This window comes from Nyctereutes procyonoides, unplaced genomic scaffold (genome assembly GCF_905146905.1).
Source record: "Nyctereutes procyonoides isolate TBG_1078 unplaced genomic scaffold, NYPRO_anot_genome, whole genome shotgun sequence".
Classification (NCBI taxonomy): domain Eukaryota; kingdom Metazoa; phylum Chordata; class Mammalia; order Carnivora; family Canidae; genus Nyctereutes; species Nyctereutes procyonoides.
The window spans coordinates 35,728,153-35,792,861 of NW_026575020.1; the positions used below are offsets into that span (position 1 = coordinate 35,728,153).

The window sequence follows — 64,709 nt, forward strand, 5'->3', positions numbered from 1 at the left end:
TTGACTGGAGGGAGGAGGAGCCCCCCCCCCCCCAAAGCCCAGGCTCCAGGCTGAAGGCACCACGGCAGAGGACAGCCCCAACACCTGCCACATCTTGGGGTGCCTTTCTGAGAGCTCCCACAGGTGAATGATTAGCCTGAACCCCAGGCAAGTGGAGACAGGACTCCTCTTTAGGACCCAACTTGACAGCCTGCGGTAGAAACAGCTCACCGGGGCTTCTCAAAATGCAGTCCCCAGACCAGCAGCCTCAGCCTGGCCTGTGAACTTGTGAGGAAAGCCAATCCGTAGGTTCAGCCCAGAGCTAGCTCAACAGCAGCCTGGAAGCGAGGCGGGCACCCCGGGCCAAACTGACATACACTCGCTTTTGAGAAGAACTAGCCGAGGCCCCAGTCTTATGTTTGTACCCTTTAAAGTCTCCCAAGAAACCCTTTAGAGACCCCCCAGGAGACGACACAGGCAGGAATGGACATGTTGGCTGGGAGTGAGATGTGGGGTGCCCCCCCCCATTGAACTCTCCACTTCCCACAACACTGCTTGATATGTTCTGGTTTAATCTTTATGCCCCAGGGTTTGCACAGTCTTTGTCTTGGGGAAACTGGGCAGACAACACCCAAAGCAAGAGAAAGGGTGTCACAGGAGGAGGAAGAAACCTAAAGATGAAATGAAAAAGAACAGAAACAGACAAAGCAACAGGTCCACACAAGGGAGCCAAGGACAAGTCAGGAAGCGTGTTTAATTGGCATGACATGGCAGACATACATCAGGAGCACGAGAGGAGGCCTGGGCACGCTAAGTGGCCCTTGACCACCCTGGGGCCTCACCCTGCCCCCACCTGCACCACCAGGGCAGGGGCCTGCTTCTTCCCCAGAGACACATACCAGCGCATTCAGACAGGACAGCACCCCAAAAAGAGGCTCAGAGGGAGTTGGAAAGGCAAACAGAAAGAAAACAACCATAGCCAGGAGACATTGTTTTTTTTTTTTTGGTTAAGAGTTGCCCTAATTCCTGTATGAAGTTGCAGGCACCAGGTGGGGGGTACAGGACAACTTAGACTGCCCCACTGGCCTACCACGTCTGCAAGGTGCTCTGACCCCTATGCACACGCTGGGTCTCCACTCCTCATTTTACCCTGTGAGGGGGGCTGAGCAGACACCTGCTCCCCATCCCAGGGTCAGAGGAACTGAGCAGGGCTGACGGGCCCGGAGTCTCAGAGAGCCGGTCACTGAGTCAGACTGGGAGCCCCAGGTCCCTGCAAGGACGTAGGGAAAACAAGTATAGAGGCTGCGGAGCGGTGGGGCAGGCGGGGGTGGGGGTATGAATTCTGCGTGTGTCCCGGTTCTGGGCGGTAGAGAGAGCCTGAGCCTAGATGCCAAGACAGAAGATGGGACCAACTGTTTATTCAACAAAAGCCTTTTATTCATTCAAAAATCAACCATTGGGTTTATTCCGCAGATATTAAAAAAATGGGTAGAGGGCAAGGCTTCCCATCATGGTGCCCTTAAGCTAATTAACTTGCTATCCCGGGGGGGGGGGGGGGGGGCGGAGAGACCTAGAAGAGGGGCATCTGGGAGACACGCTGCCAAGAAGGCGGGCTGGAGCCCAGGCCCGGGCGAGGGCGAGATCCGAGCCCCCTCCTAGCACCCCACCTCCCGCTGCCCCCCTCCAAGCGCCTGTTTGGCCTGTGGGGACCCCCACGTGCCTTTGCGGCTCCCCGCCACGAGGGGGCGCGCCCGCGTCCCCCAGGCTCCCCGGACGGAGGCGAGGCTGCACCGGGAACGGATTCTGGGTGCGGGGTGCGCAGAGGGGCTTTCTCCAGGGAGAGGCGGCCTCTCCCCGGGGTGGGGGGCTGCCCCCCTTCCTCCCCTCGGAGAAAAGGCAGGTTCCCGAAAGCCCCGTGGGCCTGCCGTCTAGGAAGTTGGCTGCCAAACAGAAAAGCGTTTCGGGGGAAAGGAGGACACACACGTTTGCCTTGACGTTACTGGAAACGTTGCCCGGTTCAGTATCGGGAACTCTGGCATCGTCCTCAGTGCCACCAACACAGAGTGGGGAGCGACGCCCTGAGCAGGAGGCAGGGGCCGCTGCTCCGGGGCCAGGGAACGAGGAGCGAAGGTCAGGAGAGGGACGGAGAGCCTGGCCTCCGGTGGGTCTGGAATCCCCAGGGAGCAGCCTGGACGGCCTGGGGAGGGGAGCAGGGACCCACAGCTGCTCAAGATTCCAGATCTAGAGGCCTGGTGAGAGGAGGGGACAGACTGTCCCTGCCCGGGAACCTCGGGCACAAATGGCCAGTGTCCAGCACCCTGCCGGCAGCTCTGGGCCGCCCCGGGGCATGGACCCAAGGTGCGCTGGAGCCATGCGTCCACAGAAGGCCTGCTGAGGCCAAAAGCCACAGCCGTGGCTCCAAACCAAAAGGTCAAAGGGCAAGAAGGTAGGAGGAAGGCCTCACAGGCAGATGCTCCATTGATGCCTGGGAATCGATGCCTGAGCTAGGGGGATCCACAGGCTTAACCCCAGTGATTCTGAGCTACAGGTCCCTTATGGAGACGATGCCTCTAGCATGGGCTGCAGGACAGCATCTCCCCACTGGGCCAGAGGCTGAGGCAGAAGCCAGAGAAGTCATGTGACATGGGGAAGGACCCCCCCCCAACCCCAAACCACCAACATGACCTCCCACACTAAGGTCCTAGGCCAGAGCCAGGATTGGGTGGGGAGTCTGAGGCTCCCGAGCCAGTGGCCTGAGCAGAAAGTTGACCCCAGCAACCTTGAGGGGCCCACCCTGCAAGGTCACCTGTGAAAATGGAAGTGCTCCCTGTAACACGGAATCTGGGGGCTTACAGTGAAGGTGGGGTGCAGCCACAGGCTCTGCTGAGCAACAAGGGAGTCTGGGACTGCTGAGTGCACCAGCCAGCGGGAATGGACATGCAAGCCCCGTCTGGCACAGCCAGGCTCTGGTGGAGGGTCTGTTAGCTGATGGTTAATTAGCATACGCTCTGGCCTCCTGGCAAAGTGCAAAGTGAAGACCAAGGACAATTCAAAGTGAGGACCAAGGGCCAGCTTCTCCTCTCCTGGGGCTGGGGCAAGCAGGGAGATGGCAGCCTGCTGACCTTGCAAAGAAGTGGGAATTCTAGACTCAGGCCTGCCCTACAGACTCTAGGGGGTTGCTTCCCACCTCAGAAGGCTTCCTTCCAATGAGGACTTGTCTGGGGCCAGAAACACAGCTCAAGAGTCCAGGGGAGACCAGGAAGGATTGCAGAGAGAACCAGGTAGGTCATCTGACCCCACACATCACACCCAGCGGCTGCCATGTCCCCATAGACTCGTGCCAAGAGACCAAATAGTGACTCAGACCCTTCCCGTGTCTTTTGGGGTCTGGCAAACTTAGGCATGGACCATAGAATCATAAACTGCAAGAAACCCAGGCTTACAACCATACAGTGTCAGCACGGAAAAGGATCTTCCAGATCAATCAGCCCAAGCCTCTGGCCCAAGGTCATCTGACTTTCCTGGTGGCAGTTCTGGGGCCATCCTGTCTGGGTGGCAGGCAGAGTTAGACACATCCTAGAAGCACATGTGGGCCACAGCCCTGAGGGGCCACTACTGGGTGGAACTGCCTGCAGCCCTTCTCTCCTACCCTCCCTTCCAGCACCTGAGCTGAGAGGGAAGAGGAGGAGGAGGATGCTCTGTGGGTCAAGAGCAGACAGGCAGACAGAAGAGCAAGTGGGAGAGAACTGAGCGACTATCTTTAAAACCCACCAAGGAGGGAGAAGGAGCCCTTCCTTCTGCTCACTTGTTTGCAAAGAGTGCCCTGCTTCCCTTTCTCTAGGTAGCCCGTCCCCCACTCTTGCTGGCTCCCTCCCAGTCTCCATGCTGCTGCAGACACCAAAGCAAGAGTTGAGAAACCCAAAGATGTCCCCTGTTTGTCCTCAGAAAAAATGCTGTGGAGCCAGAGAAGGACCCAGGATGGGGAGTGTGGATAGGAAGCAGAGAAAAGGAGTTCAAGAGGAGGCATTCAGGCTGGAGGGAACAGTGCATTAGCCATTTAAGAAACCCACCCTTCCCCTCTCCAAACATCGAGCACGGTATCTGGAAAAAAAAAAAAAAAGAAAGGAGAAGAAGAAGAATTAGAAGAAGGAGAAGGAGAAGAAGAGGGAAAAGGAGGAGAAGAAGGAGGAAAGTTTTTTGGCTTCTTGGCCGCTGCAGGCCACCATCCCCCCAAGCGCAGGTGGGCGAGGGCGTGCACATGTAAACGGGAGGCCCCACATCCCTGGGAGCTCTGGACACACGGGGCAGCAGCAACAGTTAACAACCAATAAATAAAAGATATCAATTATATATGTATAAAAAAAATTCACTTTCCCCACAAAAAGCACAATACTGTTATCACAAAAAAAAATCATCATCATCATCATTAATCATCCTAGTCACGCAGGTGGTTTCGCCGCTCGAGGATGGGACGTGGAATAACGTTACTCGGGCCCCCGCCACGCCCCGAGCGCACCGTGGCCGTGGCCGAGGCCGCGACTCCCGTGGCCTCTCCGGCTGCCGAAGGACGCCGAGGCGGGAGGCAGTGTTCTCTGAGGTCTACGCTGGCCTTCTCCCCATCTGTCAGTCTGTACCTCCTAGGACAGAAGGTAGCTGTTGGGTTTCTGTTTTTGTTTTTTTCTTTTTTCAATGTCTGTTTGAAATAAAAAAACAAAAGCACACGCGCAGGAGAGCGGGAGGGACCCAGAGGCTGCCTGCGAAGCAGCCGAGTCCTTGGTTTTGCAGAGGGCTATAGCCTTTTCCGTTTCATGTCGGTTTCTGGACAAGCAGAGGTTGTTGGCGATCGGAGCCGGTGGCTTCAGGCGGCGGTGGGTGCAGGGCAGGGGTGAGGAGAGCCGGGCCTCACGGTTCCAGGGCGGCCCAGCTGGCCATGGATGCGGACAGGCTGGGTGGACACAGAGGGTGGTGTTGGGGCGGCGGTGGCCTCATGGCACGGGAGGAGGTGAGTGGTTCCCAGGCATCTGGAAGACACAAGGAGGTGAGATAGGCATGGAGCTGGCTGCCGGGGACAGACGCCCCTGGGGCTAGAGGGAGATTCGGCTAAAGGGCAAGTGGCACACTGTCAGAAGCCCTCAAATGTCCCGAGCACACCCTCTGATCCAGCCATTTGGTGTTTAGTGTTCATCCTTTCTTTTAAGAAAAACATTTTATTTACTTATTCATGAGAGACACAGAGAGAGGCAGAGACACAGGCAGAGGGAGAAGCAGGCTCCATGCAGGAGCCCAATGCGGGATTTGATCCTAGGACCCCAGGATCACACCCTGAGCTGAAAGCTGATGCTCAACCAGTGAGCCACTCTGGCGTCCCGGTATTTATCCTTAAGAAATAAATATGGTGTTTCCTGCAGTAACATCCATAATAGCAAAATAAAAAGGGAGGGAGCGAACTCAGTGCCCATTAATAGGGAGCTGGTTGGATACACAGGACACAGCCATAGGGTCAAATGACTTGCAACCATTAAAAACAAACGCATGGCATGGCCAATAAGCTCAACACAATTAGCCATCAGGGAAGCACAAATAAAAACCACAATAAGGCACCACTTCACACCCACTAGGATGGCTATCATCAAAATACAGGGAAATAACAAGTGTTAGTGAGGGTGTGGAGACACCGGGCCCCTCACCCTTGCTGGTGGGGAGGTAAGATGGTGCAGCCGCTGTGGAAAACCGGCTGCTGGTTCCTCAAAAAGCTAAACGTAGAGTTGCCATAGGACCCAGCAATTCCACTTCTAGGTATATACCCCAAAGAACTGAAAATCAGGACTCAAATCCATGTACACCAACATTCACAGCAACGCTATTCACGGCTGTCAAAAGTGGAAACCAGGGCACCTGGGTGGCTCAGTCATCGAGCGGTTGCCTTCAGCTCAGGTCATGATCCCGGGGTCCTGGGATTGAGTTCCGCATGGGGCTCCCTGCATGGAGCCTGCTTCTCCCTCTGCCTGTGTCTCTGCCTCTCTCTCTGTGTCTCTCATAAATAAATAAATAAAGTCTTAAAAAAAAAAAGGTGGAAATCCAGATGTCCATCAGTGGATGAGCAGATGAACAAGACGTAGTCTGTTCACAGAGTGGAGCACGACTCAGCCATAAGAAGGAATGAAGTCCCGACACACACTACAACATAGATAATCCCTGAAAATAATATGCTAAATGAAAGGAGCCAGACACTAAGGGCCACATATTTCATTTATATGCAAAATTTCATTTATATGAAATGTCCCAAATACGCAAATCCATAGAGACAGAAGGGAGGCTGTGGTTTCCAGGAGCTTGGTTGGAGGTGGGATGGGGAGAGATGGCTTAGTGGATACAGAGTTTGATTTTGGGGGGATGAAAAGGTTTTGGAACTAGACAGAGGTGATGGTTGCACATCATTGTGAATATACGAAATGCCACTGAATTGTTCACTTGAAAATGGTTCAACCTAACCTACTCTTCCCCTCTGCGAAGGGATACCCTGCTGGCTCCGTCACTAGAGCATGCAACTCTTGATCTCGGGGTTGTGAGTTCAAGCCCCAGGTTGGGCATGGAGCCTCCTTAAAATAAATAAATATCTTTTAGAACAACAAAATGGTTAATTTTGTTAGGTGAATTTTGCCTTGATATGTTTTCAAACGTTTACAAAAAAAAAAAGGCATGGAGGACAGTCCTGTCTTTAGCATCTGCACCATCCACAGATCCTTCCCGTAACCTGCTCCACTTAAATACCACATCCTGCTCCCCTGACTATGCGCATGTAGGTGTCTGATCCCAAAGGGGCCACTTCCCATATCTGTGTGAGATGACCTGAAAGCATAATCTGGGTCAGTCAGAAGCTACGTGGCAGTGGCCCTGGAGGAACAGTAAGGGCCCACAAGACCGGAGTTAGGGTGGCCGCCACAGTGCAAGTGGGGGGAAGAGTTACCCAGGGAGAGACCTGTGTCCTCTCAGCCTTCCATCCTTGTGTCAACCCTGGGGCGCTTGGCTGGGTTTCTAATCACATGCTCTGCCTTCTGTGGCAATCTGTGAACCCTGGTGATCCACAGCATTACCTTCTGGTTAAACCCGCAAACATGATGAAATTCATCAAATGCATTTAGATCCACAAATTCATGATTACATATTTTTTTAAAAAAGTCATTGGTCATCTCAAAAGGATGTTAGAAATCCAACTCATGGGCGCCTGGGTGGCTCAGTGGTTGAGAGTCTGCCTTTGGCTCAGGTCATGGTCCTGGGATCAAGTCTCTCATCAGGCTCCCCACAGGGAACCTGCTTCTCCCTCTGCCTGTCTCTGCCTCTGTGTGTGTGTGTCTCTCATGAATAAATTAATAAAATCTTAAAAAATCCAACTCATTTTGAAAACTGAAAAGGAGGAAGAATCAAGTATTTCTTATGAAAACTAGGCTTGAAAAAAAAAAAAACCAACCTAGGCTTTAGAGTAACCAAATAGTTGATGAGGGGAAGCTTCCCTATATAGAAGCAACTGAGCTACCAACAAAGGACAGACATCTTTAGAACATCACCTACAGAATGAAAGAATGAAGTGGTCATCACCAATGGCTGCTGATGTCACCGGACCTCACATGCTACCTGGTGGACACCCACAGCCCCAATGGGAGGTGTTCTCAACAAAGGAAACCAATCTGAGCGGAGCACCGGGCAAGCCTGCAGATCTAACTGCCCCTTTCCAGGAAGAACAGGGAGCTGAAGAACATGTTAAAACCACCATGGGGCACATTCAGCAAACTCTAGATGTAGGAGACTCTACAGAATGTGTTTTTCAACAAATAGCCAGCCAAAAAGGGAAGGAGAAACACAGATTAAAATAAACTTAAAAAAATAAAATAAAATAAACTTGAGAGACCTATCAACCAACTGTAATAGGTGGAATTTATTCAGATTCTGATTCCAATAAACAAAAACCTGTGAGGTAAGAGGAAGTGGGAATATCAGCTGCTGGATTGGGGGAAGGGGGGGGGTATTAAGGCATTAGTATTGACGTTTTTACTATTGTGGATTTTGTAAAGAATCGTTATCTTTTAGGAATACACTTTGAAATATGTATGTATGAAATGACAAAATGTCTTGAATTTGCTTCAAAATAACCACTGTGAAAGTGCATGTAGAAGGTATAGATGATACAAGACTGGTGGCAAACTGGTGATTCTGAAGGTTGGTGATCAGTAATGGGATTATACCATTCCCTGCACCACTGCTTGTGACTACTAAGGTTTTTCTTAAAAATCCACATCAAGATTTCCAACAACCTAAGTGTCCCACAGCACGGGACTGGCCAACTACACAATAGAATACTATGCAGCTATAAAAAATGATGGTCTCAGACAATATTTTTACTGATACAGAAAATATGCAGGATCTCAGTTCTTGAAGGACTGTTAATTATGTAACAGTAATTTATATAACAATTATGATACATCAGAAATCTGAGAAGGCAAATCCATGAAAAAAATGATGGAACATAATATAAGTTGGACATGATTAATATCTAGCAAGTTCTAGGATAAGCCTGAGAAAAGGAAGAGGGCAATTTTGGGGATGAGCTAAAGGTTGTCTGAAAAGCCTGTCATGGATATAAAGTAACATCTTCTTGGCCACCATGTTGCTGGTGAGAGTCACATGGACATCTCCATAAATGGTGTTAAGGAAAGCCCATGCAGAGATACAGCAAAATGTGAACTTTTTGCCAAATTGGATAAAACATGCTAAAAATCTCTTTTCTTGGGGTGCCTGAATGGTTCCATTGGTTCAGTGTCTGACTCTTGATTTTGGCTCAGGTCATGATCATGGGGTCATGAGATCGAGCCCTGTGTCTGGCTCCACACCCAGTGGAGATTCTCTCTCTCCCTCTCCCTCTCCCTGCCCACCAGCTCCAGCTCATGCACATATGCTCTTTGCCTCTCTCTCAAAAAAAAAAAAAAAATTCCCTTTTCTTAGTGTTGCGTCTCCAAAAGTAAACATAAACATTTCCTATAAGTTGTTCATTAAAAAAAAAAAATTAAAAAAAAAACAGCCAACAACATATGGTTATGAACTCATTGTTGCTGAGGAACTACAAATACATATGTGCTCACAGAAAACCGTAAGGCAGAAACAATTAGGGTGACTGAAAAATAATCGCACACCGTAAAGAAATTAGTGACACTGCATGAGTTCTTCTCGGGGGTGGATATATCAAGAACCTATGTTTGTACCACTTTTTCCACAGCCTGCGGGAGACAAAGCAGCACGTCACAGGACAGCTGCCATGGAGGCCACTGGTGGTAATACACAAAAGGAGCCTCTGGGAAATGAGACAATGGATCATACACACCATGGGACCCAGAGCCATATACGGAGAGCTTCTCAGATCAGAGAAATAACTATGATGGTTCCTTTAGAAATTGGTTTGATTATATATCCTCATGTGACCCAGTTACTGAGTATTAAGTTTTTGTGAGTGTTCGATTCCTTTTAAATCACTCTGGACCCAAAATGCTCACAGTGGTTATATCTGGGTTATACATGAAGGTTTTTAAAAATAAACTTTTTTATGGAGGTGTTCTGTTTTAACATATTGTCTAATGTCTCTTCAATGTAAAGGGATTTCTTGTGTAAAATCATTAGCAGCAGCAGCCTCATAGAAACATCAGAACAGCATAAGTCCCCGAAATAAAGCATCAGCAAATCAAATCTGATGATACATAAAAAGGCTAACACACCAGGGTGAAGTGGAGTTTATTCCAAGAATGCAAGGGTGGCTTAGCATTCAAAACCCAATCAGTGTCATTCATCGGGTTAAAATCCAAAAAGGGAGAAAAGTCATATGAGCATCTTGATAGATGCAGAAATTTTTTTTTTATGAAATTCAACATTATTCATGATTTTTTTAAAAAACAACTCATAAGAGAGCCACCTGGCTGGCTCAGTCAGAAAAGCATGGGGTTCTTGATCTCCAGGTGGTGAGTTTGAACCCTGCATTGGGTGCAGAGATTACTTAAAAATAAATGAATATAAATAAAAAATGATTCCTGGTGAACGAAACTTTTTAAATCTGACAAAATCTATCCACAGAAGACCTATGCCAGATATCCTAATAATTCCCATTGAATTAATTATAAATAACTAATCTAATTGTGAATTATGAAAGCAGTTTCCCAAGACCAAGAGGGAGACAAGAACACTCACCTTCACTACTCTTAAGTGACACTGCACTGGAGGGCCCAGCCAGTGCAAGGGAGCAGGATGAAGAAATAGATGACAGAAGGATAGGAGAGGAAGAAATAAAACATAGATAGTCCCAAAGAATCAAAGGCAGACCCTTAGATTTGATAAATGACGTTAGCAGCTTACATAAATCGCCAATAAACAAAAACCAACTGAATTTCTAGAAACCAGAAATAAACAGGAAATACAATTTTAGGATTACTATTTATCATACCACCAAAAACAGTGAACATCTAGGAATAAATCTATCACGAGATGTGAAAGATCTTTTAGCTGAAATCAATTAAAATGTCATAGAGGAAACATTTAAAAGGCCTAAATGAATGGATATACCATTTTCAAGGATTGGAACACTCCATAAGAAGACACAGATGCCAATTCTCCCCCAAACTGAACTGTAGAGTCAACTCAATCTCAGTCAAAACCCCCAGTGTGTGTGCTTGTAGAAATGGATACATTGATTCTAGAATTGATGTAGAAATGCACATAGCCTAACATAGTCAAGGCACTCCTGAAAAAGAAGTGATGAGGGGTCACTTCCAAGGTTAGGTTATGAAAAGATGGATGGCTGCATCTCGGGTCCTCACTCTTCCTCCTTCCTGGGAAGCTCACCCCCACGGAAACCAGCAGAAGTCCCCACAGTGAGGATCAAGGCTGACAAACCAAATGAATGGGCTTGGAAGTGGGTATCCCACCACCAACACCAAGCCTTCAGATGACATCATGGCCCCTGGCCAGCAGCGGAGGGTTATCCAGGTTACCTGAGACTGAGGTATTTCCCAGGACTTGGGACTTTCGGCACTAACTCTGGAACAGTCCCGGGCAAACAAGGATGGCTGGTCACCTTGCTGACAGCTTAACTATATCCTCATGAGAAACCTCAAGCCAAAGGCCTCCAGCTAAGCTGGGCCCAAATTCCTGATGCCAGTCCTCTTCAGCAGCTGTTTTGAGGTAACGTAGTATTCAGTAACAGATATCTGAGACAGCACTTCACAAAAGGATGGTGTACATATAACCAGGCACCCAATGTCTGTGCTCACCGGAGAAAGGCAAACTAAAATAACAAGCCATCGCAATGCACATGAGGGCCCAGTCAGTGCACGTTTTACTGTATAAAATGTAAAAGACAGGGAATATCCAGTGTTGGCAAAGTTGGGCAGCTAGAACTCTGGGGGACCACTGGTGAGGTATCAAATGTGGTGGCCACACGGGAAAACTCAAATGGCATCTAGTGAAGTGGAACACACACATTATCCTGTGTCCCACAGTGATCCTCAGATACACACCGAGAGAATGCATCATCTGTCCACCAGAAGGCACGTTCAAGAATGACCTTGGGGGGTCACCACCCCCATTCCTCCCATGCAACATGGAGGACCGAACAGAGAAGAGGCAGAAAAAAAGAGGTTGTGGAGAATCAGGAAGAATAAAGGAGACAGTCCTCCTCTGGCCACAGAGGCCTCTCTGGGCACTATAGTTCAGCACTTCCAGAAATTCAACTGGATGAAACAACAAATGGTATCTGAGCTACTGAACAAGAGCCAGGGGCTTGGGTCTCCCACGGTCCACACACGGAGGGCATGGGCAGCCTTGCTCTCTCCATCCCCTGACAACTGTGTTTTTCAAAGTGTTTTCAATCCAAGGAAATTTCTATTTATGCAAACTCTCAAGCTGAATCTGGGCATGTAAAAATGTCAAAGATAGAGGAGCTCTAGCTGATACGAACCCCACCTCCAGGCCACCTCCTACTAGCTCAGTTTCAGCTCGGCAGACCCCAGGCATTGCCAGGAGACCCAGCTAATCCTAGGTATCCTGTGACTGGCTTTCCGCCCACCCCCAAGCCCAACTCCCAGGTCCCCCTTCACTCACCCCAGCTCTGGGTCCTGGACTATACCAGCCCATCATAGAGGGACAGCGCCTGCACAATGGAGGGGTCAGCCTTTGATCCTTCCTGAAACTCCTGCAGGGTCAGCTTCCCATCGGCGTTCTGCAAGCAGAGAGAAGTGGCTGAACGTGGAGGGACACCCAGCCTCCTGGGACCCTTGACACCCACTCCCCAGGCCCATCCCAGGACTGGCCCAGAGAGAGCTTCCCCAGTTAGGTCAGGAAGGAGGCAGTGCAACTCCCATATAAGAGGAGTTGGGCAACAGACAGACCCAGCCCTTGAGGCAGGGTGACCCCAGGGACATAACCCACCTCCCCAGGCTCACGTTGATTCCTCGGGGCACTGGGGTGAGTGTTTTGTGAGCCCAAGATGTGCAAAGTGCTCACAGCCTGGAAGCGCCCCTAACTCCATACTTCTCATTATCACAGCAATTAATTCCATAAACAGCAGTTAATCCCAAAGGGCTGAGAGCCTCATGCATTTCTCTGGGGTCACTCTTGCAAGGGCATTTAAACCACTCCTAGAGCAGCCTACACCGGATGCCAGGAGACCCAGCAGAGCTCACATAAAAGGACCTGAGTGGGTCTCTCAGGGTAGGGGTGATTTGGGCCAGAATCCCTGCCTCTGCAGCATCTTTCAAGGAAAACCATGAGAAGGAAAAAAAAAAAAGGGCCTGGAGACCACCCACCCTAGATCCCGTCCCCAGAGAACACGGGCAGTAACAGGAGTTCCAAAAAGCACAGTGAGGCCTGTGGGTCCCTCTGAGGATGGCTCACCGTGGGCCTTGTGCATACTTCGTGTCTCATGCTTGGTCTCACGGGCTCCTCAGGGCTGCCCTAAGAAGAGGTGATCTTATCCCCATTTGGCTGGTAAGGAAACCAAGGCTTGATCACCTCCCAGGGCCCCATGGCTAGTCACTGGGGAAGGCAGAATTTACACCAGTCTGGGGGATGGTGGGCTCTGTTTCCTTAAATAAAGGAGGTATGAGTCAGGGAGATTTAAGGAGTGTGTGGCCTTGGCCCTTAAATAGCATCGAACCACCCATGATGATGGTAGTTGACAATACCCAAGAGAACCAGCAGTACTTGTGACCTATGTCAACCGTGGGGGTCATGGGCAATTTCACAGCACATCACCGCTACTGCAGGCATCACATACACCTGTCACTGCTTTGAAACTGGAAAGTGGTGACACCCACAGCTACACCTTCTCATCTAATGTGTTCATAAAGAAGTTCATAGAACGCTATATCACAAATTCTTTTTAAAAAATATTTTGATGGCTCTATTCCAAAATCATTAGCTGCCTTTTTGATCCTATGGATTTGATCTGATGCGCCGAACACCATTATTCACAGACACCCAGAGACTTCTCTAATATGTCAAAGGGGTCCATGTCAAGAAGGAAAAACGGTCAAGAATCTTAGCTGAGGAAAGAAGTGTTGGGTAAACTTACCTAAAACTCTGGACGTTTGATGGGGGTGGCTGTTGACAGGTGGACACTGCAGCAGGCCAGGCCCTGAGCTGAACATCTATGCATCTCTGAGGGTCTGCCTGGCCCACCCACTGCGGTCCAGGGCCTGGTCCCCCCACCTTACTTCCCCAGTCAAGGACCAGCCTCACCCGGGGCTCACCTTGTCCATCATGGCAAAGATCCGGTCCACCCTCTTCTCGGGGGTGTTCTCTTCCTCAGGGAGCTCCACGGTGTTCCCCTGCCAGGGAGAGACAAGGTGGCCAGTGGGCTCCTGGAACTCAGGGCTTTGGGGTCCTAGCCCAAAATCTGCCCTCCAGATCTGGGTGGTTCCAGATGCAGACACTCCCCACCCCACCCCTGTCCTCTCTGCCTCCTGCTCTGGAACACTCTGTCCCCCCAGCCCCTGCCCACCTTGCAGATGCACATGGTGACCCCTCCCCTGGCCAATTCTCACCCTGGTGGGGTGGGGTGGCGGGGAGCAGCCAGCTAGGCAAGCAGGCACCCTCGGGGATGATCAGATCCTGTCCCTAAATGTGTCACCCCTTCTGCCCCTCCTGCCCCTCCTACCCCATAAGGCCCAGGCCTCACCACCATCTGGTAAATGGCATCCACAATGTCCAGCATCTCGTTCCTGGTGATGTAGCCGTCGTTATCCAGATCATAGAGCTTGAAGGCCCCTGCAATCAAGCAGTGGGGATGGAGTCAGCAGGCTCGGTCATGCCCCTTCCCCCCTCCAGCCCCGCAACAGGCTGGGGAGCCACATTACTCATCAGCAACAAGGATTCACATCAGGACAAACAGGGATGGACAGACAGGCACATGCACATACACACATTTCAACTAGGGTTAAAAGAAAAAAAAAGAAAAAAAGAAACTAAAAATAAGGAGAGGGTTCTGGGTCTGTGGGAGCGGGAGCTGAGGCTGGGTTGTTGAGTGAGGGGGACCCCCAAGGGCACCCCCTTTCTCCCCCCACCACTCTCTGCCTCCTCTTCACCCACTCCGCTCCCATAATCACACAGCTTCCTGCTCTGGTCAACTTAGAAAGTAAGATAATACACCCAGGATAGGGGTGGGAGTGTAGCTTTTACAAGAATAAAATCCTCCTTTATTCCTTAAAAAAAGAAAGAAAGAAAGAGAAACTGCAGGGTTTTCTTGTTGCCAACGCAATGCAGCATAAAGGTCCAGGAGAATGGTGAATTCTGGCTTGACTGTTTCCCCCTCTCTTCAGACTCCCTTTTGTACCCCATGTTCTAGCCTGGGCCTGGACCTCGGCCCCAGGGCCTTGCACATGCTATTCCCCTGCTCTGCACACCCTCCTCCCTCCTCCTGGTCAGGCCAGCTCTCCCCCTGCCTGGCACAGCTCCTGACACCTCAGAGGGTCAGTTCCTCTCCTGTCCGCCCACTCACCCACCCCTTCTTGCCTCGGCTGCAGTTTTATGGGATTTTTCAAAATCATATTCCCAGGCTAGACAGCCAGCTGTGAGTGGGTGCCTGCCCCTCTGGCTCTCCACGGCTTCCCGGCCTCCTGGCCAGCACGGACTGTGGCCGTGGACTGTGGATTATCTGCTGTGTGAATGAGTGAGGAAGTGGCTGAATGACACCAGTCATTAAAGCAGTGGCGTCCTAAGAGGTGCAGCCAGCACTGGAACCAGGTCTCTTAATGCAACACCACACTACCCGCGGCCTCCGTCTGCACCTGTTGACCTGCCCCATCTGTCTACCCTGCCTCTCAGTAAGCTGTGTTCCTTCTCCATGGCCACCCCCAGGGAAGCTCCTCTGACCTGGAAAGGCAGGACATCTGGCCTGGCCCGGTGATCTGGGCTCCCTCCAAGCCTGGGCCCAGGCAGTGGCTGCCTGACAGAACCAGGGACGGGACTTACACCGAAGCTTCTCGTCCAGTGTTCCCCTCGAGGTCACCGACAGCGCCTGGATGAACTCGGAGAACTCAATCCGGCCGTCCTGACAGGAGAAAGGGGCGGGGTGGCCTCGGTCAGTACTGGGTCTCTGGTCAGGCTGGACCGTGGGTGTGTGATGGGCGGCGGCAGGCACCAGATACCCACGGCCAATGGACGGATGCCCAAGTGGAGAGGGTGCGAGTCAGGTGACAAGAGATGGGGTAGGGGGCAGGATTAGAGATGGGTCAGGTCAGGCCAAGGGGACAGAGGAAGGAGTGAAGCTAAAGGCAGAGCCCAACTCCATGTCTGATGGGACAAAGAGCCAGAAGGCACCACCAACACACACCCCCTCTCTGGGCCGGAGCTGCCTGGAAATCTCCTTTCCCCTTGGCCTAGAACTACAGGCTCACACACTTTTGAGGAGTCAGGGCTCTAGACTTTACTCTGCAAATCTGTTTTGCAAGTAGGAGAAACTGAAACCTGGGGAGGGCAGAACTCTTCCCAGGGCCAGGCAGTGTGACTGTCAGCCTGACAGCACCTGAGGAGAAAGCCAGGGCATGACACGACAGAAACAATTGAGTGTCCTGCAGCACAGAGCGTGCAAACTCGTCACAGTGAATCCACCATGAACATGAGGGAGACTGAAAAAATGCAGGCGTGGGACAGGGTGCTAAGAACAGTGGGCGCCCTGACAGCGGATACGCCAACTGTCAGCACGGCCATCGCCAGGAGGGGACGTGTGCTACAACACAGATGAGCCTTGAAAACATAATGCTCGGTGAAAGGAGGCAGGCACAAAAAAAAAAGAGCTCAGAGACTCAGTTTCCCCAGCTGCAAAATGGAGTTATTAAAAGGACCTACCCCACAGGTAGCTGACTGCAAAGCCTCAGTCAAAATAATCCATGTAAAAAGCTTAGCACGTAGTAAATGTTCAGTAAATGTCAGTCATGATTCTAAATCCTGTGATTATCCCTGCAAGCATTTGCATTTTGTGCTTGTAAGAGAAAGGTCAAGTATACATATGAGTGCATATGTGTATGTGTGCACACATCTCCATGTGGCGTGGTGCGTGCATTGTGTACGTGTGTGCACGTGTGTGCAGACGTAGTCATGTATTTGCATGCATCAGCGTCTGTGCGTGTGTGTGCATGTGCACACGGGTGCATGTTCCTTCTCCAGAAGGGAACATCGGCAGGAGAGCGTGGGTGTGGAGACGCTGCGGGCGCCTGCAGGAGGGAGGGGACCTGGGCTGGGCGCCGGCCTGTCGATCCCCAGCTCACCTTGTTTTCATCAAAGACGTTGAAAACAAACGTGGCAAACTTGGTAGGATCTCCAAATGGGAAGAACTGCTTATAGATTTTCTGGAAGCCTGCAGCATCCAGCTGCCCGCTGGGGCAATCCTTGATGAAGCCCTTGTACCTGGAGGTAGCAGACCAGGTGAGAGAGGGTAAAGGAGGCGCCAACACCACCCACCTACCAGCAGCTCCTTCCCAGCACCCCAGAAGGCTGTGAATCTCCATCTGGCGGGTGGTGGGCCCAGGCCTGGCCGTCCAGCAGGGGCTCATCTCACCTCTGCCTCTGGCTAGCTGTGTGACCTGGGACAGGTGACTGCATCTCTCTGAGCCTCATCCATACAAGGGGTGTAAGAGTTGCCGTGAGAATTAACACTGTGCACAGAGCACTCAGCCCCCCAGGCCTGCACTCCACACGGCGGAGCTGAAACAACTAATACAAACCAGCCCCCCCAAAGTGGCGCTTACATCAGGCATTCCGCCTCCCCCACCTTCTCCACTGAGCCCCTCCTGGCACCACAGAGGGGGGCAGGCTGGCGGTGCTGGCGGTGCTGCTGGTGGGCAGAGCCACCATATGGGGCTGGCAGCTGGCTCCTCCCACACGCCTGCACCCCCAGTATGCACCCCCCACCTCTGTTCCCAGGGATCTGTGCTAACGGACGCAGCCAGCTCAGAGGGCATCCTGGTTGGTCCACCCTGTATTTCCAGTGCCCAGCACAGGATCCTGCAGATACGCAGCTCGCTGACGGCAGCATGGCTCTGTAGTCCAAACTCCAGCTTTGCCATCTGCAGACTGTGCAACCTCGGGCAAGTGCCTTCACCTCTCTGAGCCTCAATGCCCGCATCCATAAAAGGGGACAGCTATCACACCTGTCGGGGTCAGGATCACATGAGATGAAATAGAGTACTTAACACGGGGCTGAGCATAAAAAAATCATCAATAGCATGGTCTTTCGTATTAGGGACTCGGAGGAGTTGTTGTAAACCAATTCATGAGTTGGCTCCTGTGGGTAGCTTAGCAACCCAGCTGGAGGAGGATTCCTTGGAGGAGGAGGATTCCCAGCATAAAGGGAAGCTAGTGAGGGATCAGCCATTACCTGCTCCCAGCCCTTAGCTCTCGGGGCCCCTGGGTGCAGGCCCATGCTCCCTGATGGCCCAAGGCGGCCGGGCTGCAAGCTCGCAGGAAAGCCCATCTGAAGAGTGAGGAGGCTGGGGCTCCGGAGGGGGACTGGCTCGTCCTCACGACCCTGGACTGGAGCTGAGGCGGGGGTCAAAGGCGACACTGAAGAGGCCAGATGCTCAGAGCCACGGCGTCACTGAGACTTTCACCTGCCCCATTGCTCTGCTCTAACGGAGACCTTCTGGTGAAGGTGTCATTGACCCTCGTGTCCCAGGAGGTTGACTCCGAGAGTCCCGTGCTTGGACCCTCGGAGGTGGCACGGTGGGGGGGGGCCCCTCCAGAGAGGGAGCATGTGGAGAAGCCTCCGTCTTCCACCCACAGGGGGTGGCCTAAGGGGCCTGGGTGGTCTCTGCACACACAGGGACCTAAAGGAACATGCAGGACACTCAGGGATCTCTAGCCTCACAACTGAGGTCAGAGGTTAATGAGAAAACAAGCCTCTTGTTAACACACCAGCTGCTCCCCAGGGATGAGCATTGCTGGGGGGAGGGGGAGGCAGGAAGATGGAATGGGGTGGCTGGGGGCTTCCCTCCTGGGGCTGGGCTGGAGGTCAGGAAGGAGGCCAGGTCTCTGTGCACTGCCACCCCGGGCCTCCCCCTGGGCCCTTGGGGGAGCAGAGGCCCAGGGAGGCCAGGTCCCTGCTCAGGAACAGGATCGCTGCCCCATCTCACCCTCCATCTGGACCTCTGGTGACAGCCCCGGGTCCCGGGCTCTGAGCTCAGCCTTCCTGGCTGCTCCCCACTGCAGTCGCCACCTTAGCCCTGCCAGGTGGGTTCAGTGATGCGGGGTTCACAGATGAGGTAAGAGGTCGGGTGCCCTCCCACCGCAGGTACCAGGAAGGGACTCCACTCCACCCCTTGCAGGTCCCTCCCCTAAATTCTTCTTCCCAGCCGGGTGCTCTGGACTCCGAACTTCAGACCTGAGCAGAACACACAGCTGGGGAGAAGGCGCGTTTCAGGGACAAGACTTGGTCCAAGACCCGGGGGCCCCCCTGGCCAAGACAGGTCCCTGGGCAGGAGGAAGGGACGTGCCTGGCCCCCTGCACCCCCCCCCACAGGCTCCTGTGTCACCAGATCACTCCCAGAGCCCCTCATTTCCCCACAGTGGATATATGTACTTAAGTGATCTGAAAAGACTGTTACAATAATAAATAATAAAGAGAAGACAAAAGTCTCTCCCAGAGGGTCCCTGCGGGTGGCTCCCGGTTTGGGGGGGGGTGCTCTGGGAGGGGAAGGCGGTTTGCTCAGCATGGCAGGAGCCAAGAGCAGCTGCGTGAGCCCGTGGTGGGGGCCCTATAGCCTTTATTGGAGGCTGACAGAGTGGGGAGCCTTTGGGGGGGGCCTGTCCAATTACCCCTGCAAAGGCTGTCACCGTCACAGGGCCCCAGGAAGCCCACCCCTGGGGGGGGGCATGTCCCAGCCTGATGCCCCAGGCTCTTCTTGCCAGGCACCTCCATAATTCCACACCCAACCACACTTTCTAGAACTTGCCATACGATCTCCAGCCTCCAGGCCTCCTTGCCTACAGGTTCTCTCTGCCTGCAAAACACACATCTTCCTTCTCTTCAAGGTTGGGCTGATCCACTCACCTACCACTACCAAGTCCCAGCTTAGATGTCACTCGTTCCGCGAATGCAGGCCAGGTCCCCCAGAGCCTGACAGGCTCCTCTGCTCCCTCACTCTTTGGAAGACCCCAGCGCACTGTATCATGTATGCCCCAGGCTGTGTCCCCATCCAACTGTAACCGCTCTGACACTGCAGAGCCCCCTGCCTGGCACAGGCCCTGGTGTACCATGTGGGCTCAGTAAGTGTTTGCCCAGGGAGATGGATGAATGGATGGATGGATAGATGGACGGACGGACAGACAGGCATACAAACTGCCAGACAGGGGCAAGGGGAGTGAGAGCCCAGGTATCCAGTGTCTTCTTCCTGAGCCCCTGGAACCATGGCCAGAACCTGAGAGCATCCTTCAGATGGCCAGAGAACCATGGATGTCTCCCCACCTTTCTGTGGATTGACAGGGAACTGGGGGCCCAGAGAGGGAGAGAGACTGGCTCGAGGTCACACAGCAAGTTAGCAGCAAGATCAGGGCTCAGACCCAGCTCTCCTGCCTCCCAGGATCACCTGCCCCTCCTCCAGCCAGGCGGGAACACCGCTGCATTAACACCTGGTGAAGCCTTGCTACCCACACACCGTGCAACCCCCTTGTTCATCCTGAGAAGGTGGGGGCACTCTGCCTAGCCACAGCAGGGATGGGGGGTCACCCCAGACCTACTGAGAGCCAGGGAAATGGCTGTGTACTTTCCAGGCACGATGTCACCCAGTGGTCCCACTGAGCCCAGGAGGCAAGAACTAGTATGCCCATTTTACCGATGGGGAAACTGAGGCTGGGGAAGATCAAGTCTTGCCCTGGCTCAGGGCCTTCACTCAGCATGCCTTCTGCTTAGCCAGTTCTTCCCCTCCCTACCCTGCTGATTCCCACTCACCCTTTCATTCTTGGCTTTGGTGTCTCCCCTACAGAAGCTCCCTCTGGCCACTGCAGACCAAGTCACACTCTGGTCCCAGCACTCCCAGCACCCTCTCCCTGGCCGGGGCCTCGGTGGCACCTTGTATGGCTGTGCCTGGTGACTGACTTGCATAACCTATGTGATGCTGGACCAGTGGGTGCAGCACCCAGGCCACTGGTGGCCCATGTCTCCTAGACCAGCCCTACGTCTGTGGGGCCCAACACTGTGCCTGGCATACAGTAGGTGCTCAGTAAATGCTGAAAGGAGTCACACAGCTGGCAAATGAGGCAGCCAGAACTAGAACCCTCTGCCACACCTCTGTGTTTGTGCTGGATAGGGAGGGAGGGCTGTATCAGACATCCTGCCCTTTGAGGCCCAAAGTGCTCAGTGGACCCACTTCCTCAGCCCCTTCTGCTTGTTTCTGGACTCAGGGGGCCGGGGGGAGGCCACAGAGGTCCCAGCATTGCCACTGGGGCAGAACAGGCCAGGCGGGGGGCGAGGGGAGGAAGACACAAAAATCGTGCTGTGGTTACCACCACAAACTGATAACCTGGGGTGACCAGAACAGTCAGGATTTGGGGCAGGATCTTGGGGCCCAGCCCCACAATCTCCAGGCACCATCAATGACTGACAGCCCTGGAGATCCACCACAGACCTCACGGAGCCATGCCACCCACTTCAGACAAATGCCCCAAGTGTGTGGTGGAAAGGAGGTGGGAAAAGATCCTTTTATTTATTATTATTAGCTCTGTGCTGATGGTTTCATCGGCTGCACTGAGCATGTATGAATTCCGTCAAATAAACAAGTTAATTTTTTTTTATAATTTAAAGAACTGAAAAGGAAGGGCTCAAGCTTCCTCAGCAGACCGGGCTCGATCCCAGCACCCATCTTTGACCCGTGTGTGACCCTCAGCAGGTGACTTCCCCATTCTGAGCCTCAGTTTCCTGATTGGTGAGGTGGGAACCAACACAGTACCTGCCTCCCAGGCCCTGGGTGAGCTTCCACAAATGGCAGCAGTGTCGTAGACAGTGAAGGATGCCCTGAACATCTGCTGGATGCCGAGCTCCTACTCCCAACCTCTCCCACACAGCAGAGCCCGAGATGCCATGGACTCCCCCCGCCCCAGCCACCCTGTCCTGCCAGCTGCCCCAAGGAGGAGGTTCTAGAACACCGACACCCCCAATGCCCCCACCCATTCCAGTCACTCAGCCCCGAGACACTTACTCGGAGGCCACTCCCCTACACAACCTTAATGGTCAGGATAGTGAATTTTACATTATGAGTATTTCACCACATTAAAGAAAAAATGTGGGGCACCTGGGTGGCTCAGTCAGTTAAGCATCTGCCTTTGGCTCAGGTCCTGATCTTGGGGTCCTCGGATCAAGCCCTGCATGGGGCTCCCTGCTCAGTGGGGAGTCTGCTTCTCCCTCTGCCCCTCTTCCTGCTCATGTTTTCTCTCTCTCTCTCACTCAAATAAGTAGGATCTTATAAAAAAAAAAAAAGTAATGAAAAGTATTACAGAATGTTCCAGAGAAGGTATAAAAATATCAAATACAGATAAAGTTTGGTGTAATACAGTATGTGATTAGAGAAAATGAATCCTAGAGAGTAAGAGTTGTTTACATCCACATGGATCAATGAACCATGAAAACAATCAACCATTCGCCACTAAAAAAAAAATGAGCAACTTTAAAAAAATTATTGCAGCAAACAAAAGCTTTGAAAAACCAAACCAAACGACAATCACAAGTCTACCTAGATTTGCTTTCTCTTTTATAAACCTTCCTTAGTTACGAGGACTTGTGGAAGCTATTTTTTGATTTTTAAGTCTTTTTTTTATTGAAGTAAGAAGACATTTTATTAAATCAATGATCTCTGTACCTGTCACTAGTCCTGAAGTCTTGTTCGAGAACAGGGGTTCTTAGTTCCCCAGGAGCAGAGACAGCTCTGGGAATCAGAAAGAAAGCTACAGAACCCCACCTGGGAAACGGGCACGGCTCCTGAGCACCTTGCATAGTTCCCAGCCTCATGAGCAGGGGTGTGTGACAGGGTTGGCTGTGTTTGGGAGCCAGCTCTCCGAGACAGGGTGGGGATGAGAAGACAAAGTCGGAGCTCTGACAAGTGCATTCTTACACTTCTTTGAAAGGGAAAGGAAAAAAGAAATCTGTCATTTCATAAAGCACCAAAGGCTGAACGCCACTACCACTAACAGAAGCACTTCCCCACCGCACCAGCTTGGGTCATGCCTGTGTCCCCCAGGGGGCTCCAGCCACCAGGTCTCCCTGGGTGCTGGCTGGCCCCCAGCCCTGGCCTGGCACACAGTAGGTGCTCAGTAAAGGCTTCCCAGGCAAACAAGTGAATGAGTGGGTGAATGAATGAACAAATCCTTGCCATGACGCAGGGGTCCAATTCCAGTTTGGCTTCTTGTCCTCTGAGGGCCCCTGAGCAAGGCCCAAAGGCCTCAGCCTGCTAGGACTTCCCAAGATTCACTCCACCCGGGGAGCCAGCTTGAGACCAGGCTGTAGCTTCCTGCCGGCCTCCTCCCTCCATGCCCAGGGTAAAGCGTGGCAACATTGCCTTCTGCAGCAGGAAGGGTGGGGAAGACACAGATGCACCACAGAGCATCACCCGCCCCCCCCCAGCTGCAATCAGCCCCAGCGCGACCCCAGTGGTGCACCATTACCTTTACAAACACCCCCCTCCCGTGGTGCTCCTCTCCCAGCGCAGATCCTGGAGGAGGATCCCAAACACACCCATGAGGAGGATGCCCCTTCCTTTCTGTCCTTCCCCTCAGCCCCTGTGGTCTTCAGCTTTGGGGGCCTGCCCAGGCAAGAGCCAGCAGAATGGAGCTCCCACAGGCTGGGCCATGGAGGTGGAGTGAGCTGGGCCCTGACTACACACACACACACACACACACACACACACACACACACACACACACAGCACTGGGCCACCTGGGCAAGTGTCTCCGCCCCTCTGAGCTTCAATTTCTTCAGAAAATTTGGAAAATAGAAAATATAAAAGAGAAAGGTAACCTTAACACATGGTGCTGCCACCCCACACACTCTTACTTCCCAGCTTCCTGGCCCTCTGCCTGTGTTCATGGGGATCGGGGCTGGGGAAGGGGGGGCAGGTTATCTGTGCCCTGCTGTCTCTCTCCTCTCTGAGTGACAGCAACTTCACAATCATCATAAGGGCCTGGGACCTGCTGCAGCTTCTCAATCCCCACTGAGGTTCCAGATCTGCCGTGGTGACAAATCAGGCTCAGCACAGGAATGGAGATGGTCAGGAGCAAGGGGCAGGGGCCCAAACTGGCTGTGGACCCCGACCCTGACCTCACCCCTCAGCCTCCAGCCTCCTCCCCACAAATACAGAGAAGCACACAGCAGTGCAGGGCTGCAAGACCCTGAGATGACCCCGGAGAGCACTCAATGGGAGCCCGGTGCAGAATGCAAGCCCTGGGGCTGCTGGCCTGAGCACCCCAATGCTGCAGTCTGGCCTTGCACTCCTGACAACCTAGGCCTTGGTTACCCGGCTGCACAGAAAGTCAGCATGAAACAAGGTGATCCTACAGCACACTGGAGAAATAAGGACTGGGCGGTCAGGCAGGCCTCTCCGAAGAGATGACACTGGGGTGGAGATGCCAAGATGGGGGCACAGAGGGCACAGCAAGGACGGGGGTTCTAGGAGGCAGGAGTGAGCCTGGTGTGGGTGAGGGACAGCAAGTGGGGGTCCCCAGTGGGTCCCACAAGGCCAAGGGAGAAGGTGAAGTGACAGATCCCGGTAAGGGAGGGCGAGGTAAGGGATTAGGGCTTTATTCCACGTGCACTGAGAGAGGGTGGAGTAGAGACAGAGAGACAGACAGACGGACAGGAGGAAGCCAAAGCCACTGTTCGGGCTGGATCCATGCAGGCACTTCGCAGGTAGGAGAGAAAACTCTACGTGGCTGGGTGGGTCTCTGCATATGCCTCCCTCCTGGCTCCCCACTCCCACCCAGATGGTCTGCTCCCTGGCAGGTGAGGCTCAGGAGCCCTGAGTTTTCCCAGGGAGGGCAGGCATCGGCACGGTCCCCAGCTCTTGAGTGCCCTGAGAGCTGTTTAGGACATGAAAGGACTAGCTGGGGGCTGAGTGGAAAGAGGATCCCATGAGAAGGGGCCAGGGCGCTTGGGATGCAGGTGCTCATCCTACCTGTTTCCTTGCAAAACATAGAGGGGATGGTGGGCCACCTATAGCCCCAGTGAGCCAGTGAGGTTCGGGGCGATCGAGGGGTAACAAGTGGTCTCATTTTGTGTGCCTGTGACAATGGCAGTGTCCTCCCAGTGCCACTGGATCAGCACTGGAGGAGGCTGATCCAGAGTGCCATAATCTGTGATCCATTACTAATGTCTGCTATGGGCACTGGGCAGGGAGAGTGGTGGCATGTGTATCCTGTTTAATCATCTCCAGTCTAGCTTCACCCTATGGGATGTAGCCATTCTAGAATACCACAGTGAGCTGGGCCGTGGGCTGACCCAGGAGGGCCGGAGGAAGGCACTGAGTCTGCTGTCTCCTCACCTTGAAGGCGTCTCCAAAATGAACCAAAGGACATGTACTTGAGGCCCATAGAACTTTCTGGCAGAGAAAGATAAGCTCTTGTCTTTATAACTCTTCAGAGAGAGTCACCCCACCCCAAGGACTGGGTGTCACAAGGCCTGGGGCCCCAGCTCTGTTATGGGAGCCTCAGCCACGGCTCTTCACGGGCGGGCCTCAAACATGCTGAGCCTGTTCCCACCGCATCTCCAAGCTTGCTCTTTCCTGAGCCCTCCCATGGCTGAGTCCTTGTCCAGCTCGAAGCTGAAATACCAGCTTGGCAAATGATCCAAAGTCATGCCACTGTTCTGGGCCTCAGTTTTCCCATAGTCATAATGAGGAGGGGACCCTGAATCTCCAGACCACTCCATGGGTTGTACTGATGATGGATGATATCAGGATCATTATCAATACCACCAACAGGGACACGCTCACTAGGCTCTGCTCCAGATATTTTATGCGGATTAGATAATTTGTTCTTTACAATATTCCTATAAAGTTTGACTATCATTACCCTCGTTTTCCAGATGGGGAAACCAAGGCCCTGACAAGTCAAGTAACTTATCCAAGGTTGCTCAACGTGAGGCATGGGTACTCAAGCCCAGCGCCCTGGTTCTGAAGCCCACCTGGCTGCTCTGCCCTGCCTTCCCCAGGGAAAACACAGATGTGAGCAAGGCAGGGCCCCAAGGTTCAGGGGCCCCATCTAGGAAATGCTATGAAGGGATCCACCTCTGTCCTCCGGGTGCCGGTGAGGAGGAACGGAATGAGGCCACGTGTGAGAGCTTGCAGGACACAATTCCGGCCCCCAGGGCAGCTCTCAGGAGTCAATGAGGCAACGGATGTGAGGCCCTTGGGATGTGCCTCCTGGAGGCTGAGCACCTGCTGCAGCCAGGCCCTGGGGATGCAGGGGTGAACCAAGCAAGGCCAGCCCCCAGGGCCAGGAAAGGAAGCAGGGAGGCTGACAGATGAGTAACCACTGCCTGCTGTGTCCCCGGCTGTAGGGGGGCGGGGGCGCCTTCACTCACCTGGGAGTCCTGGGGTTTCAGGGGAGAAGCCCTAAGGGTGGGAGTCGGTAGCCAAGCAAAGAAGTGGAGCGGTGTCCCAGGAGAGCAGGGGGGCATGGTGACAGACCAGGCAAAAGTCAGGAAGGCCCAGAGGGCAAGGTGGTCAGGCAGGCCAGGCGGCAGAAGGAGACAGCGGTGAGACTGGAGAGGCCCACAGGGTCAGACCACACAGGTCCTCACGCTCACATTACCTTACCGAAGGCATGGCCTTCCCCTGAGCTCCAGGCAGGGTTTAGGCAGAAGCCGGACATTGTCAGGTTTTCATTCAACAATGTCCCCTCTGGCTGCCATGTGGGAGGGAGGGAGAAAATGCACAGATGGGGAATCCCAGAAGGCTTCCTGGAGGGGGAGACTCAGGTGAGCCTTGGGAGCGGAAAGCTCAGCTGGCTTTCAGGAAGGTAGGAAAGAAGGGGAGGGAGTTCCAGAAGGTAGATATGAGTAGACAAGGGCCCAGGAAGGAAGGGTGGGGAGTTCTAGAAGGCAGAGCCGCCGGGATAAAGACCTAGAAGTAGGAACATTTCTGGAACGCTCACCTGGGGAAGTGGAGGAATGAAAATGAGGTCAGAGGCAGATCAGACCCACATGTTGGTCCTCGGATGTGGGGGAGGAGGAAGGTGGTGGTGGCTGCTCCCTCCATGCGCCCCCCCCCACCCTACCCCCAAGAACCATCCACGTTCTGGGCACCTGGCTCCGTATCCAGCACAGGATGAGCAGAGTCACCCAGCTAGCTGCCCCCCTCTGTGGCCTGGACTCAGGGACGGGGAGTTGTGCTGAGTGGCCCCTAGGGGAGCCCAGCCCTGCCCCCTGCAGAGCTGCCCAGGAGTCTCCTGGCTGGGTGGGGGGGGGGTACGACATCTCTAGGCCCAGTCCCCATTGGAACAGTGCACAGAAGACCACTGGCCATGGCTTTCATCCTTTGGTCACTATGCTATGACTTTCCCAGGGAATGTCTTTCCAGGGTATCATCATTCCTGCCATACACACAGGGAAACTGAGGCTCAGGGAATCACCTGAGTCCTACTCAGCATTCTAGAGCCCATTTCTACAAACATTTCTTTTCTTTTTTTTTTTTTTAATTTTATTTATTTATTTGACAGAGATTGAGCACAAGCAGGGGGAGCTGCCGGCAGAAGGAGAGGGAGAAGCAGGCTCTCCACAGAGCAGAGAACCAGATTCGGGGCTCGATCCCAGGACCCTGGGATCAGGACCTGAGCCAAAGGCAGATGCTTCACTGACTGAGCCACCCAGGTGCCCTAGAGTCCATTTCTAAACCACCAAACTTTCCTGGAAGTCATTCGGGCTTGCCTCCTCCCCTCCTGGACCACCTAACCTCAGGTGAACCTTAGTGTGAGCCTCCCTGTCAGCACCACGAACATCCCACAGGTGACCTAGAGACAACAATATGCCCCTCCCCTCTCCCCCAGCCCAGGCAGGCATCACTAACCCATTACAGCCCTCACTGTAATGGAGCCCTCACTGCTCCACTTTCCCTTTGCTCCAGGACATAGAGCCTCAGAATCCTTCTTAACATAGCCCACTACGGATTGATCAGGGCTGGCATCCAAGAAGAAACCTCTCGGTCATCCTTGGTCCAGCCTAACTGATCACTTTATAGAAGAGGTAGCTCAACCCCAGAAAAGGGAAGAGACTTCTCAAGGCCATCAGCGGTTTAGGGAAAGAGCCAGGCCTGGGACCCAGTCTCCTGGCTCATCTCTGGTCCAAACCCCTCTCTTTGGTGAGCAGGGCAGGAGGCCTTAGAGATGACACACAAGGCAAGGAGTTCCCAACACTCCCTCCCCATTCCCAGTTCACCTGGCTCTGCCTCAGTCCCTTGTGACCAAAAGAATCTAAACGAAGGCCGCCTGGACCAGCTGGTGGCTGAGCCCCACTCAGAAGCCTGTCTGCGTGCCCCTGTCCTGGGCAGCTGGATGGATGTCCCATCAGCCCAAAGCCAACACCCCCAGGCCCTGCCCCCCCCCCCCCCCCCCCCCCGCGCCAACAGTTTGAGAAAAAACAGCTACTCACCACTGCTGGACTTCCTTCTCGGTAACTGCAAGAGAAAACAGAAGCAGCCCTTTAGCTCTAGGAGGTGCCAGGGGCTGTGCAGACCCCAGGGAGCCCCCTTCCTGCCCTCTCCAACCCCATGGCCCCACAGCCGCCCATGCTGGCTGGCTCCGAACAAGAACGTGCGCTCCCAGGTGAACAGTCGAGTCAGCAGCTCTGTGTCCAGCGGGGACAGCACTGGCCTACCCCCCTGATCCCACGAGGACAGGACAGGCAAAGGCAGCCCCTTACACGCAGGGGTTGGCTCTCCGTGCTGTCTGGGTGGGGGGCAGGAAGGAGCGTCACCCCCACAGGCCAGTGTTTCAGATCCGTCGTGCCCCACCCTCATCCCCAGGATAGCACAGTCAGAGAAGGTGCTCAGCTGCCTGGCCTGCATGTGGTGGGCCGGGGCAGAGAGGCTGAGCACCCCAGGGCCCTGGCAGCACCGGGCACCCTCCCCTCTTCGGCCTGCTCCCCAACCCCCCACAGCACTTAGCTGCAGGTTCTTTTCCAGGCAAGACAAGAACAGAGCCATGACCAACACCCAGGACAAGCCACATAGTGCGGTCGAACATCCAGCTGAGCCCAAAGAGTCATTCTTTATTGAACCACGAAACAAACAAAAAACAATTTTTTTCCTGAAGAATATGAAACTGGCTCAGCTTGGAAACAAACCAGGGTTCTCTCTCTAATTACTGAATGAGAACATGTAATGACCCCCTGCCAGGCCACACTCACTCTCTGCGAGGCTGACTCCGGGAGGGTGCCTCCAGCAACCCATGCCTCAGTTTCTCCTTGTTTGTAAAGAGGGCATAATAGTAATGTCCCAGCCTCATGAGCTGTCCTGGGAATTCGATCAAAACAGGTGTGAAAGCTCGTGCATCCTTGGCACGGGCCCTGGCATGCCAGTGCACTCAGTGCAGGCTTGTGGAAGGAAGGGACGCACGTACAAGTGAACGAAGGGACAGGAATGTGGGTGCAAGGTGGGGTCAGCTGAGAAAAGGAACTGCAACCTCTTCCCAGGGAAGCGGGAGGGGAGGCCCGAGGGGGTGTCCCTGAACTGCCGTGCCTGCCTGGACTTGAGGAGGCCACTTGTTAAAAACCCAGTTCAAGAGAAGCTTGTAACAACTGCCAAATACCAAGTGGCCACCGGCTCCATGCCAGGCGGGCCTCTGTGCTTTGGCTCAGCTGCCCTGACTACAACTCAGAGGGAAGACAGCGTTACTCTGCCCTGCCTCCAAATGGGGAAACTGAGGCACGAAGGGGCCAGGACATGAAGTGATGGGGTGAGGGTCTGAACTCTGCAGCCTAGAAGCTGGTGGTCAGCCTCCCGGGGAAGGTTGGAGGCCGCCCCCAGGCCCCTCTTCCCACAAGCCCAGATCCCAGGCAGAGGGAAGAGACCAGCCCCTGAATAGGCAGCTGATAAACAGAAGGTACAGCGATAGCGGGCGGCGCGGGTTACCTGGATCGGCCAGACCTGGTGGAAAAAATGCCATTTTCCAAGGGAGTTTTGGCGGAGGGTAGAAGGTGGGAAGGAGTCAGGTGTGCGGGTGGAGAAGGAAGGAGACCTTGGTCTAACCCGGGCTCAGCTGCCCTGGACTCACCACCCATACCCGGCAGTGAAGGGCAGCAGGGGCGAGGGGATGATGCTCAAAGCCCAAACCTGGAGAGACCCAGGAGACCCAGCACAGCACAGGCGGGAGCTTCCAGGCACATACTCTGGAGCAAGACTAGGCCTCCTGGGTTCATACCAGCTGTGGGTCCTTGCACAAAGCACCTCCTCTCCCCGAGCCTCAGTTGCCTCATCTGTAACACAGGCCATCGTGTAGACTAAAACGACTTGATGCCCTTCTCGGGCACAGGAATCCCACAGGCAGGTGGTGGGCCCGTTTCCCCGACGACATCGCAGTGCAGCTGAGTCCACTGGCCTGAAGTAACCCAAGGTCACCTTGCCAGGAAACGGCAGGGCCAGGACTGCCTTCAGAGCCTGGGATGAAGGCCGCTGGGCGCCTCCTCCACCCAGAGCATCAGATGAAGAGCTGCATGACTTTGTGTGACCTTGGCATCACGTGACAGAAACACTAGGAGCTAAGTGGTAAGAGCTTGGGTGGCAGATCCACTACTGACCTCTGGGCTCCCAGGGCCAGAGAAGGCTCCCCTGGAGTCCCCTAGCTCAGAAGCTCCCCCCAAGTCCCCAGGATGTAGAAGCCATTGGGGGGGGGGGAGACACAGTTGGCTGCCCCTCCCCCATCAGAATGGTCCCCAACACAGAACACTGGGTGATCAGCAGGCAGTCAAGCCCCGGGGGACGTGAGCTGGGGTGGGGGAGACAGGCCCTACTGATGCTTTAAGGAGCTAATTAACCTTTAGGAAACAGAAGAAGCCATCAGGTGTCCCCTGGCACCATGCCGGGGCCAGCAAGCCATCACTGCTTCCCTACCTGGAGCCATGCAGGGTCTTGAGTGGGGCGGACAGCAGGCAGCCCCCTGGGGGCCCAGCCTTCTACCTGAAGCCCCTCTAAGGGCTCAGGTACCTGGAGGTGACCAGTGTGAACCTGACTGTCCAGGTGAGACAGCAGAGCCAGGGACCTGAGGAAGGGACCCATGGCCACTGTCACCACCCGGATCTGCCCAATGCCGAGACCTGCGTTCTTATCATTCTGTCTGGGTTTCCAGGAGCCCAGCCATTCCCATACTACCTTCTCGATTCTTCCCTAACCACCAGTCCGATGATTCACTCAAGATGTTTCTTTAAATCAGCTCATTTACTTCGTTTACTTGCCTGATCCAGATTCAGTCTAAGCTTCAATATCCACAAAATTACCAATGACTTGTGCTGCTCATATCTTAGCTAACACACAACAAAAATATGACCATGAAGATGACTGTCCTTGATCAAACCTGGCCTCTCCGATAGTGAAACGCCCCGACACCAGGTGCCTCCCTGACCTGATGCCGTAGGAGGACGTGGTATCCACGGAGTTCTCCTGCCAGAAACAGTCAACCTGGATCTGATCATGAGGATGTAACCAGACAAATCCAGAAGGCGGGACATCTTACAAGACAATTGGCCAGGACACTTGAGTATGTCGGGGCCATAAAAGGTAAAACAAGGCAGGGGATTGTTCCAGAAAAGGAGCCAAGGCCATCAAATGCAACCCACAGAGCCTGGATTGGGTCCCGGATCTGGTGTTAAAGACGAGCCACAGCAAACATTATTCGGATCGCTGGGGAAGATGCACCATAGGGAGTGATTAGATGCCCTGATGGGCTCACTGCTGATTTTCTTAGCGGTGGGAACAGCATGGGCATGATATGTGGGGGAATATCCCTTTTCACTTGAGATGTGCCCTGAAGTATTTGGGGGTGAGGTCAGGATGCCAGCAGCTTCGTCAGAAATGTACACACATATATTTAGAAAGAGAAGCAACAAAGCCCGGCAAAATGTTGGCTGCTGGCAAATCTAGATGAAGGACACAGGTGCTCACTGAGCTGTTATTTTAATGTTTCTCTCGCTTTCAAAATAAAAGTTTTTTTGGGGGGGGAATATTTGTCCCCATCAGCCCACAAGCTGTGTGTGCCCCACCCACAGCCAGATGGGCTGGGGGTCCTGCAGCTCTGACCCCACAGACCCTCGGGGGGAGAAGGGGTTGGGATCACGGGGTCCCTCTGCTCCACACTCTGCCCTGACACCAGAGTGACATTCCTAGGCTCAGGCATCCCAGTTTTGCCCCGGGCCCTCATCCAGGTGTGAAGTGAAACAGGCGTCCATGCACACGCACATGGTGCTTACACTGGGTGGGTCCATGCTCAGGGCTCAAGGCCCAGCAGGTAGGAAGGCAGGCTGTCCTCAGCCCAGGACTCCCCAGTCCTCCAAGCCCCTCTCTAACCACCCCCGCCTCCACCCTGCCTCCTGGCTCTTGCACCTGCTGCTCCTCTGCCCAGGACACCTGTCCTCACCTCCTTCACCTAGGTGACCGCATCTACCTTTCCAATCCCCACCAGGATGTCCCTTCTCACAGAGCCCTCCTGCCCTGCCACAGCCCTTCTGAAAACCCCCGACGTGCGGGAATCACCACTCCCCACAGAGTCTCTCTTCCCATGAGCTGCACACAGAGGTCAGACTGGGCACTGCCCACTGGCACCAGGCCAGGGAGGGGGACAGTGGGCACAGGGAGTGGCCCACAGAAGGGGCTCTGGGGTCAGCCCGGCCAGCACTCCAGGCAAGGGGTCTGAAGGCTGTGTGGCCTTGAGCAATGACTCCCGGCCTCCGAGCCTTGGTTTGCTCATCTGAAAATGGGACAAGTAACAGCCTCTGTCTTACGGGAGGAGGGTGTACTTAAAGCATGTCTGGCATCCAGCAGGTGCTCAACAGAAGCACATTTTCTCCTCTTTCCAGTTGGACGCTAAGGCATCCTGGCATCCCTGGCATCGCCCCAGCACCCGGCCCAATGTCCTGTATGCAGGAGGCAGACAGTAAACCCTCGTGGATTCCCTATCATCACCAAGCCACTTGGCTGCATGTGAGACACACCCCACAACATGTTTCTCACCACTTGTTTACTTCTACAGCTGCCACTGGCTTTGGCCAACTTTAAAAATGGGCTACCTTTCTCTGGCCCACTCCTGCCTACAGGCCAGGGGGCGGCTCAGGCTCATTAGGAAACCAATATCTAAAACCACCTGGCCAAGGCAGCGGGAGGCTCTGGGTCAGCGTCCCATCTTGGCCATTTGTAGGCTGTGTTACTCTGAACAAGTTACTTAACCTCTCTGAGCCTGATTCCTCATTGAACGATGGGGTTATAAACGCCTACCAGATGGAGCCATTGGTAGGGCTTCTTAAGAGGCAGAAGGAACACTCCAGGCCCAGAGTGGGCCCAGAGCCAGGAAGAGAGGAGCTGGGCATCCCCAGCGCTCCCCTCCCTGAGAAGCTGGGGCAGCTGGGGGATGGGGGGCTGGAGCCTGCGGGTGGCCGGGAGTGGGGAGGGGCCCAGCTGTGGCCTGCTGCCCTGCTGTCCCCAGCTGGCTCAGGGCAACCAGGCATTCGCCCTCTGGTGGGGGGTGGGGGAGGGGGGCGGGGCATGGGGGGAGGGCGCCAACAGTACCCCCACCCCCGCCACCCCCACCAGGATGGCAGGAACAGAGCGCCTGCTCCCCAGGCTGCTCCCTGCGCCTCCTCCCTCGCGCAGCTCTCATCTGCCAGGAATGAACGCGAGAGCCAGTGCCTGGAGCGCAGGATAAATGTTGAGTCTCGTTGTGATTTCCCTAAAGCAAAATACCTCTCCTGATTGAAGCTCAGCTCCAACAGGGTGGGAACGGAACACAGGGGCTGGCGGGCTGGCGGCGGCGGGAGGGCAGGTGGCCCGCTCCTTCCAGCCTCTCGAGCCACCATCCTGTGGCCAATCCAGGCCGTTTCCATCTCCAGGGACCCAGGCTGGGTTGACCGCCGGGGTCACCGAGGCCTCCTGCCTCCACTGCAGCAAGAAGGCGCCTGTTTGATTAACACCAAAAGAGAAAGTGGGGCCATTTGGGCCTGGCCGCCAGCAGGCCCCAGTCATTTAGTCTGACGACCTGTTAGTCCTGACGCCTTTGACCACTCGGACAAAGATGTGCTCGGAAATGCAGAAAGAAGCTTCCAGAAGTGTAGCACCCTCCTTAGGCCCCAGGCCTCTCCTTTGCTCAACCTCCCAATACTAAGGTCTTCTGAGCCCCTTCCTCACATGGCTGTCTGGGGGCAGCATATGCATCTACATGCCTCATGGTCAAGGTCCTCCCCAACCGGCTGCCTCTAGCTCAGCCCCTGTCCACTCTCCTCACAGTCGTCCAGGGGCCCCGTCACGCTCCACGGGGCTCAAAGGGATTCTCACCTCAGACTGACCTCCCCTTCCTGGGGACGCCCCTCTTCCTGCTCTCCTAGGCAGAAAACACAGGAACACCCCCACATTCCAGGCCAGCTGGGTGTCCCCCACAGGACCCCTTCTCCCGGGCACCTGTCACCCTCCCATGCCCCTCCCCCAATCTAGTCCCCAATCTAGTTGGCAGTCTAGCAGCTGCCAACGTCCCTAATCTGGTGCAAAGCTCAGAGAAGGCAGCAGGGCAGCTGCTACAGATGCTCCCCCATCCTCGCAGGCACCCCCACCTCCAGGAGCCGCAGTTCCCTAGAGGGAAGGCAGTGTAGCATGGTAGGCTCTTGGACCTGGATTCCAGGGGCCTGCTACTCCCCTGCGGCCAACCGGTCACCTTCCCTGTCTCTGAAAGGGGTCGTGACTCCTCCCGCAGACGTTACCAGCAGCATTGACTGTGAAGTGCCACACACCCAGAGGTGGGGAGACAAGGGATTCAAATGCTTGGGAGCTTGCCTCCCAGGGGGCTGGGAGCAGACACCCGCACTTCCCTGGCCTCCACGTGGCACAGGTGCCCCGAGCCCCAAATCCCTTCCCAGCAGAGCCAGGGAGGCTGCAGTCAGATGACACGAGCTGGGTGATGCACGGACGTCCCCGTGGGGGCCAGGGACTGGGCTGTCCACCCTGGCTGTGCAGCTTCCTCCCTCCAGAGGGTGCAGAGAGCTCCAGTCCCCAGCTCCCGCACCCCTCAAAGTGACCTGCAGGCAGCTAGCCAATGGCCAGGGACCCCAGGGGTGGTGTGGAAACAGGAGGGTAGGCCAGACAACCTGGGCCAGGTGCTGCACTAGGGTGTTAGGTGCCCTTGGCTGGGGGGGGGTGGGCAGCAGGCTCATCTGCAAGAAGGAGCCCTCGGGGTCAGACAGAAGCCCATGCCATGCACCGGGGCGCCATGTGCCCAGCGCTGCTAACTGGCTCCGGGCCTCCTCCTGGGCAGGGAGGGAGCCAGCCGGGCCTCCGCATGCCCCATGCCTGTCTTCCATAAATGCCCAGCCTCAGGGAGCTGGCCTGAGCTCATCAGAAAGGCACCTGGCTTCCTGCCCAGAGTTCCCAGGCCCTCTGTGCCGAGCGGGGTGCTGCAGACTCCCCTCGAGCTGAGCCAGAAGGCGCGAGTTCCCCAGAGCCTGGCCCTGACACCTGCCCCCACCCTGGGCCCCCTCTTCTGCACGATCTCCACCCACCACCCACACTGGCCAGGGCCCCCACAGTCTGCAGGAACTTTCCTGCTGCACTCACACGGACCTGAAGACCTGACCCCCTGCAGGGCCTCGCAGGCCTCAGACTGCCATCTGCGCACCCACCTCCAGCACACCCACCTCCACCAGACCTGCGAGCCGCTACCAGGCCAGCCCTGCACCCCGCCCTTTGCGCACAGGATTTGTAAAGCCTCACAAAGCTCCAGGGGTCACAGCTCCGGCCAGAACTCGGCCACCTGCCCACCCCACCCCTGCCAGTGCTCCCACTCTGGCTGACCTGCCTGTAGCCCTAGAAGCTGGGCTCTCTCCCACCACAGGCCTTTGTAGGGACAGGTCACCCACTACCTAGCTGCTGTGTGACCCCAGCCAATGTACTCCCCTCTCTGAGCCATGGTCTCCCCTCCCTCTCACAGAGCGGCCATGGGAGCCAACAAGAGGATCCAGGCCAACAGCACTGAGCCCAGCGTGTGACAAGTGACACAGAGACTCAGGCTATCCCGATGACAGCCAGGATATTAGAGTAAGACGTCAGGAGTCTCACTGCCACCAGGGCAGTAGCAGGAGATGCAGCTGGCAGGGCCAGGCAGAGAGGCTGATGGGAAATGTCCTAGGACGCAGAGAGGAACCAAGCCCTCAAGGGGCTCGAGGTGAGGTTGCTGCTCAGGGCTGCTCAGATCCCGAGTCAAATGCCCCTGCTCCCTCCTGACCCTCAGGATCCCTGAGCCCTACACGCTGTGCTGACAGGTGGAGGTCTCCACCAGCCCATCTCATTGGTGAAACAACTGAGGCTTCACAGAGGTAAAGGCACTCGTCTGGGGTGACAGTCAGTGGTGAGGAGTGGAGGGGGCACCCAGGTCCCTCCAACTCCGAAGCCTGTGCTCAAGCAGGCTCTGGCCTGCGGAGGCAGGGAGGGGGCCACCCACAGAGCCCCATGGGCCGCGGCAAGCACTCACTGAGCACCTGCAGTGGGCCAGGCTCTGGGTGCACAGGGTGTGAGTGCACCGTCCAGCAGGGAGCAGCAGTCCTCAGGTGACCCTTGTCTTTCTCCCGGACCTCAAGATCCTCCCACCTCTGAATTTACCGGATAAAGCGTGACTGGCGTCTTGTCTCAGTTTTCTCATCTGACAGATGGGCTTAGGGTGTTCACTGCCACTGGCTCACAGGGAGGTGAACGTGCTTGGTCCCTGGAGCAGGGCCACGTGCTGGAGGAGTCCAGGGGCTCCCCAAAGGTGCCCTCCCCAGAGCCTCTGAGGGCAGAGGACTGTCACCCCAGGGAGTGGGGGCAGAGTCCCAGGAAGCCATGGCAAACAAGGTGTCGTTCAAATCTTGGGTTCCAGCTCAAATATTTCCACAAGTTCTGCATTCTGCTCCATTGTTTATAAATATTTAATTTACCTTAATAATAAAGTTATCCATTGATTTTAATCTCTATGTAAGGTAAATGACTCTCTCCCCTCCCTCAAAAAAATTCTCAAAACTGCAGAAAGATGTACTTTGTCTCACAGCTTCCAGGTGCAAAAAGTCTCCATTTACGTAGCATTTCTCGCATTTTAATCTCCTTCAGTGTCCGAACGATGCTGTGAGACAGGGATTCAGTATCCCCCTTCTACAGATCACGGGACTGTGGACTGAGAGGTGGAGCCACCTGCCCAAGGACCACCGTCGGTCTGCAGTGAGGCTGGGACCAGGACCAGGGCCCGTGGACTCCAGGACTTGCGGGAGAGGTACAGCATTTCAAGCATCACGCAAATGCATTCTGGGAGTCACTTTCCTGCCTGACTCCCGAACTGTATCATCTGGGGCCCTCAAAGAGGCACCGAATCTTTGGCTTCTCTGACTCCCCCAGCTAAGGGCCACTGGGGCTGGGAAGCAAAAGTTCTCAATATCTGCTCATCTATTAACCTGCTCTGGCCAAGCGACCCACATCCACAGTCCAACAGGTTCCAATCCCAGCTCTCCCACGTTCCAGCTGTGTGACACTGGCCACATCAGTTAATCTGAGACTTGGTTTCCTCATCAGGAGATTGAGGATAAAGCCTACCATGGCTACAGATAGAGGTAGAGCCTGGACAGCAGGAGGAGTGGCTCTGTCCTCATCCTTCTGCCTGCCTGGATTCTCTGATTTTGTCTTTTCTCAGTGGTGGGGGGCCCTGTGGGGCAGGCTCTGTGTCTGCCTAAGCCTTGGCCATAAAAGAGCATCCGGTGCGTAGTAGATGCTCAATGCATATCTGTTCTTGGAGAATGTGTGTGTGTCATGCTTGTTGTAGGCGAGGAAGTAGATGCACCTGTTTTTACTTCCTAGAACTCAAGGTTATTCCTCCTGGCTAATCAATGGGTTTACCATGATGGCACTCCTTCTCTCTCTCTCTCTCTCTCTCTCTCTCTCTTTTCCCCTTCCCTGTTTCCCTCTCTCCCTCTCTTGAAAGAAAGGAAAAAAGTAAAGAGAAAAGAAAAGAAAGAAGGATGGGCAAACAGGATAGTTTTTACCCCTTCATTCCCCCAATAAGTAATTTCTGAGCATATGGGCCAGGCCTCAAGCTGGGCTCTGGGAACACAGCACTGGCCCAGACACAGGTCCTTGTCCTCCAAGTGTCTGCTGTAACAGGACAGACGGACATAAGCACACAGCAGCACAGCTGTCTAACAATCTGCGTCAAGTGGGAACCTGACCCAGCTGGGGGGTGGGGGCTGTTCCCCGGGGAAAGGGCACGTAGGCTGACATAAAAAGGACAGGCAGGCCTCTGCAGACAAAGAGGAAGGGAGATGCCACAGAGTGTGGTGAGCTCAGGGGACCACAGGAAGCCACATCTCGCTGGAACAGAGAACAGGCCAGAAGAAGGATGATGTGGTCCAGGCAGTTGGAGCACAGCGAGGGCCTCAAAATGTTAACCATCACTACGATAATGAATAAAGGTGTCAAAGCACTCACAGACACGGCCAGATGACCAGGGCCAGTCACCTGGGCACCTGAGGTGGGAGGGGGCACAAGAAGCCCTGTCCTGGGGCATGTGGCATCTGCCTACCCCAAAAGGCCCCACTCCCCGGCCTCATCCCCAGACCTGGGAGAGGTGAGGCACTGAGACCCGGGGAAGGTGCAAGCCCCCCATACTGGGTGACAGAGACAACACTGGCAGGGAGACAGAGACAGGGGTAGTGGGACATACCAGGAATGGAAACCAGGCAGTGACAGGGTCAGCAGGACCCAGCCCCACCTCTGCCACCGCCAGCACACCGTCCTCCCCTTCCCACCCCAGATGTGAGCAGCCAGCAGCAGGCGGTGATGTCTGCATCAGAGCCCCACTAGGGTGGCCCAGCTGTCCCCGGGACAGGCAGTGGGGACAAGGTGCTGAGGCACTGACCCCAGGGCTTCTGGTAGAGTGGGGGCCTGAGCCCCAAGCATCTGGGTCCCAGCCACACTGTGGGCCCCGGCTGTGGCCCTTTAAGAACTAAGAACAGAGGATGGCCCTGACCTGCCTTCTGCACACAAGTAACTCACCCCAGTCCTTCCTGGACCTGGCAGCAGGATGACCCCAGCACTGGGACTCCCAGCAGTAATGGGGCACAGAGAGGCACCTGTCAGCCTGGCCAGAACCCTCTGGAGGCCAGAAGGAGGCCTCCTTCGGGCAGGGGGAGCACCCACCTCCCCCCACACGAGCCCTGGGGCCTCACCTGGCTCACCAGGTTCCCGAGACTGGCCCCCAGCAGTGCCTCCTCCAGGTAAGCCCTGCCCTGCTGGTCGGCGGCCCCTCCAAGGGCTAATTTACCAGACCTCTGCCTTACCACGCACCTCCTCTCTACTCTGGCCACTGCACCTTCTCTAGCTCCTCCGAGTTGCCACATCTAGATGCCTCCAGACATGGGACATGCTGCTCCTTCTGTCTGAAACACTCTCAACATTGATTTCAGATCAATAATGAATAACTGTTTATTATGGCTGGCAACTCCTACCCTCAGGTTTCAACTGAAACATCACCTCTTCCAGGAAGCCCTCCCGGATGCACCCCAGACCCAGTAGCCATCCAAGCATTGTGGAATGCCCTGTCTTGATGCTTCCCCTAGCCTCCTGTTACCCCCACCTCAGTGTGAATTCCAGAAAGGCCAGAAACCCATCCGTCCATCTGCCCTGCATCCTGGCACCCACAGAACTGTCGGGAAGCAACTGTTCCACAAGGGCTTTCTGCATCTGGAAGTAAAGAGTGGCAAGGTGGCCTGGAGACACCCTTGGCCAAAGTGACCCCACGCAGGCACCCAGGGTCTCCAGCCACTCGCCCCTAGCTGGTGGGGGCCCCCTTCCCACAAGCACCCCCAGCAACACAGAGCCTGAGCCAAGGACACACTTATCGAGGTAAGAGTGGCCAGCAGGCTCCTCTCCTTTATTGTGAGGGCTGCTGTTAGTTTTAATTAAGATCATGTTCTGCTCAGGCCCAGCAAGGGCCTCATCACGGGTAGTCGGGAAATAATCACCATCACTCAACAGGCTGCAGGCTGCTGAGCCTCAGACGGGGTACGGGGACCCTGCGGGCCGGGGGTGGGGGTGCAGGGGGCAGAGGCCCAGGCAGCTCAGGCTTTGAGCCCTGTCGAGGGCCTCGTCTGCCCAGCACACATGCCAGAGACTTCTGAACAGAAGGGAAGCATTCGCTTTTCCCCCCACGATGCCAAAAATAGCCCCATCTCCTGCCTTTGAACAGGAATGTCTCGGTTCCTACAAAGAGACAGGAGCACAGGGCGGGATGGGGGGCTGCTGGAGGGAGAGGCCGTGCTGGCTAGCTGGACCCCTCCTCATGTCCCCAGCCCCCAAAGGTGAGAGGGACCCAGGTCCTTGCCAGGCCTGGCTTGCTGGGGCCTGGCCTCCCAGAGCCTGACTTCTCAGGATGCAGTCACCCCCCAGATGGGCAGGCCCCCCAGCCCCAGTCCCAGCCCCAACTCCAGTCTGGGAGGTAGGACGGGGCAGGACAGGAGCAGAGAGCACAGACCCGAGATGGGTGACAGCTCTGCTTGCTTGCCAGCTTGTTCCTTTTCGTATTTGCTCATTGGTTAGTTCCAGGCCCTGTTCTAGGAGCTGGGGGGACAGAGTGACCCACGCAGCCAGACAAGTCTGTCTTCACGGTGCTCACAGCCCAGTGATCTTCGAACATGTCCTTGCTACCCGGTCTGGGGAGGGACGCTGGCTGGTCCCTGGGTACCTCCTACAGGAAGGCCTCCGGGGTGTTGGCGCGGGCTGAGCACACACCCAGCAGAGAGGACCAAGGGTCAGGCCAAAGCGCTTCCGAGCTGCCCTCACCCAGGACCCAGACCCTCGTTCAACCTGCCAGCAAGCCTGCTAGAGGCATGTGCCCATTTTATGTACAAGGCCACCGGGGTGCAGACGAGGGATACAGGAGCTTGGGCCTTCCAGGCCCTTCAGGCAATATTTTCACACTAATTGCAGCCACCGTCCTGGGAGCCGGGATTGCTGTCATGTGCCCATTTTACAGGTGAAGTGAGGAGGCTCAAGGGAAAGAGCTGGGCCAGGGTCCTAGAGCTCAGGAGAGGAGCCGGGGTTCACACCCAGGCCTGGCGGCTCCCTGAGCAGGAGCGCTTGACATGGCGATAAGCCCTCTCTGCTTGTGTCACCCAGCAACCCTGGTTCCACAGACAACAAAGCAGAGGCTCAGGGTAAGAAGTGGCCACAGGACCGGGACGGGGAGAATGAGGGATCAGAACTCAGCTCCATCTGCCACCACATCCAGGGCCCTTCCTGGTTCTCACAGCAGCTTCTTGGTTTAAAAAAAAAAAAAAAAAAAAAAAAGAGGCCACCTTCTGTCCCCAAAAGGCCAGAGCAGTGGGGGAGCTGGGGGAGGCTGGAGACGGATAGAGGGAGGAGGGAGAGAGAGAGGATGGCACTCTGAGCCCACTTCCTAGCTGAAAACCCAAGCCTAAAATAAAAAAAAGCAGAGTGCTATTTCTGCTTTGGGTTAAACATTCCTCAAAGCCACATTCCTCCCACCCTCCTCCCGCTCCCCTGCCAGGGAATCCGAGCGCAGTGGCCTGGACGCCCCAGCAGCTTCCTGCCGCCGCCGGAGGAGACCAGGATGCCAGAGCCAGTGGCTGCCCTGCTCTGCTTCCTGGGTGCCCCCCGCATGGGCTCGCTAGGTGGGGCGCAGTGCCCCCCAGGTGGGCCCCTCAGGACACTCTCAGGCTAAGCCAAGGTGATACCCCATCACAGAGACAGCAGGACATCAGAGACACTGAGATCCTAAGGGGGGGCAGCTAGAAGCCACAGCAGGTCAGACTGGAACCAGGACCCCAGACTCCAACTCCCATCTGGAGATCCACCACACCCTGTACCCCCACCCCATCCGATTGCTGGTCAGGAGCACAAGCAGGGCCCACCCAGGTCAAAGGAAGATCAAAACAAAACATGTGGACAAACACTTTGGAAAACGTGAAGCCTTATACATAGGTGTTCACAGGTGTGCGCTGTGTGGGGTTCCAGGCTAGGCACTGCACAGAAATCAAATTCACCAGGCGTGTCCCAATCCTCAAGGAGATTACAGTCACCCAGGGCACTACTGCTACCAGGCCTCAGGCCCCTGAGGTCCCTGTGTTGCTGTGTCCGAGCCTCACACTGCCCCTGTGGTTTCCCACTGTTTCTACCAGACATTCCTCAGGGCACCGGCAGGCTCCAGGGGGCATTGCTGGTCTCCATGGCCTCATTCTCTGGTGGCCTGCTGCTTTCCAGCCCCAGCATGCAGACTCCGCAGGAGCAGGGATGGTGCTCCTGAGCTCACGGGCTGGGAGGATCCCACAAGGAGGGCACAGCACTGGGCACCAGGTGAGCACTGCAGCCTCTGCTGGGACGAGCGGAGGCTGGGAGGGCCTCAGAGGCTGGGCCGAGGCAGCCCCTGATGTCCACTCCCACTGATGCCCCCTGGACTCTCACAACCGTCCTCCAGCTGCCTTCCTACAGGCCCAGGGCCATCTACTCCTGGAGGAAGCCAAGGCCAGGGCTGTCCCAAATCCCTCGTAGGAGCCAAAATATCTGGAACCAGTAGGGCCCTGTGTGAAGCTAGGAAACTGGAAGGTTCCTACCCAGTGTCCAACCTCACATCCAGCCCAGCCCAGGAATCTGGGCTACCTGGCCAGAATCTGATGTCCAACAGCTGCTTGAATGCCTCCAGGGATGGGGTGCTCACTACCCTCCTCAGCAGCTCTAAGGTTATAAGAGACCGGGAGGCAGGCAGGCACAGCGAGGGGCATTGCTCTGGCAGACAAGGGTTTGAGCCTGAGCCCTGACCTGGCCTCTGATGGGCTGGGCAGTCTCTGAATCTGCCTGGGCCTAGTTTTCTTCACCTGTAAAATGGGCACAACAGTCCCCAGTCCCAGGGTTATGGTGCAACCCCACGGCGGCAAATCTGTACTCAGGATTCTTGGCACTGCACACTCGCTCAGTAAACGGGGCTTGTCACTTTTGTTATTCCCCCTGAATAACAGGATAGATGGGCTCCCAGGGACCACCGTGGCGGGGGCAGGAGGCTGAGAAGTGGCAGCAGGGTCGCCTGGTCCCAGGGCAGCAACTGCGCAGTCGGCTTCTGACCCACATTCCTGGCCTGTCTGTGCCCTTCCACCCGCCCGCCTTGCACATCTGCATTTACAACCTGCGCAGAGCTGCCCTCACGCACGCCAGCATGCGCATGCGCCTGCACAGACATGCCGGCTCATCCACCCCCGACACACACCACGACCCCGTCACTCACACCCGGAGCCCGCCCCCGTGAACCACGGCTCCCACATGCGATCCACAGCCCCTGCCCCACCACACACCCACACCAGGCACCCACGCTTGCTCACAATCACCCCCACGCCTCCAAGGCGGCTCTCTGGCACCCCCACCTGCAAGGGCCCGCGCTTGGCCCGGGATCGAATGGCAGCTGCATCAGTCACCACATGGGTGGCCTGGGGCCGACCCTGATCCCCCGTGAGCCTCAGTTTCTCATCTGTAAGCAAGGACCACCCAGGATTCCTGGGGGGAGGAGTTGGTGACAGGCACGTGCACACCTGGGCTGGGCTGGGCTCACGGGAACATGCAGCAGACACAGCTTCTGACTACAGATTCACCCTCATCACTCAGGAGCCATCAAATTCATGTCTCCACGCTCCCTAACCTCGCCCCCCAACAGCCCCAATTCGCAGACGAGAACACCGAGGCCCGTGAAACTAAGAGCTGTGCCCAGGGCCGAGACAGCCCATGATCCCAGGTCAGCAGACACCAGAAGTCCCCAGGGTAGCTGCCCCAGAGAAGTCCCACCAGCTGGCAATCTGAACATCATACAGAGAGGGAAACTGAGTCCCAAGGGGCACTGGTGACCCCATGGTCACTGTCCAGGCTGTGATGGTTCTGGGACTGAAGCCCAGGCAGGCATCTCTCTGGCCCTCCAAGGCCATGTCCATGCAGGGACCTGAAGTCCAGCACTCCACAGCACATCCTCCCTCCCTGACCCAGTGAGCCAAGAGCCCAATGCAGAATGATGCTGCCACCATCCAGCTGGGCCAGACACAGAGGCCGTCATCTTTGGCACTGACTTATAATGTAGCAGAGGGCTTGTACAGGTCACCCTGTGACCCCCAGGGGAGCAGCCAAGGGCCGCTGTCCCCTGACACCAACAGCTAAGCAGCCTTTCCTATGAGAGTATCTACTGAGCACTCACTACATGCCGATCCCTATGTCCACACCGTTGTCCATCCCCACGTCACACATAAGACACCCAGAACTCAGAGGGGTGAGGAGGTGGACAGAGCCACAGCCAGAAGACAGCAAGCTGTCCCACAAGCCCTCAACACTCTGCTGCCCTGCTCTCAGCTGGGAATCTGACCCCAATTTCAAGTTACCTGGAAACCTGGCACATTAATTTATGACGTTCTCTGCCCTGGTAAATAGACCACACCCAGGACGTGCAAAGTGTTTCATCTCAAAAAGCCAGTAAGAAGGATGGTCTTTTTAATTGATACTGGTTTTTTCCTTACCTGAGAGCAAGAGATATTTAGGACAGCACGAACCAAATCAGAAAAAAGCAAGACAGCCCTACGTCAACCCCAACAGCCAACCCGTCATGCATAGCACAGTGGGAAGCGCCCCAACAGGAGCCAGCAGCCCTGGGTTTCTGCCTGGTATTTGCCACGTAACCTTGGGAGAGATACTTTGCCTCTCCAGTACTCGATTTTTCCATTTGTAAAATAAAGGCACTGGACCAAATGACCTACCCACTCCACCCCCTGCAAAGTCTCCTCTAGCTCAAAGATTCTAGGATTCTGTTTAAAAAAAATCAAAGGAACGAACACTCAAAGAGTGAGCACCTCTTTTCTTTCCCCACAAAATCAGCAATAATCCAGAAAAGCAGTAAGACTCAGTGCTGGCAAGGATGCAGGGAAATAGGCACTCTCTCATCCACTTTTGCTGAAGATGGAAATTGGAATATACTTTCTGGAGAGTGATTTAACAATTTTTCTATCAAAAGCCTTTTTAAAACGTCTCCGGGCTTTAACTCCGCAGCTTCATTTTGAGGAATTTATCTTCAAGAAAAGCTATGTGCAAAAATTTATCACAAAGATGTTCATACAAAGATTGAGTAGAGAAACATTCATCACAGCACTCTTGATATTGGAAAAAGAAGAGGGAGAGAGGCAAGAGAAAGGAAGGAAGGAAAAAATTAAGAAAGCAACCTAACTGTCCAATGGCAGGGGATCAAATAAAATGTTGCATTCATACAATATACCATTTTTTAAAAGTCATGCTTTTTATTTTTTTTAAATCATGTTTTAAACTTTTTTTTTTTTCTAAGTAGACCCCATGCCCAGCATGGAGCCCAACATAGGGCTCCAACCCATGACCCTGAGATCAAGACCTGAGCCTGAGAACAAGAGTAGGACGCTTAACCAACTGAGCCAACCAGGTGCCTCTTAAAAATCATGTTTTAAAAGAATACTTAATGATGTGAGCAAACATTCACAATTGTTAGGTTTTAAAAAGTTAGAAAATAAAAAGTATGTAATCTCAAATGTATAAGGGAATGAAACCTACGCACCAAGTCCAACTGAATGCTCCTCCTAAATATCCCCAGAATCTGCCCTCCATATCATCCCCACCGACACCCAGTTCATCGCCATGACACCCCCCTGCCCTGAGGACCACCCCTCCTCCAATCCATTCTCGGACCATAGATAAGAACACTCTCTAACAATAGCCAAACTGTGGAAGGAGCCTCGGTGTCCATCAAAAGATGAATGGATAAAGAAGATGTGGTTTATGTATACAATGGAATATTCCTCAGCCATTAGAAACGACAAATACCCACCATTTGCTTCGATGTGGATGGACCTGGAGGGTGTTATGCTGAGTGAAGTAAGTCAATCGGAGAAGGACAAACAGTGTATGTTCTCATTCATTTGGGGAATATAAATAATAGTGAAAGGGAACATAAGGGAAGGGAGAAGAAATGTGTGGGAAATATCAGAAAGGGAGACAGAACATAAAGACTCCTAACTCTGGGAAACGAACTAGGGGTGGTGGAAGGGGAGGAGGGCGGGGGTGGGGGTGAATGGGTGACGGGCACTGAGGGGGGCACCTGACGGGATGAGCACTGGGTGTTATTCTGTATGTTGGTAAATTGAACACCAATAAAAATAAATGTATTTAAAAAAAAAAAAAAGAACACTCTCCAAACCCACATCTGATTCTCTCCACCACTTCCTTCCATGGCCCCGCACCCATCTCAGAAAATGTGCAGATCCCATCCCATGGCTTTCGGGGCCCTTGGTGAGCAGTGACGTGAGGCTGGCCCAGTGGACAGCTGCACTGCCCACCGCCCATCATCTGCAGAGCTCCGGCCTTGGGAGGAGGGGGCTGGGTGGCCAGGAGAAAGGGTTGTCACCTCACTATGCCAGAATCTCTGGGGTGGGGTGGGGGTGGGCTGGAGACAGAAGGAGTTAGAGGAGGCAGAAAGAGCAAGAACAGGTATAAGGAGGAGGCCTGGGCTCTGTGACCCCTGGCAAGTCCCTGCACCTCTCTGGCCTCCTTCACATCTCTCTACAGGGCCCACTCAGCCCTCCTGCTCTAGGAGACAGAGGATCCTAGGACCAGGTGTCACCAGAAGCTTAAAGGGCCCCCTTAGCACCAGGTACTACACTAAACCCTTCATCCACACATGAATCCTACTCTGGGGCCTCGGGGATGCCCATCTTCCATAGGAGGAAAGTCAAGCTCTGTGAGAAGGGGGCTTGTGCAAGGAAAGAGCCAGAACCCCAGCGCATCTAGCCCTGGAGGCCTACCATCCTCCCTGAGACTCTGCCACCGAAGAGCCCCCCTTTCCTTTCGGGCCCACACTCTGGACCTCAAAGCATCCTCCCATTTGGATCCAGGGAGTCACATGGGCAGGCGTTACAGATGAATAAGCTGGTGCTCAGAGAAGGTAAGCGACTTACCCAAGGTCACAGAGCCTGACTGAGGACCCAGCTCCCCTTCTCCAGGAAACTGGGTTCCTTCCTAACAGCAGGCTCGATGCTTCTTGCCCATACGCCCACCCTAGTGTAACGCCCCAATATCAACTTGTCTTGCTGCTGCTCTGTCTCACCTACAGTAGAGAGAGGGAACAGGCTTCCTTGGTCTCACCCTCTTAGCAGATGCTGCCTCCCCCCACGGCAATGCCTTGCCCCCTCTGGTCGAACAGTACTGCGTGGGGGCAGTGATCATCAGAGAATATTCCTTATCTTACAGGAAGGGACCTTTGTGTGACCCTTCCCAAAGCCAGAGTCACAAGAACCCAACTAGTGACACCCAGGCCTCTCTTAAGCACAGACTCCTGATCGTGAACGAGGATCCCCTTCTTGGTTCTGGGTGGCAGAGGCATCGGCTGCCAGCCACCAGGACTTCCCATCTGGGTGCTCCTCCCCTGCAGGAGCTGCCATGCACCAGGCACCATCCTGGGCATCAGGAAAAAGGCTATGGAGACTCAAGGTTGGCTAGCAAGGTCAAGGCAGAGCCTAGGCTGGCCAAGAGGGACAGGGAACGGGTGACCTCCTCCGAGTCCTGGGCAGAGGGTCCCTGGGGAGTGCCGTGAGCACCCCGGGGGAGAGGATAAGGAAGGGAGGCAGGGTGGAGGTGTCTGCTTCTTGGGGCTGCCTGGCTGGAGCCCAGGAGCTTTAAGCCAATGCAGCTCAGACCACAACAAATGGCTCGAGCCCCATCGGCTTGGTTTTTTTGGAGCATCTGGCTGGTTTCCATCTGAAGGCAAGAGTTCCATCTCCCTCCCTCCCGTTCCAATGTCTGCACCCAGTACAGAGTGAGCACTCAATGAAGAACAAGCGAGCGCAGACCCAAAATTAACAAGTGGGGGGTGCGGGGAGACCACTGCAGGTAAAACAAGCATCTGCGAAGATTCAGGCAAGCCCAAGCTCCCACCTTTCTCTGCCTCCTGTGTGCAAGCCACAAAGTCCAGGGCCGTGGGAGGACTCCTCTGTGGACAGATGAACTCTGCCCACGAGATGTATTTAAGATCAATTCAAGAGGAAGCTGAATCGTGTACCCAGAGCGACACTATAACGATCGCTCACACGCAGCCTGACACCCTTGGCAGCTGTTTGTCGTCATGCATCCAGGAGGACCCTTTACCAAAGGATCCACGTATTAGGCTATAAGGGAATTATTCTGGTGATGCCTTCCATCCCCCAGGAAGCCAAGTACCATGAGCATACCCATTTTGCAGATGAGGAAGCTGAGGGTCACTAAGTGAGGGGCTGGACTGTCCCACTGCCGGGGCACACAGGATTGACCACGGCCTCACCAACAAGCTGGGAGAAAGTGGGCCAGACCTCCAAGAAACTGGGCTGCCGGCCACACTGACTATGCTCTCTGAGTCCCGGCTGGGCAGGGGCTCCCATCAGTCTCGAACCTCCTGTGCTTCTGGGTGTGAGCTGTGCCAGGAAGGGTGAGGATGGCACTATGGGGCATGGTGGTTTACCAAATGTTATCTGCAGAGGAGGAAAACGATCTCCTCTGCAGCATTCAGCCCAAAAGACAAAGGGTTTTAGCGAGGCTGCATCTGATGTGTCTTAGACCTTCTCCTGCTTTCTCTTTCTCTCACACAAACACCCCACCAGGACAGTCTTTCCCAGGGAGCAGGAGAGTCACCACCAGGGGTGGCGGCTGCCATGACTCAGGTGTGAACATCTGGGCTCCCCTCTGGGCCCTGCAGCCATCTGTGCTACCCCGAGGTGGCATAAGCCCCCAGGTGACACTTACACATGCCGGGACCCCCAGAACCAGAGCAGGTCTTCAACTGGGGCTCCCGGGAACTGAGACCTGCATGGTAACACGTATCAAGGATGCAAGGCTCTGGACCCAGCCCAGACCTCAGGAGTAAGAAATCCAAGAGCAAAGCAACCCATGTACTTGGCATTTAACAAGTTCTCCAGGAGACTCTGCCATCTGATGGCCCTTGCTAAGTGCTCATCTCTTGACCCCACACACGGAACCCCCGCAACAGAGAACAGATGGCTCCAGTCCCCATCAGAAGGAAGCCCATCTGGGGCCTAAGAACAAGCTGGAGGCTTTCTCTGCTTTTCCTGCTGGGAGACTTTTCCTCAACAAATATCTATGGGCCTACTACGAGCCAGCACCACCAAGCATCAGCAAGGGAGACAGACAGGAGGCAAAAGAACCCACCAGCACCTTCCCCAGCCCACACCTAATAAGGCTTCTATGGAGCGAAGTACTCTGGGCTCTCTCTGATCGAAACTGTTCCATGTCTCCAAAGGCCTTTAAAAATAGCCCAGGCCAGCACAGCACCACCAGGCCTGCTCCTAACAAAACCTTGTTGACTCAACTTCTCCCAAAGTTGACAGATGAGCCCAGGGTGAGGGGGGCAGGGCAGACAAAACGACCGCCCCCACCCCTTCGCATCCAGAATCCACCATCGCGGGCTGAAGCAGCAACCAGACAGGGACCCACAGAAGAAAAGCCCCTCCTGACTTCTCGGCCTGACTTCTGAGATCTCTCCAGGGGCATAACTTTGGAAACAGACCAGACAGGGTTTGAGCCCCTGGCCGTGGCTCTCGGGCACACGACTTCACCTTTCCGAGCCTTAGTTTCCTTATCTATAAATGAGGTTGGGAACATTGCCCACCACATGCAGGGTGGTTGAGGATTCTATGAGCTAATGATGCCAAGGGCTTGACATGTGACAGGCTCAGGAAGTAGGCAACCTGGCTTCATTCAGGTGGCTCTCCGGCTCTACCACAATGGGGACACCCTGATGCGACCCAAGCCCACCACTCCTGTCAAAGCCCGTGGTGCCCTCTGCCACCCAGGGCACCAGAGCCTGGGAAGTCCCACCTGCAGCCTGCCTGCAGACAGCTACCGCCCACATCTGGCCAGAGCCTGAGGGAAGGCCCAGCAAATCTCACAGAACAGCAGCCGAACAGGGCCACCCCATCCCCTCACAACCCATTGGCTCCCCCAGGAAAGAGGCTAAGAGCAGTAAGGACAGAGTCCCAGTCCTTGGAGCCTCAACACTTCCAGGACCAGCTACTGGGATGTGAGCTCCTTGCTGGAGAATTCCACTGGAGAAGGACCAGTAACTCTCAGCAGACTAGCACCCACTCAGGAAAGCCCCCATTGTTCTAAGCACATGGGGGCGAGGGGCATGGAGCTGAAGTGTGAGCTTGGCCAGACCTGCCAACGTGCCCAGAAGACCGATGGGGGGGGGGGGCAGAGGTTGTGCAATGCACCACCAGAAGCTGCCTCCCCGGTGGCCTCCATCCACACAGAGGCTGCCAGTCAATCTCCAGCAAAGGGACTGGCCCCACGCTGCTGCCCAGGTATGGGTTCTGAATTCCAACCCACACCGGGGCTGGTGCGTCCTTCCAAGTCAGACACCCAGGCACCAGCCCTTCCAGACCATGCAGTCATCCTTCTCCCCGTCCCCCAAAAGAGAGAGCATGGGGTCAAGAGGATCTCCGGTGCCATGAACCCCTGGTAAGCTGCGTGGGGTGTCCCCCAAGAGCTGCAGGGACAGGAGAAGTCCTTCATTGGAGAAACCGAAGATAGGAGGGGACAGAACGGTTGTGAAGTTGGGGCCAGGTGGAGAGACTCAAGAAGCCAGCTCTGGAGAAGTCGGAAATGGGCAGACCCTCCTCTTGGGGGTGCCCCAGACGGTGACCTGCTGAGACAGCCCAGATCACCCCCCCATTTCCCAGTGTGGCAGACAGGGCTGGAGAGGGGGAGGTGAGATGCGGGCCAGGGGAGAACTGACCCTGTAAATCCCGCAGCCCCCGCGGCGCCCGGGACCCCGAGCCGCCGCCACCGCCGCCTCGAGCTCAGGCAAGTCTCGCCCCGCTCCCACCGCAACGCACACGATTCGGGCCAGGGAGGGGGCGACAGGCCAACCTCGCGGCGGCGGCGGCGGCGGCGGCGGCGGCATCGTGATGCATGAATCACCCACCCCGCTGCGCTCGTGCCAGTCGGCTCCGCACAGCCCCAGCCGCCGCGCAGCCGGGAGCCCCCGCCCCGGCCGGCCCCCTCGGCCCGGCACAGCCCGGCGCCGGCCGACAGCGCTGCGGCAGCGGGCCGCGGGGGTCGCGGGGCTGGAGCCGGTCCTGCCGGCCCGGGGGCGGCCCGGGCGCGTGGACGGGGGACGGCCGCCCTGGAACAATGGGACCCGGTGTGGGGCGGGGGGCGGGGGGCGCGGCCGGGCTGCGGAGGGGCCGGCGCCCAGGCGGGGCGGGGAACGGCGGAGGGCGGGGTGCGGCGGGCGCGGCCGAGGAGGGACGCGGGTCGGGGAGGGGGAGGGGAGGGGAGGGGGAGGGGAGGGGCGCGGGGGGCGGAGGCCGCGCGGGGGGCGGGGGGCGGGGGTCCGGGCGCGCACTCACAGTAGGTCTTCCTGGTCAGCTCCTCCACAACTTCGGGCTTCAACTTGCTGTTGGATTTCCCCATCGTCGGCGGCCGCGGCCCCCGCCCCCGGCCGGACCCCGTCGGGGCGCCCAGCGGGAGCGGCTGGCCGGGGCGGGCCGGGCCGGGCGGGCCGGGCCGGGTCGGGGCCGCGCCTTTGTCTGCGCCGGGCCCGCGCGGCTGGCGGCGCCTCGGCCCCCCTGGGCGCGGCGCGGGGCCGGGGCCGGGGCCGGGGCCGGGGCGGGGGCCGGGGCGGGGGCGCGGGGCGGGGGCGCGGGGCGGCCGCTCGCAGGCCCGGGCCGTCCGGGCGCCGCGGCGCGGGGCTGCGCTGGGCTGGGCGCCGACGCGGCCGCGGGGTGGCCGCGGTCGTCCCTGGTTACTGGGCTCCGCGGCACATGCTCGCTGCTGCGCTCCCTCTCGCCGCCGCCCCTGCGCTCCCCGCCTCCCGCCTCCCTCCCGCCGCCCGCCTCCCGCTCGCCCCGGCGCGCCGGGGGTGGGCCCGGAGCCGCCACTCAGCGCCCGGCGCCACCTCCCGCCCCGCACCCGCCGGGCCGGGCCTGCGCCGCCGCCCCGCGCCCCGCGGACCCCGCCCGGCCGGCGGAGGAGGGGGCGCTCACCCTCGCCCTCCGCCCCGGCCCCCGCCGCGCCGCGGGGCGCGGGGGGGTGGGGGTGGGGTGGGGTGGCGGGGAGGGCCCGGAAGATCTGATGTGAATGAGGCCGAGGCTCTGCGCCCAGAAACTCATTCATTCGACGCAGATTTGTTGGGCGCCGGGCACCCGCGGGTGAATGGGACAGGCGGTCCCGGCCGTCCCCGCGGCAAGATGTCACCTGCCTGGTGGGGGTACCTCCCCTGGGGGGGCTGCGGGAAGGTGACCTCCAAGCCCTGAGGACGGAGGGGGCGACTGGGACCGCCTATTCCAGGCCTGGGAGACCTGAGCCCGAGGGGGAACCCCTCTCAGTGCACAGGGCCGCAGGCGCAGGGGGTACAATCTGAAACTACAGGGAAGGGCCAGGGCCAGAGGGCACCCGCCTGCCCTCTCAGCAAGGAGCTGGGTGGGCCTCAGGGCTTTAAGCAGAGGGGTGACAGGGGCAGATCTGCTTTCTCTACTTCTCTGGCCTCCAGGCTGGGGGTTGCAGGTGGCCTTCCCCTGCAGGGATCCTCCAGGCAGAGCTGAGGCTGAGGCCAGTGGCCTAGGCTCCACCCGGATGGAGAGAGGCGAGAGAGAGTCCCCGTGGCCTTCCCTGGCCACCCCATCTACAGTGTCAGTGTGTGGGGACCTTTCCTGCCTCCTAACCAGCCGTATCCTTTTCTCCTTTGCAAGCCCTGCAGACCTAATCTCCTTTTCATTGGTTGTGATGATTCTTTGTGTGTCTCATCCCCTGTATTGTGACCCGCCTGAGGACAGGGTTCTCATTTGTGGTTGTACCTGTAACACCTAGAAGGCACTTGACTTGTCGTGGTCACTCAGCAAACCTCTGTGATGAGAACGAAGGTGCTGAGGGTGGACAGAGCATGGGAGGAAGAGGCAAGGATGAGGTGGTGGGCAGGGTTTCTTTTTCTCCCCGCTTTGGCACAGACCCCAAGAGGTACAGAGTGCACAGAGGAACTGAGGAGACAGAGAAAGCCTGACCAGGGCTGCGAGTGCTTCTCAGCCCCCAGATGCCACCTCCTACCTCCAAACAGGGCCCATTCCCGATTCCTCTCCCTAGATGGCCTCCCCTGGATGGAGCCTCAGACCGCAGGAAGCCTTCAGATGGGCACATACTTGCCAGCTGAAAGGAACCCATTCCTACCCATTCTGCAAGGAATTGGGAGGAAGGCCTGGAGAAGGGGGAGCAGTGCCCAGACCCTGCCCTGGAGCCCCATGGCCCACATGTGGCCTCGCAGGGGCTTGGAGAGCCAGGGAGAGGTGGGAGGTAAGTCAGACCCAGAATCTGTTGGTATTTAACTGGGTCCCTTGGCTGCTGCTCCCAGCCCTGGGATCCCTGCAGGCATGGGCAGAATCAGGACCCCCTCCCTGGTCAGCAGGGAGGGTGGTGGCCGGGTCCAGCAAGGCAGGCCAGGACATGGAGAGAACTGGTTAGACTCAGGTTATAGTGCGAAAGTGGGATAGCCTGATGGACTGGATGGGGGGTATAGGACAAAGAGAAGGGAGTCAAGGTCAATGCCAAGGATCTTGACCTGAGCAACTGTTAGAGTGGGATGTCCATCGCTCACATGGGGAGTGGACAAGTATGGAGGCGGCAAGAGCAGGAGTCCAGCTCTGGTCGTCAGAAGTATGGACGCATGTTGGATGAGGCCCCAGAAGCAGGTGATGTCAGCATCTGGAGTTCAGGGACATGGAGGCCGCGGGGATGAGCTGGGGAGCCATCCTGATAGAGCTGGGATTGTAAGCCACACAGCAGGATAAGGTCACTAAGGAGGGAGGGTAGGCAAGGAGAGCATGGAGGACTGAGCCCTTGGGGACCGGGATGGGTCCCTGGATGTGGGGGTTGAGGGTGGCTCCCCAAGGGTTATAAACCAGCGTGTGTAAAGTAATAGAAATTAACTTACGTACACTTGTGAAAAGCAATCTGAAGGCTCTGCCTCCAGAGTGTTCTATCACTTATTACCAGTATCGGTGGGAATGCAAGTCACTTTATTTTCTGCCCTCATTTGTATTTTTCCTTGCATTTAAAAAACTTGGGATACAAATTTGCATAACATAAAATTCACTGTTTTAATGTGTACGGTTCGCTGGGTTGTGCAACCGTCATGACTAATTCCAGAAATTCATCTGTATTTTATACAGATTGTGTTCTACAATTGAACACATTGCTTTTAGGGACGCCTGGGTGGTTCAGTGGTTGAGCGTCTGCCTTCGGCTCAGACATGATCCCAGGGTCCTGGGATCGAGTCCTACATTGGGCTCCCCGGGCAGGGAACCTGCATCTCCCTCTGCCTAAGCCTCTGCCTCTCCCTCTGTGTCTCATGAATGAATAAATAAAATCTTTAAAAATAATAAACACACACACAAAATAATAATAATAATAAACATAGTGCTTTTGAATAAGACAAACATTTGAGAGTCATTTTGCTCCTCTGCAGGTAGCCCAGGGAAGGTGCCTGCCTGAATCACCTGCCGGCACTGATCGGTGACCCAGCTGCCCAGGCCCCATCCAGAAGGGGCAGAGCTGAATGGGGTGGGGGCATGACCTGGGAATCTGCATCCTAACCCAGCCTCTGGTCCTTGCCCTGCCTTTCAGCAGAGTCCCTTGTCTTGTTTTTTTGAGCTCGCCTGGAAGAGTGACCCCAGAAGCTTGCTCAGTAGTTCTTCCAGAAAGCCCTTGGGGAACAAAAGTGACGTACTTGTGGTAGGCAGAGTCTGGATTAAATATTCCCTGCGCCACTGCGTCCTTGGCGTCGTTACCTCCCGGGCCAGATCAGCAGCTCCAGCCCAGTCTCTCCCAAGTCTCAGCCTGTGTGTGTATCCAGGTTGCTGCGGGGTGTGTCCATGTGGGTGTCCCTCATTCATCAGGCCAGAAACAACTTATCAAACCCCCCTCTTCCCCAAAAAAGAATCTTCTCTCCTTGGGCAAATAAATGGCTTCTCCTATACTCTTACTCCAGCCAGAAATCTGAAACGTCTTGGACACCCTGCTCTCCCCATGGACCCTACTCTCTAGATACATCTAGATCCATCCTCTGCACCTAGTCCATTGGATTTCACTCCCTGAATAGACCTCAAGGCTGAACACCTTCCTCTGTGCCCCACCCCCGGCCAGGCTGATCAAGCCACTGCCATCTCTCAAAGCCATTTTGTCTCCTGACTCCCCTCTTGCTCCCTCTCACAGGGCTTGCTCCTCCAGGGCAGCCCTCCCTTCTCCTCCTAGAGTATAGTGATGGCCTAAACCTGCAGTGTCCAGTGCAGGGACCCCTCCCACACAAAGGCCACTGAGCACATGAAAGGTGGCCAGTCCAATGGAGATTTTCAAGGTTTGTAACCAAAAAAAAAAAAAAGGAATGAAAAATCCCTCAATATTTTTAAAAATGCAATGATATATGGAATGAGTACTATTTTGGATGCAAAGTTTCGATATCAACTTTTTTTTTTTTTTTTTTAAGATTTAAAATTTTCAGGCAACCGGGTGGCTCTGCAGTTTAGCGCCTCCTTCAGCCCAGGGCATGATCCTGGAGACCTGGGATCGAGTCCCACGTCGGGCTCCCTGCATGGAGCCTTCTTCTCCTTCTGCCTGTGTCTCTGCCCCTCTATCTCTCTGTGTCTCTCAAGAATAAACAAATAAATAATCTTTAAAAAGCAAAAGATTTTAAATTTTCATTCTTTGGAGAATGAAGAGTCTGCCTCTCCCTGCAGGGAGCCCAATGTGGGGCTCCATCCCAGGACCCCGGGATCACCACCTGAGCTGAAGGCAGACGCTCAACCACAGAGCCACCCGGGTGTCCCTCAATATCTTAACTTTTAACATTGCACATGTGGCTCACATAATATTTCTTCCTGGGCAGCACTGTTGAATGTCGCTTCAAGTCCCCACATAAACATCACCTCCATGGAGCCTTCTTGACTTCTCCAGGTAATTTCAAGCTCCCCTGAGGTACAGCTGCCCACAGGCACCTGGTCCTTGGGTTTGAGGCACTTTATATGAAAAGGAGGTGTGTCCAGGGAAGTCCTTTCCTTTCCACGGCCTGGTGGGGATCAGGGGTACAAACGGAGGATGCCCAGGGCAGAGTCAGCTGCTGGGAATGAAGGGTGCTAAAAATTGGTCCCACTGAACCCCCAGCATGGAGCATAATGGTCTTGGTCCTGTCCCTTTCCCTCCTGTACTGTGTGGCTTATGGCAGATCACTTCCCATCTCATAAACCAATCTGATCTTCTCATGGGGGGCAGGGTTATAAGGATCAAAGATGCTTTGCACAAGCACAGGACAAAGAGGTAATATATTTTTTTAAGATTTTATTTATTCTTGAGAGAGAGAGGGGGGCAGAGACAGAAGCAGGCTCCATGCAGGGAGCCCAGTGTGGGACTTGATCCTGGGACTCCAGGGTCACACCCTGGGCCAAAGGCAGGTGCTAAACCACTGAGCTACCCCGGCTGCCCAAAGAGGTTATATCTTTAACTTATTAAGAACTTTCTAAGCCGGGGCACCTGGGTGGTTCAGTGGTTGAGCACCTGCCTTCAGCTCAGGGCATGATCCCAGGGTCCTGGGATCGAGTCCCACATCGGGCTCCCTGCATGGAGCCTGCTTCTCCCTCTGCCTATGTCTCTGCCTCTCTGTGTGTGTCTCTCATGAAGAAATACAAATCTTAAAAAAAAAAAAAAAAAGGGGGCGCCTGGGTGGCTCAGTGGTTGAGCATCTGTCTGCCTTCAGCACAGGTCGTGATCCTGCAGTCCTGGGATCGAGTCCCATGTCTGGCTCCTTGCAGGGAGCCTGCTTCTCCCTCTGCCTATGTCTCTGCCTCTCTGTGTGTCTCGTGAATGAATAAATAAAAATCTTTAAAAAAAAACTAAAACAACTTTCTAAGCCAATAAGAAAAGATGAGCTCTCAGTAGAAAGTTGGGGAAAGAACCCGATCAGGCAATACGGGAGTAAATGCAAGTGGCCAGGCCACAGGAGAGCTATCCCATACATGCCATCAAAAAAGCACAAACAAATTGGTGACAAAAGAAAAAGTTAATAATCATACCCAGTGTTGGCAAAGGAGCAAGAAAATGGGCATGCAGACATTGCCAAGCAGGGTGCAAGTTGGTACATCCTTTCTAAAGAACAGTTTGGCAGTAAATATCCATAGTCTCTGACTCAGCAGTTCCACTTCTAGGAAATGATCCTAAGCCAACAATTAGAGATCTATATGAATGTTCAGCCTCAAAGATGTTACTGCAGCAGCATTTATAAAAACAATAAAAAGTGGAAGTGGTCTACATATCCCAAATGAGGGATTCACCTGCTATATCATGGAATCCCAAACAACATTAAATTATAGCACAGCGCCGAAACCTATTCACATGTTATAGATATGTTTATAGCACACACACACACACACAAAAAAAAAAAAAAACCACAGGAAGATTTCAGAAATCTATAAGATGATCTGAACCATGGGAGAAAAAAAAAATCTATGTACATCATTGGGTATTTTAATTAAGTAGTTTTCATCAGGGGGATCCCTGGGTGGCTCAGGGGTTTAGCACCTGCCTTCGGTCAGGGACATGATCCTAAGGTCCCAGGACCAAGTCCCACATTCGGGTTCCCTGCATGAAGCCTGCTTCTCCCTCTGCCTGTGTCTCTGCTTCTCTCTCTCTGTATCTCTCTCATGAATAAATAAAATCTTTAAAAAAAAGTTTTCATCATATTTTTCTCCAATTAGAAAAGGTGTCAAATGTATGTAACTCAGTGCCTCCTGAAGAAAAGCCAATCTCTCTGATATATGTGTCCCAGGGGAAGAAGGGTTCCCCCGTATGACGCTTGGTGGGGAATAGCCATACTATGACCCACTCTGTCCACAAGTCAAGATGTATGTGAGCATCATAAAGGCCCCGAGAAATTCTTCAGGGAAGGAATCTATTTTATTTATTTTCCACTCTTACTTGACCAATGCATTTTCCCCCTTAACTTCCATTAACATTTGAAGAACTGTTGTTCTGTGGAATAAAATAACCCTGAGGGACCCCCTGTTTTAGGAGCCTGACCCACCCTGGGAGAAATGATGGGGAGAGCATTCCCTTGAGGTAAATGGGGCAACACTGAACTCTGACGAGGGTTAAGGAGATGGAGGTGAAGTATCTGGCCTTTAGTAGGTATGTTCGCAGGCATGCCCTCACTGGGCCCTCTGGCTAGCCTTGAGTTTTAAGGACCCATGGAAGTCACTTCCTCCCTGTTGAGGGAAGCAGGTGAAAAGGTGGCTAGCACAACCCTGAAGCTGACTGCACTTACTGGTTGTGTGGCCTTAGGGGAGTTACTTAAACTCCTGAAGCCTTAGTTTCCATATCTGGAAAATGGGCATAATAAAGATGCCACCTCCCCACAAGGTCATTGTAAGAATCAAGTGAGGTGATGTGTGTAAAATACTTCCTGCCACTCAGTATACATTGGCTATTATTATTGGTGAATAACATTTTATTTTAATAATATTAACATTGTTATTGACAAAGGGAAAAAGCAATCATTTAGTTAAGCCTCTGGGGGAAGGACTCTAACCAGCAGTCTGAGAGCTGGTTCAGCCTGTGTGATCTGGGGTCAGGCCTGTGGTTTCTCTGAACCTTGGGTTCCTCATTTGGAAGTGGGGACGTTGGTGCCCTTGCGGGGGAGTCTGCTGCCTGGCTGGGCTGTCTGTGGGTTTAAAGCGGGTTCCCCCAGTCATGGGAGTCACGGAACAGCTGAGCGAGTCCATTTATGAATGAGGAACAGGTGCAAAGCCCATCTGGCCTGGGGACAAACCCCTCCGTCCTCGGTTCTCCCGGGGGAAGTCAGAGGGGGTGTCTTCCCTACTGGAGTGTGTGGCCAGCCTGCTGCAGGACAGCCACTAATGGGCAGGCCTTGTAGTCCTCGCCGTCTCTGCTGCTGCGCTTGGGGACGTACCTTCTCTGGACCTCACCTGCCAAGCACTGAAGCTTTCTGTGAGGGTCTTGGGTGAGGCCCTTCCCACAGGCTAGCAGGTGGCCACGTGCCCCCTGCTGTCCCAGAAGGACAGGAGACAAGCCAGGCACCTGGGGGGAAAGACACCCCTGGGAGGAAGCCTCCAGGGCCCCACTCTTGCCCGCAACAGAGCCCAGAGCTGCTTAATGGCAGCAGCACTGGCTCAGTGTGTCTGTACAGCAGTGCTCCCAGAGGAGGAGTGGAACCCACGAATCTCCAGGATGTGGGATCTCCAGGCAAAAACAAGGAAACAGTGTCCCCAAGCTGCCAGAAGCTCTGGCCACTTCCCCTCCTCCATGGCCCCGTGCTCAGTCCTGAGAGGCTCTGTGGGCCGTGCTGGGGTCTTGGGACCATACTGGACGTGAGGATGGAAAGCCCTCCAGGCTGCCCTCAGTGGGTGAAGGGGAGTCTCCCCACAAGATGACCTGGTGCTTCTCCCAAAAGAAAGGGGAGTGAGCATTGGAGGTGGGGGCAGATCCAGTAAATGGCCAGGCATACCCCCAGCTTCCCCAGGGCCTCCTGCCCCAGGCTGGGTCTCTCCTTCCCTCCAGCACCTGCCCACCAGCCTGACTGGTGAGTCTTAGAGCCCAATTCTGGGAGAGAGGATCTGATTGGCCCCCGTGAGTCAGGTGCCTGCCCCCGGCCCAATGGGCTCCAGCCATCCAGGGTCAGGTCATGTAGTTATGGCTTCAGAGGTCTGCCCTCCCGGAAGGGGAGCTGGCCTGACTCCCCAGATACCACCAGCCGCAGAATTGAAGAATCCTCAAAGCTGGGAGCCACGACTTTGAAGACCACCCGGTCCAATGTGCCCATCTTACAGATGGGAGAGCGGAGGATGCTGTGTCCCGTGGCTCCTGCCAGATGCTCCAGGAGCCAGTGGGCTCCCCTAGAGTCAAGCTCAGACACGCTCAGAGCAGGAGTGGGGAGGAGGAGCAGCTTTCCTGCAGGCCCAAGGCCAAGAGTCCATGAATACCCTCGGTGCCCGGAGCTGCCCGCCACCTGGCCAGTCCCCAGCTCTTCAGCAAGATGCCGGCTGGCTTCTGAGCCAGGCCCAGCCGCTCCTCATCCCAGGCTGAGCCAGGGTGTGGGGAGCAGGATAGGGACTCCTGGGCAGATGCCAGGAGCCGCTCTGAGGAGAGCCCCTGATGGCCTCTGGGACCCGGCCCCCATACATCAGCTGTCTCTGGGGTGCGGGGCGGCCTATGAAGCCCGGACCATGTGCATCTTGCTGCTGCCCCCTGCCTGGGACCCAACCTGGAGAGGAAACTCAGACCGCAGTGACGGGTGGTTGGGCGGTGACTCCTCGGCCCCTTACCTCCTCTTTGGCCATGACTTTAAGTCCATCTGTCTCCTGGGGGTCAATCACATATGGGATCCAGGACTGCAGAGGCCTCTGTCCTGGGTTCCAGGCCCACTAGTTTCCCGTGCAAACCTGGACAATGCTCACCCTCTGGACCTCAGTCTCCCTGTCTGTACAGGGAGGGGCTTCAACGTTCCTTCCAGCTGAGACACGGTGTGCTTTAACTATTCTGAGTTGGGGTCCAGTCTTGGAGGGTCAGAACTGACAGGGATAGAAGCAGGACATATTTCTCTCTTGTGGTCCTTTTGCTTTCAGACTTGAACTTGGTAAAGTGCAGGTCCCAGGGTAACAACAGCAGCCACCACTTCGCAGCACCCTTACAGGGTGCCAGGCAGTAAGCCAAGAACTTCTCATGCAACAGGCCCTGAGCCCTGGCAGGATCCTGTGAGATAGGCAGGCAGGCCCAGAGAGGTCGTGCAGCTGAGCCGGGGTCACACAGCTGCTGACTGGCCAGAGGGATTCAAGTCAGGCTTGTCTGGCGCCCCAGCCCGAGAGCTCACTCTGTGGTGCAAAAACATCATGGAATCTGGGTACGAAGAGATGTGTGCTCTGCTGAGACCCACATATGTGTCACTCTGTTTGGTTGCACAGCTCACCAACGCCGGCAGAAGACAGGGGATCCTCATGATTTGGGGCTGCCGAGGACTTACCGATGCCTGGATGAGTGAGTTCCCCATAGCTCCTTCCTCCAAACAGCCCTGGGGGCGCTCAGGGTGGGGACCCCTCCTGCTCATAGCCCCCCTGCTGGTTCCTGGGGTCCAGCAAACAGTAGACAACCATCGATTGTAGTGGATCCTTAAAGCCTTCCTTCTCAGTGGCCTCAGGCCATTATCAACATGCTGACAGTGGGCACCCCCAACCCCCGCCCCCGCCCCCTGCCCAGGGAAGTCCATGCTCACACCCAGCCTGGAGCTCCACGCACAGGATTCCTGCCCACCATGGGGGCTCAGCCTGGGTCTTCACGTGGTTTCTGGGAATGTTGGAAATTAGGATATAGGGTAAATTCCACTGGTAGTAGGTGGCGGCACAGGGCTGAGTTTGGGGGTGAAGTTCTAGAAGCATCGGGCCATGGGTGGGAAAGCCCTGCAGGAACTAGACCCTTTACTGCCAGAGTGGCCCCGGATTCTCCCATTTTGCTGTGTGGCCCGCAATCCCCTCCCAAGTGAACACAGCCTTGTTAATAATTCTGTCTTGGGGCAGCCCAGGTGGCGCAGCGGTTTAGCGCCGCCATCAGCCCAGGGCCAGACCTGGAATGGAGTCCCACGTTGGGCTCCCTGCGTGGAGCCTGCTTCTCCCTCTGCCTGTGTCTCTGCCTCTCTCTCTCTCTCTCTCTCTCTCTCTCTCTCTGTCTCTCATGAATAAATAAATAAAATCTTTTAAAAAAGAAAATCAATGAGGCCCCCCATGGACGGGCTTTATGAGGTCCTTGACAGTGAAGAGGCCAGAGCCATAGCCAGGGGCCTCCAGGGAAGGGGGCTGGGATCAATTCCAGATGGGGTAAGTGAACTTTTTCTCAAAAACAGCAAAATCAGCTTTTCCCAGGCTCGGCCCTGAAAGGTTTGTTGCTTCGAGTCAAACCCCAAGGGGGGAGAGGAAAGGACTGCGCACAGGAAACAGCACACCTGGGCCCCAGGTCCAGCCCTTGCTGTGTGGCCGTGGGCATGTCCATGGACCCCTTGGGGCCTCACCTTGGACGGTACACCTGTGAGCAAGGAGGGCAGATGAGCGGATTCAGTGCCAGTCAGTCCTGGTTCAGGGCCCCTCTCATGCTCATTGTGGGTTTGGGCTCAGGGTTCCTGTCTGACAGGCTACTGAAATCCCCCCTGGCTGTCTGCCTTCCAGGCATTGGTAATGAATGAATGTCATTAGTAGGTCCTCAGGAAAGACACTGTATAAATCATCCCTTCTCTCCATGACAGCCCTTCCACCTACCTTGCTAATTACCTCCTCCTCATCTTTCAGAATTCAGCCCCAGCGTTTTATGGGCAGTCCTCTTGGACCTTCCAGGGAGACTGCAAAGGCCCTGTGCATTGCTTCTGGCAAGCACTTTGTAATAACAGAAAACGTGACCAAAACTGGCTAAAGCAAAAGAGAACTTTACTGACTCATGTAACTCAGGAGTCCGGCAGTATCTGCTTTCAGGCAAGGCTTGATCCAGGCTCCAGGCTATGAGAGAGAGGAACTGAATTTCCTCTCTTCGTTTCCCGCCCTGCTTCCTCAGTGTTGGGGCCATTCTGAGCAATGTTCTCCAATTTGCCTACAGGCAGCAGCTCAGGGCCTCCCCGTTGCTCACATCCTGCTAAAAGTGACCCATTTCCTCTCTACCTTGTCAACCAAGATTCCAAGATGGGTGTCTCGTTGGCCCAGATGGCCCGAAGGAGGTCATGTGTCTGGTCTCGAACCAGTCAATGTAGGGGCAGCAGGAGATAAGGAACGTGCTGATCAGTTTAAACCAATGAGGGCTATGGGCACCCTGGGTGGCTCAGTCGGCTTAGCATCTGCCTCTTGATTTCTGCTCAGGTCATGGTCTCAGGGCCGGGAGATCGAGCCCCACCTCAGGCTCTGTGCTTAATGTGGAGTCTGCCTGTGATTCTCTCCCTCTCCCTCTGCTCCTCATTCCCCACTCCCACTCATGTGCTCTCTCTTAAAAAACAAAACCAATCAGGGCCCAAGTCTAGAGCCAGGAATGTGGGGTCTCACTCAAACCAGAATCCTAAGAAATTAGAGGTTGGATCTGAGGTAGAGAAAAGGGGATGAAAACCAGAGAGAGTGGCAGCCAAGTAATGCCCCCATATCACTCCTCTGTGCTAGTTACCACTGTGCTGATCATGGTGCCATTTAACCATATTACTTCCCTGTTAAAGCTTCCAGTGCCTTCCTACTGTCTTCGGGGGCAAGTCCAAGCTCTAGCAGAGGGCCTCCTCATGCAGACATACCTGCTTCTCTAGTCTCATCTCTGCTCCCCACTTCCCGCTCATGGTTCCAGCTCCACTAGATTTGTCCAGATATGCCAGGCTCTCTCTCATCACCAGCCTTAGCACATGCTGACCCCCCTGCATGAACACCTGTCTACCACCTGCTTCATTGAGTTAATTCATCCTATACAGGATGGTATTTCCTCCCTGGAGCTGTTCTTGTCCTAGGTGAGGTTGGGGGCCCAGCTCTGTGTTGCCAGACACCTCTCAGCTTGGATCACTGTATTTTTTGAACAGCTTTTGGTGAGATAGAATTCACATACAATTCACCCATTTAATGATTCTTAGTATTTTTGTAGAGTTCTACAACCATCACCATAATTTTAGGGCATTTTCACCACTTCCAGAAAGACACCTTGTGCTCACACACCCCCACCCCCTGGCAACCACTAATCTTACTTTCTATCTCTACAGACTTGCCTATTGTAGACATATCATATAAACGGAATCATACAGTAGGTGGCCTTTTGCATTTGGCTTGTTTTGGCTTAGTATAAATGCTGTCAAGGTCCATCATGTTGTAGTAGGTGTCAGTTGTTCATTCCTTTTTATGTCATTTCTTTGGGTAGACCACCTTTATTTATGCATTCATCAGTGATGGACATTTGGGTTATTTCCACTATCTGGCTCTTAGGAATGATGCTGCTATGGACCATCTATATACAAGTCTTTGTGTGGACATCTGTTTTCATTTCTCTTGATTGTGTATCTAGGAGTGGAATTGCTGGGTCATGTGGTGACTATGCTTAATCTTTTGAGGAACCTCCAGATTTTTCCAAAGCATCATTTTACATGCTCATCAGCAGTGTATGAGGGTTCCAACTGTTCCACATCCTCACCAACACTTATGTTATTATGTCTCTTTTAAAAAAAGATTTTATCTATTTATTCATGAGAGACACAGACAGAGGCAGAGACACAGACAGAGGGAGAAGCAGGGTCCTCACAGGGAGCCCGATATGGGACGCGATCCTGGCTCTCCAGGATCATGCCCTGAGCCGAAGGCAGACGCACAACTGCGGAGCCACCCAGGCGTCCCTGTCTTTTTTTATAGTCACAGCAGTGGAGGTGAATCAGTATCTCACTAATTTTGACTTACAGTCCCCTGGTGAATAATGATGTTGAGCATCTTTTCTTATGCTTGCTGGCTGCCTATTCAGATGCCAAGACCATCCAGTGGGGAAAGGATGGTCCTTTCAACCAACTGCACTGGGAAAAGTGGATCTCCACATGCAAAAGAATGAAGTTGAACGCTTGTCTTACACTAAATACAAAATTTAACTGAAAATGAATCAAAGACCTAACCTATGAGCTGAATCTATGAAAATCTTAGAAGAAAACATAGAGGATCCCTGGGTGGCGCAGCGGTTTGCCGCCTGCCTTTGGCCCGGGGCGCGATCCTGGAGACCCGGGATCGAATCCCATGTCGGGCTCCCGGTGCATGGAGCCTGCTTCTCCCTCTGCCTGTGTTTCTGCCTCTCTCTCTCTGTGACTATCATAAATAAATAAAAATTAAAAAAAAAAAAGAAAAGAAAACATAGAGGGAAAGCATGACAGTGGATTTGGCAGTGATT

At 54.9% G+C, this 64,709-nt stretch overlaps 1 protein-coding gene across 1 annotated transcript; it reads right to left on the bottom strand.

Moving 5' to 3' along the window:
- Positions 1–534: 534 nt before the first annotated feature.
- Positions 535–51,308, bottom strand: NCS1 (neuronal calcium sensor 1). Its single transcript, XM_055333315.1, has 8 exons — positions 51,149–51,308; positions 28,136–28,160; positions 16,779–16,917; positions 15,484–15,562; positions 14,192–14,280; positions 13,764–13,841; positions 12,115–12,232; positions 535–5,000 (listed from the first exon to the last, which is right to left on the bottom strand). The coding sequence occupies exons 1-7, from the start codon at positions 51,210–51,212 to the stop codon at positions 12,134–12,136; spliced, it is 573 nt and encodes a 190-aa protein (XP_055189290.1). The 5' UTR covers positions 51,213–51,308; the 3' UTR covers positions 535–5,000; positions 12,115–12,133.
- Between the last annotated feature and the right edge of the window lie 13,401 nt (positions 51,309–64,709).

Bases quoted from the DNA above. Each gene is read 5' to 3' on its own strand.
- NCS1 (XM_055333315.1), bottom strand. From the start codon at position 51,212: ATGGGGAAATCCAACAGCAAGTTGAAGCCCGAAGTTGTGGAGGAGCTG. The intron at 15,563-16,778 runs GTGAGCTGGGGA...TTCTCCTGTCAG, and splicing joins ACGTCTTTGATGAAAACAAG to GACGGCCGGATTGAGTTCTC. The intron at 12,233-13,763 runs GTGAGCCCCGGG...CTCTGCTTGCAG, and splicing joins TCTTTGCCATGATGGACAAG to AACGCCGATGGGAAGCTGAC.